At 42.9% G+C, this 72,089-nt stretch overlaps 3 protein-coding genes across 3 annotated transcripts; all 3 read right to left on the reverse strand.

Moving 5' to 3' along the window:
* Positions 1 to 9,324: 9,324 nt before the first annotated feature.
* Positions 9,325 to 39,525, reverse strand: kcna10a (potassium voltage-gated channel, shaker-related subfamily, member 10a). Its single transcript, XM_084015992.1, has 2 exons — positions 39,357 to 39,525; positions 9,325 to 11,768 (listed from the first exon to the last, which is right to left on the reverse strand). The coding sequence occupies exon 2, from the start codon at positions 11,574 to 11,576 to the stop codon at positions 9,870 to 9,872; it is 1,707 nt and encodes a 568-aa protein (XP_083872118.1). The 5' UTR covers positions 11,577 to 11,768; positions 39,357 to 39,525; the 3' UTR covers positions 9,325 to 9,869.
* A 9,736-nt stretch (positions 39,526 to 49,261) lies between these two features.
* kcna2b (potassium voltage-gated channel, shaker-related subfamily, member 2b) lies at positions 49,262 to 54,404 on the reverse strand. The gene is made up of 3 exons (XM_084015704.1): positions 54,150 to 54,404; positions 53,189 to 53,338; positions 49,262 to 52,451 (listed from the first exon to the last, which is right to left on the reverse strand). Exon 3 carries the CDS (start codon positions 52,342 to 52,344, stop codon positions 50,842 to 50,844), a length of 1,503 nt encoding a protein of 500 aa, XP_083871830.1. The 5' UTR covers positions 52,345 to 52,451; positions 53,189 to 53,338; positions 54,150 to 54,404; the 3' UTR covers positions 49,262 to 50,841.
* A 7,148-nt stretch (positions 54,405 to 61,552) lies between these two features.
* Positions 61,553 to 67,645, reverse strand: LOC311017396 (potassium voltage-gated channel subfamily A member 3). Its single transcript, XM_084015700.1, has 3 exons — positions 64,701 to 67,645; positions 62,589 to 62,651; positions 61,553 to 62,460 (listed from the first exon to the last, which is right to left on the reverse strand). Exon 1 carries the CDS (start codon positions 67,532 to 67,534, stop codon positions 65,954 to 65,956), a length of 1,581 nt encoding a protein of 526 aa, XP_083871826.1. The 5' UTR covers positions 67,535 to 67,645; the 3' UTR covers positions 61,553 to 62,460; positions 62,589 to 62,651; positions 64,701 to 65,953.
* Between the last annotated feature and the right edge of the window lie 4,444 nt (positions 67,646 to 72,089).

Consider the following 72,089-nt stretch of genomic DNA (forward strand, 5'->3'; position numbering starts at 1 on the left):
CAGAAAAAAAAGATTTACAATTGTAGCATTGTAAATCTGGTCCTATAAATAATGATGAAGATGGTAAGGACTTATCACTGCGCCTTATACTTGTACCACTTTTAATGTATCTCATGACTGTCTGCAATGAAACACAGTTTTGTTCCAAGTTGGCCTCACAAGAAGATAATTTAACCGCTGTACTTTAATCTCTCATGAATGGCAATTAAGAAAGTGCACAAGGTGGAAAAGTCTTCCACACAGTTGAAACGATTGTACCCTTGCTTGCTTGCTTTTCTTTTTTATTATTTATAAACTTTTACCACATTTTTACCCAGGGTACATTCAGTGATGTTCTCTTTTTACAAAAGTCCCTGCTATAATTACTACTTCCACAATTTAAGACATTCATACTCATTCGTACAACCTGATTTGTTGGCCTCAAATGCTCCAATGAAGCATTTATTGGTAAAAGGGAAGCATTATTGGTTAAAAATAATTTTATAGCGTTTTTCTAGATTTTAGACTAGAAATTTGCCCATACTAGGGGCTGTTCGATTTTGGCCAAAAATAAAATCCAGATTTTCTTCTCTCAAAATCCAATTTTTGATTACGATTATTTGTGAAATGACCAAAGGCAAAGAAATTATTTCAGATATGCTGTTTTTTATTGAACATTTTGCAAATGATTTCCCCATTGGGATTTGAGTGCAAACCTTGCTCTTATTAAACAAAAAAATCCCTCAAGGGATTAATATAAAGAACAATTAATTAACTTTTGCCATCTGGCTTTGCTCCATGTTATCTTCTTGTAGACCTCTTGTAAAACAAACAAACCCCCCCCCCCCCAAAAAAAAAAACCAATCCCTTTGGAATTAAGAGAAAAATCTCACTTTCACATGTATCAAGGTGTGTCCATTTAACAAAATTGAAAAATCGATTTTACGAGTTTCACGTTTTTAACATCGTCCTAACTACATAATCGCGATTATGATTTAAAATCGATTAATGGAACAGGCCTAGCCCATACACATTCATACAATGATGGTGTGTGCTCCTGCCTGCTTCTCTAAATGGGTGTGCTGGCTGCCATCCACTGTAGGTTGTACATTGGATAAATTGCTAGCTCATAAAGCCCCACTTGCAAAAAAATCTAAAAATCCTGTTAGGGCCCTGCTTAAAAATGTGGTCAATTTCGGTAGATATTTGGCTTTCCTTTCATTTAATTCAACAAGTTGCCTTTATATATATATTATATATATATATATATATTCATATTTCTTCCATTTTCTAGACACTAAATGCAATTTCAGTCAATCAAAGGGATTATGAACTGTGTATTTAAACTTCCCCCCAACTCACACACACACACACACACACACACACACACACACACACACACACACACACACACACACACACACACACACACACACACACACACACACACACAACCTCAAACTCACAGCCTTTCGCATGTTGTCTTAGCTTGATAAATGCACTGTGCATTATGTGGTGTGGACATGAGGTGAAACGAAAACCTGATGCCCTTCCGTACACAAGTTACACATCTTGGTTATATTTAGGAGTACAACAACTTTGGTTATGTTATGTTTGCATTTATATGTAAGAGAAAAAATGCCTAAGTCATGGCATATTCTGCCTACGTCACTTTTATTTGTTAGGGCAATTGATGATGGGTCTTTTTCTTTTTGCATATTTGTTCACACATCTGAGGGGTATTCCACCAAACTCGCTAATTAAGGCGGCGCTTTCCTGGTTAAGCCTGGTTAGAACTAACGCCAACTTCCACTTGTGGCTAAACCCGTTCCATTAACGCATTTCAGCCGCGCCTTGTTAAGGCTATGATTCAAACCAGGTTAAGGTTTGGGATATAAAGCCAGCCCAGAACCGTGAATGTCCAATCATCAAGAAAATGGCTGAAAAGACCAGAGCAAAAATGATTGATGGAACTGTACGAGGAGTACAAACCCATCGTGACCAAAAAAGGGAATACTGTAGTGATAAATAAAAAGTTGTCAAGAGTAATAATATAGACAAGAGTTTCCTGAATGTGAGAATAGTGTAAAGGTAACATGCGGGCTTCGCACGTGGCCGGCCAGGGTTCAATTCCCCACTATGGAAGTTTGTGAAAATCTTTTTTTAGCCGGAACTGAGTTTTAGTGTGAAATATTTCTCTCTCTCTCTCTCTCTCTCTCTCTCTCTCTCTCTCTCTCTCTCTCTCTCTGACAATTGCATGCAGCAATGCCTTTGTCATTTGGATCTATAACATGCTATTAATAATAACATCTTTATGCCTATCATGTTTTTGCAAGTTATATTTGGGTTCTGGGGGAATTGTATGACATATTTATCATAGTTAAAGTAAAATGTTGGTCTAATTCTCTGATCTAAAGACAATTATGCAAGCAAAAAAAAAATATATATATATATGAGACATCCTCACTGGGTTGTGAACCTGGGCTGCCCGCGTTTGGGGCAGGTGCATCACTACTCACCCAACTGGGGGATGAACAACATGTGAACTACATATGTTTTTAGATAATAATATGGCCAGTCGGTGTTCAGGAAATAAACAATTTATTCATATTTTTTAATTGCATGTATTTGTCACACTGGTATGTCAAGTGGAGTTATTTTGTCCTGTCTCCATGTCTGTCTTGTCATTTCCTGTTTTATTTTGGAAAGTAACTCTCCTCTCGTTTCAGGTCACTTGCCCTTCCTCATGTGCCCCAGTCTGATGTCACCCCTGATTCCTGATTGTCTCCACCTGTCACCCATTACCCTCATGTGTTAAATAGTCTGCGTCTCCCTTTGTCCTGTGCGCGTGTGTCTTGTCCTGTGTCGTGCATCCCCAGCTATCAAGTCTAAGTCAAAGTCTGAGATATCCAGTTGTCTCATTCGAGGGTTTTTTGTTGGCCTTTGGCCTTTGCCTTTATATTTTTCATAGCCTGTTTAAGTTAGTAGTTCTCGTTCCTCGTTCTAGTATTCCCTCCCCCGGAGGCGTTTTAGGTTTAGAATAGTTTTTTCGTTTTTCCCCCTCTAGTTGGTAGGGTTTTCTGTTACCTTACCCAGTCATAGTTTTTCCCTCCCCGGAGGGTTTTTTGTTAGACCTGTCTTTTCCCTCCCTCTTAGGCTACGTTCACACCGCAGGTCTTAATGCACAATTCCGATTTATGGCTCAAATCCGATTTTTTGTTTGGCTGTTCACATTACCTCTTTAAATGCGGCCTGTCTACGGATTGCTGTGTGAACAGCTCACGCTCCTGAAGTGACCCGCATGCGCAGTTGATCATTGATGACATCACGCCACAGCGGTGTTTACGGAAGCGAACATGGCAACGGCAACCGGTAACGTGGGACTGTATGGCTTCATGCTAAAAACGGTGTGTGGCGGCAGCCGGCAAATTTGCTTCGCTGCTGTCCTCCATGTTTGTTTTGGCTCCCGCCCGCTTTTCAATCAACTTTATTTGTCATTAATTTACAAAACAGTGCAGCGCGGGTCAGAATGACGTCAAAGTCGCATTAAATGCGACCTGGCTGTTCAGACTGCGGTCGCATTCAAAAAAATCCGATACGTATCCGATTCAGTACCACATTTAAATGTGGCCTGAATCTGATTAGAAAATGTCAGATTCAATGCGACTTGTGCTGTTCACATTGTCAAAAGCAAATCAGATATGGGTCACATATGAGCGAAAAAATCAGATTCAGGTCACTTGTAACTGCGGTGTGAACGTAGCCTTAGACCGTAGGGATTTTTGTTATCGAGCCTAGTTATCGTGATTCCCTCCCCGGAGGCGTTTTCTGTTTCGAAGTGTTTTTGTTTTCTTTGCCCCCTTAGCTCATAGGGTTTTCGGTTGTAAGTTTCATAGCCATCCCTCCTTTTGAGGCATCTTCTGTTTGTACTCCTTTGCGGCCTGAATAAAGTCCTTTGTTTTGAAACCTCTGCATTCGAGTCCTATTCCTGAGTCCTGGGCGTGACAGTGTTCTTAGACACTTGATGAAAATATAGTCTGTTTGTACCTTTTTATATATGTAATTTTGGTAATTTTTGGTCTTTCACGTGACGAAATCACGAGGTCTAGCCTTCTGCTGGTACAGTTGTTTCCGACAGATGGACGTCTCTGAAACCCCGCTCAAGTAAGCCTGATGGTTAGCCTCCCCGGAGCAGGCTAGTTTGGTCAGATAAATTCCCATGGTTACTTAGCCGAGAGTGCCTCAAGTCACGTTGAAGGAACGCAACTCTCACTAAAGGTAGCGAGGCTTATCGAAATTAGCCCGGCTTTGCGCTTAGCGAGTTTGATGGAATACCCCTATGGTTGAATGTACTGTTACAATATCAATACAAAATACCAATGTGACTTCTAAAAATTGTGTTTTTTCTTGTTTTCCAAAAACATTGAAATATGACTTAGGCAATTATGCTATGAGACTAATGTGAAGTCACGAGAGGCTGTGTCCTGGAGGGGAGCTATTTTCCCCTGAGATGGCTCAACCGCTGACTGCTATTTGGAACTCCACACCTCAACCCACCAACACACCTGAGGCTGATCAGTGACTAATTGACTGAAGGGCTTTTGAGGTTTAGTGACCGGGAGTGTGAGAGTGTGGTGGTGAAGACAGGCTCCATGTTGTCTCCTCTGCAGAGAACCAGCCAGCAGAAGAGGGTTTCCTGTGTGAAAGTTACCGGGTGGTACACTGGATACTTAAGTGTGGATTGAAGCGCTGCCGGGGGTAGACTGCAACAGTAAGGGAGGCTGAATTCCCCTCCCCACTGACGGAACATTGTTGTTGAGTTGGGATTCCACCGTTAAAGAGCTGCAGAGACATTATTTAAGCTTTGGACCATTAGAGAGCAACCGAAACCTTATTTACAATTTAAGTTTGAAACACTGTTTCTGTTAACCCCGAAGAACATTATTAGATCCTTCATGATATTCCAACTTTGTGTCCGTGCACTACTTGAACTGTCCCGCCGAGAGCTATTTATATATCTCAAAAGTGTGACATTCTTGTGAAGAAAAAACATTGTGTTTTTGTGTCTTTAAAATCCCAAACACACTTTAAAATATCAAATACAAGTTTGTGTTTTGTTCACTCTACCATTAAAATCAGTTTTTTTCCTGTGCCGTATGTGAGCACACTATGACAGTGGGCTATTATCACCAGACGCAGTAAATTATAGATGAAGATGAACATGCCGCTTGAAGCTAAGAGGAGGGAGGCCCTAACCTAATCAGACTGCATGCTGGTTCTTTCCTCCGTGTCACAGAAACTCTCTCTATCCAATGCTGTTTTTGAACCCTCCTCCCTCTGTCTTTTCACTCGCTCCCCATATCTCACTCCAGCGTGGAACTTTCCATCAAAGCATCTCGTTAATGATGGAGCACTCTCATGCATCTTTAAGGACTTGACAGGGATCTTCCACTGTGCAGTCAGAAGTCAACTATGCAGTTTAGTTTGTTTGAACATGAAAAGACTCAATAAAGAAAATGTACTTCAGTTAACCTGGATAGGTAGGCAATATGAAGACTGACAGAGGAATCCTATTTTGCAACAAATATGCGTTTATGTAATGTGGAAATGCATGAAAATGTTTATTTTCCCCGTTTTGTGTTAGCCTTTGGAAACCCAGACAGTTTAAGCGTATGTCATCCCAGCAAATTAACTTCAAACACTGCATGCAAAAGGGGAAAAATACAAATCATAGAAAATTATACAATAGTACGAGTATTCTTTCAGGGGTTGACAGTCTTTTTGTGTCTGTGTGTGTGAACATGCAGATGTATTGTAACCTATATCCCTACTTGATTGTATAACCATCATTGTGACCGACAATCATTACCAGAGACCAGGTGCCGTGTGAACTCTCGTCTCCTCAAGTGTCATTCATCCCTCCTTTCTCTCTTTTCATCGCCAGCTCTGTGTTCATTCTTTGTCCCCAAAAGTCCCTCATATCTGATGGCCATGTAGTCATACATCTATTCATAGTTTAGGTTTCTGTTTAGATTATTATAGGTTTTCCTGAAGGCATTGCAACTAATTTTATTACAGCAGTTGAAAAACAATTTTGGGGAGAGAGATACATTAAATTCAGCCTAAACACTGTGTTTCTGTTCACATTATAACCCAATACTTGGAATATGACACAAAATAAAATTCAGCTCCAAAGTTGCCTGTGAGGACATTTCTTCCAATTCAAGTCATTATTTTATAAAACCAAAAACACTTTAAATCTAATTTATTTATTTTGCATTAACATGCAAAGACATACAATCTTCTTTGAAACCTCATTAATGTGGTCACATTTCTCTCTGGATTTATTTATGTCTATTTATATATACTATATGAGTTATAAACTGTAGACAAATGTCTTATTTATAGCCAGCATTGTGTTTCTACACCTAAATCGATTTTTAAACAATTTGAGTTTTATCCAAATTGAAATGAACAAACGCTTCCTGAATTGTATCTGTGGAAGTGAAGCAATTACGTTATATGTGTTAATATGAATGATCATCTATCAGTTGACATATAGTAGATTTGCCCATCATTTAGGAGCACATCCTCACTATACTATTCCTAGCCAACAGAAATTAATATATATTAAATATTTGGTTGATTATACTGTAGCAACATAACATACATTTACATTATGAATATGTATAACATGTATCGGAAACATGCAACTTCTACTTTATCTTGTTGTCGTGTCTTTTGCATATTTTCCACAGATATAAAGACTCCTGCTGTCATCAGACACTGTCTTATTCATGCTCTATTTACTCTTTCTCCCACCAACTACCTACCACAAATATGCCTAACACAATTTCATTTTATTTGTAATAAAAAACCAGAGGTGACAAGTAACAAAGTACAAATACTTCGTTACTGTACTTAAGTAGATTAGATCAGGTATCTGTACTTTACTTGAGTATTTATTTTTCTTTACTTTAATTAAATACTTAATAATTAATTTACTTTGAAATTGTGTTGACTCTTGAAATTTTGAGCATATTCTAGTCCTGCTCAATGTGTTAAGTGTCCTGAGATGACTTCTGTTGTGATTTGACACTATAAATAAAATTGAATAGATGACGACAATACGTAAAAGCATACTTGACAAACTCGAGAGGGAAAGAGGGAGAAGAAGAGGGGGGGAACAGGTTACCGCGGGAAGAAGTCGAATGAGTGAGGGGACGGTAGAGACGGTAGAGAACTTGCACTGTAGCAGCGACATGGAGGAAGGAAGCGAAGCGGGGTCCGGGAGTATTGCCGACGGCGACGCTTCAGAAGATTCAGAGAATCTCATGGCGTATGCACTGTGTCCTGTGTCAACCGAAAAACCACGAGCTGCTGGCGTGATTATTCTTGATTATTCTGTCTGAACTTTTTTCGTTTAACAAAATTATCAAAAGATGTATTGTTTCATTAATGGCAAAAATTAATGTTTTACTTTTTACTTTGAAAGTACATTTCAGAGCCTGTACTTTCTTACTTTTACTTGAGTAAAGGAGTTGAATCAGTACTTCTACTTAAGTACAGAATATGTAGTACACTGATACACTCTTTTACGCCAAGAAATCCATTGCTCTTCACACTACATCACACTCGATACGAAAGTAAACACTTAATTAAAAATCCTGTTGGTGACTGCAAGATATTGTTGAGTTAAATAAGTGATAAGAATCACTTATAAGTATTTACTGCATTAATACGTTAAGCTTAGGAGCCTTTGTTGGCCTGAAACAGGGTGTTGATGTGAGTCAAGAGAGAAAGGTATCGGGTGAAGCTAACTGGCATCAATAGCCAGAGGACTACTCTATGTCAACCAAAGACGGGCATCCTATTGTTGTTTGGATGACTTCCCTTGATACTTTGTGTGTGTGTGTGTGTGTGTGTGTGTGTGCGTGTGTGTGTGTGTACTGACATCACAGTGAAAGCAGAGACAGCTTGCTGAAAGCAATGACGAAAGCATCCCTGAAGGGGAACACCAATGGAGATAAGTAGAAAATACTAGAATAGTAGCTACCTTTTTCTCTCCATCTCTTCCTCTGTCTGTTTCTCTATCACACACAGACACACAGACACACACACACACACACACACACACACACACACACACACACACACACACACACACACACACACACACACACATCAGCACACAGAAAACATGAGAATAAATTATTTAAAATCCCAGAATATATTAAGTACATTACAGTAAAATGCATACTGGCATGTTATCATACTATATATACAAATACAAATACAGTGTAATGGTCTTGTTGGTGTAATAAACTTGTAGCCATGATGAAACAGGCCTTGATCCTCTGACGTCGCTGCACAACAGTGAATTTACAGATGAGGGACGGACAACATCATGATGTACTATCATCACTATGAAGCTGATTGTCAAACACACAGAAAACACAGACGCATACATATAATCTCTGATCAAATGCTAGATCAGAAATTCAGACATTATACTCTAAAGTGATTTTGAGATGTCAACACATAAATTTCCGATTTCAAGATTTCTTTCAATAATAGGAATACATATTATTTATAAAAGAAATACTTATAATTACTCCTCATAATAACAATAGGCTAATGTGACAATTCCCCTTGTAATATTTCTCTTTATCCAGCAATTATCTTTGGCTTCTTCCTTTCTCATTCTCTTTCATTTTGATCATGGTATCACTTAAAAAATCTACTGCCTTAATAGGATTTCCAATAATTGACAAGAAATATGATGTTTATAAGGATATTATCTACCTCATCAACATATAGGACCACTATACTTCAGATATGTTAAACTGTATTTCAGGTCAGAGTGCAATTCTTTGTTGGAAGCATTGTGGAAAATAACTCTCACAGACAAATGCTAGAATGGACAGAGGTTACAATGTCTACATTTTCAACCAAGCTGAAGTCAAAAATACAGAGCATATAATGCATGATAGACATAGATATTACAGTAAGATTATGTATGGCAAAGTCAACAGTATCCCAACATAATTTAAGGCACTCCATTGTAATACATAGTATGGAATCAGTTCAACTGCTAAACGTGGTGGAGGATTGTTATCCAAACTACTGATCAAAGAGGATGAATAAATATAGGGTTTTAAATCAATAAATATGTGCTATAATCTAGAACTGTACACAAGTTAGTAACTCAAGACACTTACAGGGACATTGTTGTGTTAATGTTGTTGTTTTACAACCTTGGTCTTGTTTATATAGGATTGGACAAATTGGCCATTTACTTAATGGATTTACTTTATGGATCATCATCAAACATCTGATGATGTATTGGCTACTCCAGTATCCATAACCTTTCCTTAAATTGGACTGGTTTAAACCTGTCTAAGACCTATTTTTTATATCCCCAGAAAACACTGCTTTAAAACGTGTTTTAAGAGTATTTGTGGCCATAAATACCAACCATGAAACTGGTGTGTATGTATTATTGTATAATGCCATAGAATGAATGACCGATGAAATGAAAATAAGACCAAAATTTTGAAAAATCCATAAAACATACATACTGCTCAATTATGACAGTGACAGACTGTTTCTATGAATTGTGTAAAATATAATCCTGAACATGAACATAGGTGTAGTCTTCAGCATGTCTGTTATTTGTTGTAAGTCTCATTTTAATATTAGACACAAATGAGGTAAGTACAGTATATCTTAAATATCCTTATAAAACATACTTTATACAATTCATCACATTAGACCCTTATTTGAGGGAACTTCTAATCATTTCCTCCATTTTATCTTCTTTAATATTTCTTCCCTGCTTTGTGTCTCTCCCTCAAATTGTGGTACAGTTAATTCCCTTTGTCAGTCTGCTAGATACCATTGGCTTTGTTGAGCGAGGTGTTGCTCGCCTCTTTGGTACTTGACTCAGCCTTCATGGCTTGCTCAACAGCATCTGCCAAGGGCAACTTGTCCTCTGCTTCCGTCTCCCTGTGATAGAAGTAGTTGAAATTGGAAACAATGACGGGAACAGGCAAAGCAATGGTCAGCACACCTGCGATGGCGCACAAGGTACCGACCATTTTACCCCCCGTGGTTATGGGACACATGTCCCCGTAGCCAACTGTGGTCATGGTAACCACAGCCCACCAGAAGCCATCGGGTATGCTGACAAATTGTGTGTTGGGCTCGTCTACCTCAGCAAAGTAGATAGCACTGGAGAAGAGGATTACTCCAATGAAGAGGAAAAAGATGAGCAAGCCAAGCTCACGCATGCTGGCCTTCAGGGTCTGTCCCAGGATCTGCAGACCCTTGGAGTGACGTGAGAGTTTAAATATACGAAACACCCGGACCAGACGGATGATACGCAGAATGGCCAACGACATGTTCTGTCCTGAGCTCTCTTGTGGCGTTGTGACCAATTCTGTAACCACGGTAACAAAATAAGGGATGATGGATATAATGTCAATGATGTTCATGAGGTTATGAAAAAATTCACTTTTGCTTGGACAGACCACAAATCTCACACAAAGCTCAAAGAAGAACCAAGCAATGCAGGCAGTCTCAATAATGAAGAAGGGATCTGAGAAGGTTGTGGGCTTTGTTCCAGATGGAGCCACAGAACTGTGAAATATAGATTGGTTGAAAGGCTGTACCGCTGTGGGTACAATAGGGTCGGTGTCATCTCTGAATTCTGGCAGCGTTTCCATGCAGAAAATAATGATGGATATGACAATAACAAAAACAGACACAAGTGCTACGCCTCGGGCTGCATTTGAGCTCTCTGGGTACTCAAACAGCAGCCAAAATTGCCTGTACACATCATTGTTAGGTAGAGGGATCTCAACATCCTTTATGAATCCCTCATCTTCTCTGAACTGCTCCAAGGCCTCGCTTCCAAGCTCATAGAACACAATTTCATCTGAAAACACATCCAGGGGAACGTTAGCCGGGCGTCTGATTTTACCGCCTGACTGATAGTAATACAAGATGCCATCAAAGCTGGGTCGGTTCCGATCAAAGAAGTACTCATTCCTCATTGGATCAAAGTAGTCCATCCTCTTCAAAGGATTTCCTAGCAGCGTCTCAGGAAACTGGTCCAACTTTTTGAGCTGTGTCTCAAAACGAAGACCGGCGATGTTGATGATGACTTTCTGGTCTCCGTCATCCAGACCTCGTTTATCTACAAACAGATCCTCGCAGCATTCCTTAGCAAGCCGGCTGAAAATCTTCTCACTTTCCTTAGTACCCTCACTGTTTAGCAGCAATTTCCAGTTAGAGATCATACTGGCACAGCTACTGCGCCCTTGTCTGCTTGGTGATTGCATGGTTGGGGACTGGGGAACTCCTAGTGTCTGTGTGTGTGGAATGGGCGAAGATGAGGTGGATTCCCAAATGCAGGAGGGAATAGGTGTAGAGGAAAGCTGAGAGGCTCGCATAAGGTAGTTGCTGCCTGGGCTGCTGTGCTCTGGAGGCATGTCCACCGTGAGAGCTGTGGTCTCATCGTAGGTGTTGACCTCCTCTTCAAGGCAGCCGTCAAGATCATCCAGGCTCTCAAAGTCTACCAGGGCCACCTCCATAGCTGCAGTTCAGCCAGTGCAAATCCTTGGGACCCCAGGATAAGACAATCACACCATCACACACAAATGGACAGATGGGAGGCACAGTCACCAGGATCAGCAGCAGAGTACCAGAGTATCCAGTCTTCAGCAAAGCACTTATAGTCACAAGGCAAATTGAAAGCGGCTTCTATTTCTTATTTCCTCCAACACCTGTAGAGTGAGAGACAATGAGAGAAAGAAAGTCAGTGAGTTTCTGTCAATGTTAAGGGATTGTTCTGTGTTAACTATCATCAGGTGACAAAAATATGAAGTTGGAAAGCACATGTTCTATCATGACTCCTTGTTTCTTAGAAACTCTTCCATCTCGCTGGAAACCAGCAGAAAAAGAAAAAGGAGTGATCGGGAGATACAGAACCGAGGAAAGAAAGAGGAGGAAAAGGGTGAGGCAGCTCAAAGAAAGAAAGAAAGAAAGAGAACAGGATGAAGGCTGATTCAAAACAGGTGAAAATGTTCCAATGTTCCAAAATGTCCAAAAAGTTGGAATCTAGGATTGTACACACCTGCAAAAAGTAAAGTGATAAATGAAATCAACCCTCTTAAACAACAACATCCAAACAATGTCATTTGACTATTAGAGCAACCAGAACTTTCACATTCTAAAAACTGCTGCAGAAGAAGCCACTTCTTCTTTATATTTATTTATATAAGAAAATATTAAAATAATAAATAATTAAAAATAAAATATATTTATATTGCTCTGCTTGACAAGTTCGTTTGTCCTCAATTTAATTTAATTTTACTTAATGTATCAGAAATCACTGCCAACTCCTCAATGTCAGACAGACACAGGTCGTTCTTGAAACGGGCGTTGGCTTCTTCTCCACAAGTGTGCTTCTTACTTTGCATGTTCTTTACACACGCCTTCCACATACGCCATATACACAAAATACATTTGACTAACTGTACGAAATATGACAAATGGACATAAATTTACCTTTCTACTGATTACAAATGAAAGCAAAATACCTTGTTAGCCGCTTGTCATGAAAGATTAAACTTCTTGAAATCCTTGAGCCTCGTGAAACATCTGCTCGCTTTACATTGTTAATGCCAGTGTTGTACAAGTTCACACTTTTCATGAACTAGTTCAAAGTTCAGTTCACACATGTTCAAAGTGAAGTGTTCACGTTCATAGTTCACGATTTCAATTCTGAACTTCAATCACTATGCCTACATTCTATCCTAAAACTGTTCACTGTAGATCTTAAATTCTATCACATAAACTTAAAGTTTTTGCATAGACCTATATAGTATGGACAAAGGACAAAGGACAAAAAAAAAAACAACAACATTTTTTTTGGTTTATTTGTCTGTTGCCCCAATAATGTTCCTCTAGAAAAGGACCGGAAAGAAATGTATCATCAAAAAAACATAATACATTTGTAATGAATAATTAATGTATTGGGAAGGTGAATACTCCAAAACTCTGAGTAAACAAACATGAAAAAAAAAGTATTCTTATTTTGCTATGTTCCATTAATGTTGTAACACGGAATTAACAGTTGGGAAGCAAGAACAAGTGTATGTACTGCTTAACAAATCAGTGTCTTACATGCATTTGAACAGAAAATATCTTAATGGTCTTATTTTTTTGTGGCACTGTCTCACTGCACTATTAAAAAAAAAAAAAACACATAAGGAAACCCAATGTTGCAGTAAGTAATAAGCAGTCCACAGACTAGTCCACTAACTACTGTTTCTTGTTGGCATTCAATAGCAATTGCTTTTCAAAGTTGGCATCTCCCAATCTGTTTCTCCTGGGCCTAAATATCTGGCAACCAGTGCTGACGAGCCTCTCACTTGATGGGATGGCTGTGTTATATTTGATGAAGAGCTTTTTTAGTTTGGGTAGGAGCATGTAATCAGTAAACTCATCAGTGGTCGGGGCGTCCAGGTAGATGTCCATCTCAGATTTAGTGACGGTTGATGGGCTTCTATTGAACTTGAAAATGGATGAAGCACTGCTTTTCCTCTCAAGGTCATCATAGGTCGGGGCTTGATCAGACTCATTAGCCACGCTGACAGATTGCAACTCTTGCTTCAACATCAATCGGTACTGCAATCGCTTAATGTCATCCTCCACCCAGTCCAGCTTGAACACTGGGAGTAGTATAGCTGCCAGTATGTGCTCTTTTTTATCAAGCATGCCTTCCAGCCTTTTTGAGCTTGACGACATCATGTTTTGGATGAGGGGACAGCATGCAGTCAGACCTTGTGTAGCTATAGGCTTCCATCTCTCATCCAACAGACCAATCAAATCGTTTTTCAGTTGCACAATGGTAGGAACCAGGTACCCAAGGAATGTGTTTTTTTCCCCCTGAAGGATGTTCAGTGCATACGCTAAGGGACCCATCACACTCACAAACTTGTGGATGAAGTCGATTTCATCTGGAGTGAAACGACGAAGGCCAAGCTCATCACAGACGGTGTGCATAAGGAGTCAGATTCAGGAGTAGGATCCACTGGCACTGACAGATTGCTTGCCTGGGGAGTAGGGGTGAGAATTGATACGTTTTTATCAATATCAATGCCACTGTCGATTCTGCCTATCGATCCAATTCCTTATCAATTCTCTTACCGATTCCTGAGTAGTTCAATAAATACTTATATACACTATAATAGGGGGTTTTAGCCCATAAATTAAAAATAAATAAAACGCACCTTGAATTTTTACACATTTTATTAACAAAAGCACTGCAAACCATTATAACGAAAGAAAAGCTCAACATAGAAAGTTGCACACACTTGTTTGGATTATGCTAGAAGTTATTTGAAGCTTCTAGCTGCTTTTGTCTATGAAATATGGATATTCTTTTGGGTAGTGTCTATGAGTCTATTATTTTTATTTTTTATTGCCAGGAATGGTCCTTTCCTCTCCCTGCCCTAAATATGTGTGTATATAGTGAATTTCTTCTGTGCCATTCATGTATTTAACTTTCTCTATCACTACAGTAACTTTTTGACCGTCATTTTCTCTGATTTGAACTCCTCTGTGTCTCCCGTTTGGGCAAACACGGCCAAGCGTAAATCAGGCTTTCCTATTTGCTGTAAAAGCCGATACAGGAGCCAATACGAGCGTCCGATGCATAAACGTAACTCTATACGTCACTAGCAAGATGGCGGATGAGAAGTTGATCGATATACATAAACAAACGGAGAAATGCGCCACGGAGACGAGGAGACATCTAGTCACATCTTTACAACTTTACGCATTCGTTTTGTTGTCAGAAATAAATCGCTCACATGGACAAGCAGGGTACCGTTGTTTAGCCCCGTTTCTCTAGTTTAAGAGGAAAAAACGCATGTTTCTAGCCAAACCATTACAGAGTTATGACGCTCTAAAGACAACATGATCTTTTGTAGCGTACAGTGGCGCCGCCAGGATTCAATTTCAATGTACGCACAGAAACGGCAAAATACAACAACAAATGGAAAAATACTTTTTTAAGACAAAATCGAATGTTTTCAGTATCAGTGAAATCAGTAGCGTATATCATGGTGATAGGCCCCGGTGCAAATATTTTTTTGTGCCCTCCATCCCCGCCCTAAACACAAGCGCACGCTTGTGAGCACTCCACGCACGCACACACACGCTTGGACACACACGCACAGTACAGTATGATAACTCTCCCGGCCCGGGGAGAGAGACATGCATCGGCTCGGCCCACAGTGCTCAGCGGCAGAGAGGTGACGAGACTAGAGCCGAGCTGTATTGTGTAGTGGAGAGGGACCAACACACGCTATGCGTAATTGCGCACACACGCGCGATCGTCCTCTCAAATGCGGCTGCGTCTCTCCAGGTCACTGTGTGAGAGAAAGAAAAGCTCTGACTTGCTTGGGCAGACGTTGTTTGGTGTCACCTGCTGAAATTTAAATATCTAGCCCACCTTCAAAAAAAGTACGCACAGTGTGTACAGGATTCCGGCTGGCGGCGCCACTGGTAGCGTATACGCTACAATGGGTCTATGCCTCCACTGATTACACACGGCAGCATTTTCATCGCGTTTGGTGAAATGTAGCCAGACTTTCGATCGCTTCCTCCTCTCCATGATGCTGCCTCGTTGTTTATAGGTTGTCGGCGCGTGTAGGGTCGTCGCAGAGAGAGTGACGCAATGTACCGAGACGCAAAATTTCGAGTCATTGTCTTCAGTTGTTTCATCAGCTGCTGCATTAATAGTAACACTCTCTCCAAAACAGTCAAATGCTTTTACAAAATTTGAAGCATTGTCAGTCACTGTGCACACAATTTTTTTTTTAATTTTAAATTCCTTGTACACATCTGTCAGCACTCTTGCCAGGACATCATATGTGTGTGATCCACTGACATGACGGCATGCAAGGGCTGCTGAGTGATACATCATTTTTGTCAAGCCAATGAGTTGTAATGCCCATAAATTCCTTGTTGACAGCTGACCAGCAGTCAGCTGTTGTGCATGCAAAGTCAAGCCCATCACGTTCAGCTTTTAGGTTATTGATAACCTCAATTAATTCTTTATTCAGCAGTCCCTGCACTTGCCTTCGTGAAGGCACACATCTGCCTGGTTGCAAATCAGCCACTATGAAGGAGGGTTTTTCAACCATACTCAGAGGCTGTAAATCTCCAATAATGTAGTCTATTATCAATCTGTCTACCTGTTGCTGGGAGATCATACCCCAGAAGGCTGCAGGCAGTGTGACTTGAGACGTTTTGGGATTTTGGCAGAGGGTCTTGCCCTTTCCCTTTTGACCCTCAAGGACCTCGAGCATATATGCTTTCATACTGGAAGGGGCCATGTCTTGGTCTTTGGTTCAATGAACGCGTTCTTTTGAACTCGTTCATGCACAACGCCAAAATGTGCCGCAGGTAAACAAGATACTAAACATTGGTTCCACCACAAAAACGTGTAATATGTTAAAGAACCAGTACACCTTTTAATGGAATGGACTTTATTTTTCAGTATACGAGTACATACAGCGAAATTGCAAGATCACCCCGTCCGTACATATACAGCATACAGTACATAGTAGACAGACATAACGGGATAACCAGTCAGTAAAAGTAGGTAGAAAGGGGGGAGGACAAGAGGGAAGGGGAGGACAAAAAAAAAGTTGCTCTCAGACTGTGTTCCTGTGAGGGAGCACAGTATGGGACCGGCAAAAAAAAAAACCTCAGCAACAATGCAACATATAAGCATACAACATGAGAACTCAAAAAACAACAACAACTGCACCAGGGGAGGGGGGAAAGGGGGAGGGAGGTGTACCAACACAGACAGGCAGCCAGTCGCAGCCGCTGCCGTTAAGGCACCGCCAACGGACCCCGCCTGTCGCACTGGGGGGTGAAAAAGCGGCAAAGGCATGGGAGGAGGGGCTAGGGGGGGTGTATTGCGAATGTGCGTGTGTGTCCATGGATGCGTGTGTGGATCATAAGCCTGAGGAGTTGTCTCGCCCTGCCCCAGACAGTGCCTCAGATTGTCAGGATGTCATTGCAATAACAGCAGTTGCCATGGAGACGACCTTGGTCGGGTACCAGACAGAGTCAACAATCAACAGGTGTCCATGTAAGAAGGGAGGGAGGATATAGTAACGCAGTAATTTTGTAGAGCCTCTATACAGCAGGGATCTCCTGGAGGAGTTGTTCCAGCAGCGACCTTGGCCAAGGCAGCTGCCGCGAGGGGCCGGAATGCAGATTACATTGTAGATGTTTGGGTTAGGATGAGTAGTCGTATTTCAGTAGACACGACTCGACTCACTTTCTTTGCCCAATTTGGTCCTCAAGTCGATCCATTCGCCTTAGCAAAGCCGAAAGCTTCTCCAAGATGTTATCCATGTTGCGGTTCATTTCCACAGTCTGAGTGCTGAACACTCTGTCCAAGATGTTTACCATGTTTCGGGCAATCACCGCAGTCTGAGCACTGTCAGCTCTCTCCAAGATGTTATCCATGTTGCGGTTCATAGCCACAGTCTGAGCGCTAGTGGCTCCACTCCCTCCATCAATCGTGACGGGCAGCTTATAACTATTCCTTATGAACTTTACACCTCACCAACATGTCTATTTAAATTTATGTTGAATGGTAAATGGCCTCATTTATATAGCGCTTTTGTCCAAAGTGCTTTACAGCAATGACTGACATTCACCCATTCATACACACATTCACACACTGACAGCGGAGGGCGACAGCCAGCTCGTCAGGAAGAATTAGGGTAAGGTGTCTTGCTCAGGAACACCAGGCACTCAGCTAGGAGGAGCCAGGGATCGAACCGGCAATCTTGCGGTTACCAGCCAACCCGCTCTACCTCCTGAGCTAAACCCCCCCATGTTGACATGAATCAAATTATTTATTAATTACAATTAACAAGTGCTGACAAGTGTTGACCTGATAATACAAGCATTTATAAAAATGTGTTGACCTGATAATACAAGCATTTATAATAATTCAGCGAAACTTTTTCATACTGTCGCGTGAAACTCACGTGACGGCAAGAGCTGGGTAAACACGGAAGTGGCGTCTACGCTGCGGTAGCGATAGCAGCCGAGGATAGAAGCTATCAGGCAAGTGTCCTTTAAATAAACTCCTGGTGTACTTACAAACTTTCAAATGCCTCGTTTTGTGAGTACAGACCCTATGTGTACTACTGCAGAAGTTTGGTAACATTCCATGCATTATTAGTGGGGTAATTTACGAGATATACAAGATGTACCATTAGCGCCAGTACTTAGCCATTCGGCTGATAGCCCTATCTTGACCAATGTTGACCATCGCTTAAAATGCTTCTGAGGAGGTATTTGGCTGGATGTCATGGTGGAAATGACCTAGGGTGCATTTCACTCCGTACCATCACTTTAAGCCAGTTGGATTCATTTAGCTGGCTTGCACTTAACCCTTTTGAGGCGCAGTCGGCCGGGTTATTTTCAGAGCTGATGTCTCGCCATTGTTCAGGGTTTGTACTCTCTTGGCGTCATTGTTCACATAGCCAAGGACCACTTTTGAGTCAGTCCAGTAATAGTCTTGCAGATTCTCATTCTCCAGCTACCTTTTAATGCTGTCTCCATTGCAGACTGAAGTCACACCTGCCAAGAGTTCAAGTTGTGGGATGGTTGTCAGCTTTGTGGGGGCTACTCTTGCCTTCCCCATGACAAGTGAGAAACTGATATGTCCTGTTTTGCTTATTGCTCGAAGAAAGGAACATGTGCCATATCCATTGGAACTGGCATCTGAGAAGTTGTGAAGCTCATGTTGGCAATGGAGGTACCTCCCATCTGACAAAGTCAGATGGGAGGTAGCTTCTTGGAGCCTCAAGGCTTGCTAAGCAAGGTAAGTCTTTGAGCCATAACTCCACTTGTGGCAGTATATGCTCAGGAAGATCTTCATCCCAACCTAATTTGTCTCTGCATAGTGTCTGTTTGCCGACTAGTATGAAGGGGGCCACAAACCCTAGAGGGTCATAGACAGAGACAACAGTTGAACGAACTCCTCTCCTTGTCATTGGATTTTCCTTTACTATGACTCTGAATTGGAATTGATCTGATTTAATGCACCACTCATTTCCAAGTGCTCATTCAATGTGGAGTTCTCAAAAGGCCATGTCTTAAAATGGTAAATGGCCTCATTTATATAGCACTTTTGTCCAAAGCGCTTTACAGCAATGACTGACATTCACCCATTCACTCACACATTCACACACCGACGGCGGAGGCAACGACGCAGGGCGACAGCCAGCTCGTCAGGAGCAATTGGGGTGAGGTGTCTTGCTCAGGGACAGCAGGCACTCAGCTAGGAGGAGCCAGGGATCGAACCGGCAATCTTGCGGTTGCCAGCCAACCCGCTCTACCTCCTGAGCTAAACCTCTTAACCAAAATGTCTTGCTCTTTGGTTTGGGCACATTCTTCAGGTGGTATTGTGGCAATAACTTCTTTGTCATTGGATACAAACTTGTGCAGCCGAAGATTTCCTGTTCTGCACAAGGCTCTTGACTCTTCCACCAGATGCATGGCTTCAGTGTGTGACTTTATACTTATTAAGCCATCATCAACATAAAAACTTCTCTGGATGAACTTGATGGACTGTTTTCTGAACCTTCCCCGACCTTGCGAAGCCAGATGCTTGTGTCCAAAGTTGGAGCAGCCAGGGGATGAAGCTGCTCCAAGCAAGTGCACCTTCATCCTGTACACCAGAATCTGGAGTCCAGATCACCCATGTCCCACCAGAGGAACCTTAGGTAGTCTTGGTGTTCCTTTTCTACATGAAACTGATGGGACATTCTTTCCACATCACACATTATGGCTGTTGGACCTTTTCTAAATCAACATAGCACCCCAACCAATGTGTTGGTCAGGTCTGGCCCGGTCAGAAGATTTTCATTGAGACATTTTTGAGAGATTTTCTTGGAAACATGCCGAACAATCAAACGCCACGCGGATCTTCCCTGGCTTGTGGGGATGGTAGACTCTGTAATGTGGAATATACCATGCTGGTTGGTTGTCAAGTTCATCCTGTTGAACCTTCTCTGCATCTTCTCTTGTTATTATGTCATTCATGAAATCTACATAATCCTTGTAATATTGCTCATTTTTCCTCAGCCGTCACTCTAGTGAAGTGAGCCTATGAACTGCACACTGCTTATTGTCTGGTAAGTCAGGTTTATCTGTCTTGAAGGAAAATGGGAGCTCATAGTGGCAAGAGAAGGCCCTCCTGAGAAACTGGGTTATCTTCTGCAATGTGGTCATTGAAATCGGATTCAAGGGCCTTAATAATGTAGTTTTACATGCAAAGTGTACTTCATTCTTCAGCTCAACTGGTGGCTACACAGCAGGTGTTACTTGTCGCACTATGTTTCTGTGACTGGTTCCGATTGCATCACCATACTCACTTGATGGGTTTGAGCAGCCGATGATGCTCCAGCCTAGATCGGTTTGCTGTGCGTATGGTTCTTTTTCCTTACCGGACAGGATTTCCTTTGAAAGAAGGGCTTGTTGGCAGTTATAACAAATGAGAAGAACTACTTCGCAATCTAATGGTGGTGGAATCTTATCTGCTAATGGTACACTACTGAGGATGTGCTCCCTAAATTTTCAATTGGACTCACGTTTCTATTTTTTTTTTTGATCCGGCTCACTGTTTTTATGAACTCTTGGAAGTGCTTGCACAAAGGATAGTAACATCTTATCCTGTGTTCTTGGAATCTGACTATCTGGATTCATCCAGTGACTGCTGAGAAAGATCAGCTGACGACAAGGGAAAGTCCTTGTGGCAGTACGGAGAGACGACTGACAGGAGGGAATAGACCCCATTGGGGCAGGCATGGGCTAGCTTCCCAGCTCTGTAGTTTCCCATGCTTCTCAGTATGTTGGAGACACCCGCAATAGCTACAGAAAGTCAACATAAGAGAATACCCCTAGAGTCTGCGAGAGCGGGGGCGGAAGATGACTCATCGGCTGACAACATGGTAACGACTGGACCGGAAATGACCACGAGTAATGAAAGCACGACACAAGAGAACTTCACAGCAAATGTTACAGGCTCTGTTGCAACAGTGGGCCACAAGCAGATGCAGGTATGTGTCTGTGGTTGGAGGAAAGTTACATCACACCTTGGGTTGAGGATCCACCAGGGAAAGAAGGGATGTTTGAGGGAAGAGAGACAGAGGCCTTGCATTGATTATTTTTTGCGAAATAAATCAAATCAGGCAAGTGAAGCACAGCAACTGGATGCAAACCACAGCTTGCAGTGCATCAGCACCCCTGTTATGGAAGATGTGAACTCAAGCACCGACGTAGCAATGGAGGTGGAAGTAACAACAGGAGTGGAACTCACCCAGCCTCCCAGTCCTGCAGTTGAGCGGAGACTACCAGAGCACAGACCGCATGTGAAGTGGCCCGGTTCCAGTGACAAGAAGCTGTGGGAAACAGTGAATACGGATCTCACCGTGACCCTTTTGAAACTTCGAGGCACATTAGAGAAGAAAATGGAGAAGATGGCAGACATCATTTATGAGTATGGGGCAATGCGCTTTGGAGTACAAGAGGCAAAAGTCCGAAAAAGTGTTCCAACCCCACCAGTTTCCAGGAGGCAACAAGAAATCAAGCGCCTCGTTAAAGAAAGGAGACAACTTAGGAAGCAGTGGAAAAAGGCGTCGGAAGAGGAAAAGGAGGGCATAGAGGCACTTCAGGATGACATCAAAACCCGGTTGGCATCTCTCCGTAGAGCAGAGAACCTACGGAAACGCAGAAGGAAGAAAGAACAAACTAGAACTCGGTTCTATAAAAACCCCTACAAGTTCCTTGGAAGCCTTTTCACAAAGGAAAAAAGTGGAACTCTTAAAACAACAAAGAAAGACATGGAGGAGCACTTGAGAACAACAAATTTGGACTCAAAGCGACATGAACAGCTGGTCATCCCATCAGATATCCCACCAATTGAACCCCCCCAACATCACATTGAGACCACCCCTCCGACATGGAAAGAGGTGGACAGCAAGGGAGAGGAGGCTTTGGGCTAACACCTAGCCGCCCCACTTGGAATAAGGCCACTGCACCAGAGCGGCAGAAAATGGTAGTGCAGGAAGTACGCCATCAGGAGGAGGCTGCAAGGCAGGCCAAAGCAGTTTCCCTTTCTAAGCAGGGACAGTGGACTCGGTGGGACAGTGTGGAGAGGAGGAAGATCAGCTGGAAGGATCTGTGGGCCATGGAAGTGAGACGATTGAGTTTTTCCATCAGAGCAATATATGACGTCCTTCCAACACCAGTCAATCTTCACCAATGGTATGACGAAGATCCGAACTGTGCCCTCTGCTCCATGCCAGCCAACCTCAGACACATCCTCACAGGGTGTAAGACCAGCCTTACCCAAGGACGCTACACTTGGCGTCACAACCAAGTCCTTAAAAGCCTTGCGTCCGCCATAGAGGACAAGCGAACTGCCACCAATTCCATTCCACCACCAGCAGCCCCACATCCCCCTAGGACGACCTTTGTCCGTGAAGGAGCTAGACCACCAAAAAGCGTGTCTACACCATCGGAGCGAGACCAACTGTGCTTGGCCCGTGACTGGCAAATGCTAGTTGACGTTGGCCGACAACTTGTTTTTCCACCAGAGATCGCAGTCACCACCCTAAGACCTGACATGGTGCTTTGGTCCCACACACTTAAGAAGATTTTTATCATTGAACTAACAGTGCCGTGGGAGGACTCCATAGATGAGGCCTACGAACGGAAACATCTGCGGTATGCCGATCTAGCCGCTGAAGCACGGGGCAGTGGCTGGAAGACAGAAGTCCGCCCAGTAGAGGTTGGTTGCAGAGGATTCGTGGCAACATCTACAACCAAACTGCTTCGAGACCTTGGAGTCAAGGGCCAAAGCCTGCGATTGGCCATCAGGGCTGTATCTGAGGCAGCAGAGGGCAGCAGTCAGTGGCTCTGGATGAAGCGAGCTGACCCCAGCTGGGGCCCGAAGTGAGGGGACCAGGAGGTATGCGGTCAATGTTTGACTCAGGGAGAGGGACGCCCCTGCCAGGCATAGTCTTAGGATGCTCATTAGTGTAGTTAATTGGGCTTGGGACACAAGCGTAGGTTTGATCACCCTATCGCTGGCCGCCTTTGGTGAGAGTGTATAGTGTGAAAGGCCGAAACACTCAATGAACCAAAGGTACACTACTGAGGATGTGCTCCCTAAATTTTCAATTGGACTCACGTTTCTATTTTTTTTTTGATCCGGCTCACTGTTTTTATGAACTCTTGGAAGTGCTTGCACAAAGGATAGTAACATCTTATCCTGTGTTCTTGGAATCTAATTGTTTCAGATGTGGCCATTTTAGAGCTGTTTCTGAAGTTGGGATGTGCGACCTGTCTGCTGGGATGAACTCACGCATGAACAGTGGTGGCAGATGAATCCTTTTCTCCAAGTCGTAACCCTTCACTTGCAGATTTGTCAGTTTCTGACACTGTACAATACTTGATCTTGTAGACATCGTGGATAGCCGCAAACAGACATTCTCTTAGTTTGTGCTGAGCTCTTGGACCACTTCATCTAGAATGAAGGTCGTGTCTCTCTGTGTGTCTAAGAGCGCATAAACAAGAACCTCTTAATCTGGCTGCTTTGTGGATGAGACCCAGACCGGTAGGATTGAAGATGTTTGTGTGCTTACACCTTCTTGAATGATTCTGCTTGTAGTTGCTGTCGCTGCTATTACTTTGCTGTCTGCTTTCTCTTTAGAAGCGTCATCTCCTTTCCGAGATATCGACCTTTGATGATCCTTAAATTTGTCATCATGCAAGCATGTTGACACCTATGCATGTGCTGTTGTTGTCACATTTTCTTGAGTGATTACTACCTTTCAAACATCTAAAACAAAGGTTCTCTGCTTGAACAAAATAAACACGATCTTGTACTGTCTTTTCATTGAACTTAATGCACCTTACAAGGCTGTGCCCTGTTCTTTTGCAGAAGGCGCAAGATGGGATGTTGGTCTGCGTTGTGTTTGTGTTTCTCCCCTTCCATACGCTTCAGAGATCGGATTGATGATATGGGCTCACATGCGTAATCTGCTTCCTCAGATAGAAAGTTTACAAGTTCCTTGAATGGTGCATACTTAGCATTTGCTTGTCTAAATGTTGTTGCTTTACGGTTCCATCGAGACACCAACCATTCTGACAACTGTCTTTGGAGTTTATTTTTGGCCATCCACGCAGCTTGTCTCTGAAAGACTTTCCAATTGTGAATGGGTCTCCAAAGCGTTTTTCCAGCAACTGCCAGGCTTAGTCGTATGCTGCTTCTGTGCCCAGCTGGAAGAATCCTTCAACTGCCTTCTTTGCAGTGCCACCTAAGTACTTTCTTAGGTAATACAGTTTTTCATTCTTAGGAATGTTTTTCCTATCATCTATGAGTGTTTCAAAGGATCTTCGCCAATCTTCAAATGTCAGAGGATCCCCTGTGAATAATGCAGGCTCTGGAGTTGGGAGACGGTTAGCAATTATTGCTTCTATATAGCACATTCACCAGGTCATAAGTGCTCTGTGTTTGAAGTATGGGTGATAAAAATGGTGGAGCTTGGTGTGCCACTTGTGGACCTTGGGGACTTCAAGGTTGGCCAGTGACTTGCCGAGAGTGAGGAATGAATGAGGGGGTTGTGACCTTTTGAAGGCGGAGTTCACTTTCATCATGCTGTAAGTCAACGGCTTCAGAATTTTTACTCGAGCTTGTGCTGCGTTATCATTTGTTCATTTCTTCAAGACGTTCAAGCTTTCTACATTTGTCTTGCATTATTTGCTGTCTAGCAAGGTTCTCAGCTTAGAATTGTACCAGTCTTTGTTTATCTTCAGCCTTTAGCTTCTGAAGTTCTGTAGCTTCCCTTTCTTGCTCCTCTGCCACAACTTCATGTGATGCAGCAGCTTCAGCCGCAGCCTCGTTTCTTTTGAATGAGTGGATACTGGAGCAGATAGAACCACTTCTTGGTTGATGTGTTATTGACCTTGATAAGGAACCTGTTGCATCCAGAATAGATCCAGCATCAGGCCAAGGTTCTTCTTCTTTATCCTTTTGAAGTTGTTTTTCTGCCTTTTAAATGATAAATCCTGACAGCAATACACATGTCGTATCTGCGCCGCATGTCTGGCTCAGGAGTTTGCATTTGACGCAACTTTTCGTATTGAAAAGCAAGTGCTTTCAATGTTCTTTATGAGGTCCATCAAATCCTCCTGAGAGGCCTCATCAGTTAATATTTCTTGGCCTATCCTTGCTTGATATCTCCATTTTTCATAGGTGATTCTGTATCAACGCTTTTTACTCTTCAGCATTTCTTCTTGTAATTCCTTTCCCTTGTCTGTAAGGGTTCTGGTCCTTTCACTTCTGCCTATCCCTTCCATTTCTTCAGTGGATTTGTCATTCACAGTTTGGGGATTTTTGGTGCATGTTTCTGTGCTTGTATCTGACATCTTGAGATAATTTGATCAGCATTTAAAGGGATAGTTCAGAATTTTGGACATAAGACCTATTTTCCAAGTGAGCCGGTGTGTTCGAGACGTCTGGAGATGTTTTCAAGAAATTTCATTCAGTTCTTCTAGTTGCCGAGTTCGCTTATGCTATAGCTAGCGCAAGTCAATGGTTCTTAGCTAGACAGGCATTAAAAACAGTCTTGCCCACTCCACAGTGCACCCAAGGCAAATCAATTAAAACACTAGACGCGCCGCCAGAAATACTTCCTGTAAATAGGCAATCGAACCGGGACGAATTGTCGGGACTCATGCCCTCAGACGTGGGTGAAAAGCGCTTGGACCTCACGCAAACACCGGGCAGCCTACGGCCACGCGAACCCACAATTACGCACCATGAACCCGAACCTCTGCTCCGTCCGTAGACCCGTAAACCCTCGGACGCGTTGCGGGGGATTCCCTCCTTCTCTCCGTTTGTTCGGTCCCGGTTCTCAGCTCCAGCGGGGGCTATCTCGGTCTCCACAGACGCTCGTTCACGTTCTGCCCTTTGAGCATCCCTCTCGCGCAATTCTTCCTCTGTATATTCAGGTTCGTACAGGTACGGTTGGGTTTGGGTGGAAAAAAACTCCTCATCAGAGTCTTCAAAAGTTTCAGTATATTCTCCAAAAGTGTCCATTTCTGTGAGATTGAAGAAACTAGCACTGCAGGCTACTCTGCGTCTGTAGCAATGACAGCAGGTAAACAAACTATTATAGAACCGGTAACTTATAAGTGCTAGGTGATATCACTCCGCCGCTGCCATAGCCTACTAGGAAGTATGACACGCTGCTGCTGCTGCTGAGACATAAATCCTTAAAAATGCAAGGTTGGTTTTATTTCAAACATTCTATCAACACATATGTACATCGATAGTCTGCCGTTAAAATTGATTTGCCTCGGGTGCACTGTGGAGTGGGCAAGACTGTTTTTAATGCCTGTCTAGCTAAGAACGATTGACTTGCGCTAGCCATAGCATAAGCGAACTCGGCAACTAGAAGAACTGAATGAAATTTCTTGAAAACGTCTCCAGACATCTCGAACACACCGGCTCACTTGGAAAATAGGTCTTATGTCCAAAATTCTGAACTATCCCTTTAAGTATAAACTACACTAACCTCAAAGCCTTCAATTTCAAACAAGAATAAGAGCATTGATAATCACTTTGGCATAAATAGGAAAATATTAACCCTAATAAAATGAAAACGTGCTTATAGACACACTAAATCACTTATCTTTTACATGAGAAAAGGTTTTCACATCAATAGAGTGACGCATGTTCTTTACCCACACCTTCCACATACGCCGTGAGAACTACGTTAATACATACACACAAAATACATTCGACTAACAAAATATGACAAATGGACATAAATTTACATTTCTACTTATTACAAATGGAAGAAAAATACTTTGTTGGCCGCTTGTCATGAAAGAGATTAAACTTAATTCTTGAGCCTTGTGAAACATCTGCTCGCTTTGCCAAAATGTCGCGCAGGTAAACAAGATACTAAACATTGGTTCCTCTACTGAAACGTGTAATATGTTAAATGACCAGTACACCTTTTAGTTAACTATTCCTTATGAACTTTATACCTCACCATCATGTGTATTTAAATTGATGTTAACATGAATCAAATTATTTATTTATTACATTTAATTATTGGCTAAATTAGGAACTATTTATTGTAGGGATGTCCCGATCTCTTTTTTTAGCTTACGATCCGATTCCGATATTTTCATATAGGTTCCGATCCCGATATTTCCCGATATCAGTTTTCCAATACCGATTTCCGATATCACATTTGGTGTTGGCAAACAGCATTTAATTTCGTGTTCATCGGAGTGGTGATTTTTAAGATGTTTTATTAGGTTAGTGGTGTTGTAGGAGGCCCTGTTAGCACCATCCCATGAGACTTCGACACCACAGACTTTGCATGTCGCAGTCGGCGACTCACTTAGTAGTTATTTTGAAATGATAACAAAATGCAGACATTTTTTTAACTAGCTAACCTATGTGTCCGCTCCACTTTCCAACTAGATGATGGCAGCTGATGCAATGGAACAGGGCTATTCAATTCATTTTGAATGAGGGCCGGTTGATGGAAATGATCCAAAATGAGGGTCCGGAAAAAATATGTCTGGAAAATGATGAGCATCACATTAATAGCTGCAGATACTGTAAAACACTACAACGACATATGAGTGGATATATTGTCTTATTTTATCAAGTAAAATATAAGTTATAGGTTTACTCAACAGCTTAATAGTTCATAAAAAATTCAGGTAGAAATAGAAACTCAGAGTTCCACAGCTTATCAAAAAACAAACCTTATTTAATTAACATAGGCTGCCTATGGGCGCGAACCATAGCATGGCTCGGCATGATTTCCTGCTCAGCCCAAACGGGCCTTGGGCCGTTAGCCGGATGTACATACGTTATCACCTCCTAATACTACATACGCATGGCTTGATGTTGTTTTGAAGGATTGCCTTCTCTGCATGTATTTCTAGTTTGAGGGGGGTTTAGCTCAGGAGGTAGAGCGTTTGGCTGGCAACCGCAAGATTGCCGGTTCGATCCCCAGCTCCTCCTAGCTGAGTGCCTGGTGTCCCTGAGCAAGACACCTCACCCTAATTACTCCTGACGAGCTGGCTGTTGCCCTGCGTGGTTGACTCCGCCGTCGGTGTGTGAATGTGTGAGTGAATGGGTGAATGTCAGTCATTCCTGTGCAGCGCTTTGAAGAAAAGCGCTATATAAATGAGGCCATTTACCATTTAGTCAACACTCGACATCAGCGCATGTGCGCACGAGCGGATCTGTGCGAGTAGGTAGTGCGAGCGCAGCCAATTTTGGACGGAGACACACAGCCGCATTTTTATTATAAAAGTAGTGGTTCCGGTTCCGCTCACACAAGTCTGAAGTGTGCAGAGAGCTTATCAAAATACAGTGTCAACTTTCCGAGTTTTCAAAGTAGAAAGCGACATTGTGGTATTCAACGAGGCGGAACGGTCATCAGAAAAACATCAAGTGCGTACACGAAGAAGAACGTAGCGGGGGCGTGCGGTGAGGATTGCTGTGAAATGGCTGTGAAATATTAAATATGGATCGGCCATGAAATTTAATTGGATCGGCCGATCCCGATCCACCTTAAAAACACACTATCGGGGGCCGAACCAATCTGGGTATTGGATCGAGACATCCCTAATTTATTGTAATACAAGACTTTTTATTTTATGCAACAACACTTACAGGAAACATGTATCTTACTTTATCGGCAATGATATGTTCTGGTTTCTTTCTTTCAACAAATGTACTTACTGTAAGTCACTTTGGTCAAGAGCGTCTGCTAAATGCCCTAAATGTAAATGAAGATATTGCACTGACTCTCCAAAAAGACAAATGGTTACCAAAAACAGATCAGGATGGTTGCACTGATTAAACTATCTACCCGTTGAGAGTAGTATGTGGAAGTTATGATTCAGCTTTCTCTTAAAAGAAGAGTGAAATCTGTCTCAAGACATGTGTAAAGTGATCCCTGGGTTATGAATTTTATTTCAAAAGCCGCAATGCCAAGCTGCTTCCTTAACGGTTAAAGGAAGAAAGAAGGTAATAGGAACTTCAGTATAAACTGCCCAAACAAGCTTAGGATAAAAAACAAGCAGCACACACCCTACCTTCCTTAGCAAGACATCTACAGATCATATGTAGGAGAGGTAGAAAACGAGTCCTTGACTAGTTCTGCTGCTGCAGCTTTCTGCTACCTCCTCTATTGACACCAGAATGTCTAATCTATCACAGACTACATTGGGTAACCTTATGCTGGAGTAGAAACTAGAGCTGTGGCAAAGGCCACACGCACACACACACACGCACACACACACACCTGCAAACAAGCATGTAAAGAAAAGAAGCAGAAAGACATCTGTCAATCTGATTGATAGATTATTGTACGCTATATTTTCATACTTTGTATGTATTAATATGTGCAGTGTTTGTGTGGCCATGTGTCTATATATTATATATTATATGGATCTTTTTTTTTTACACTTTTCTAGGCTTTACACTGCATTCATGTTACATTTACCCATTCACACACATTCATACAATGATGGCAGAGGAGCCACCTGCACATCAGGAATTTAATGGATTCACACGCCGATGGCACAGCCTTCTGGGGCAATTTGGGGTTCAGTATCATACCCAAGGACCCTTCGGCATGTGGACTGGAGGAGCCGAGAGCCAAACTGATTGGAGCCACAGCTCAGAGGTGGAGGGGGCATCTCTCTGTGATCTAGGTGATGTAGTCAAGGCCTTCTAGTGTGGAACGGTGCGATTACTTACTCATCCGACACACACCGTATCCATATCTGACTTATTCACAGTTTCACAATAAATAATTAATGTTTAACAAGTCTGTTAACATGTTCAACACCGCTGGGAGGACAGAATGATGAGAGAGTGACATGGGCACCCCACCTTTCACTTTCAACAATATTCTCAGCTCCTTCAAGTCTTTTCTAAGCCTCAATAGTGTCATTATGAGAACTGGTCAAGAAAACTAACCACTAAATGTAATATTACAGTTACATATCTTCCTGTAAAGCTCTCTTTAAACCATTGTATTATATTGTAACATTAGTCAACCACACAATATAATGAAATCAACGTGGGTGGGATATAAAATTAATTCACATGCTGTGCATTGATAGAAAACACAATTCCATGGCACATTCATACTGTACATAAATCATACTGTAAACAGGATGCATATTGGCAAAAATAATGTCTAAAAGAACTCAAATTAACTCTCCTGAGAACAGGCTGTTTCTGTGTCTGCACCTTTAAATGCTAATGAGCTCTGTGTGTCATCGTATACTTGGAGAGCCACGGAGACGATGCCGCTTACGCTAGCGGTAGCATGCACCAATGTTTACGTGGATGTATCGTTATGGCTCGCCTATGTGGCTCAGGTGAAGTTGCTATGTCCCGTATGGTTGGGACAGATCCTTTTACGTTACTGAAGCAGTCCGATGTGAAGTGTTTAGCACACACAGTCATTAAAAATGAAACGCAAGAGACCAGACCCGGACTGTCGAGCATGGCGTTCTGTCAGACACGCGCCCCTGGGTTCTGTCTGACCGGAGGCAGCAGTGAAGACACACCAGAGTGCGTGAGACAGAGGGGGGATTGTCTCCAGCTTCACCAGCACCGGGATTTATTCACGGAGCACCAGCCGGATCACCCAGCGCCACAACCGGTAAGTTGGGCTGCACTCTCCCCTCTGTGTTGCGAAACGCCCCCTCTCGGATATCTCCTATCATCAGAGGAGTTCGACTGATGCAAATGAATCCTTTCGTTACGTAACTTCATTGATGCTCAGGGCCTTCTGCGAGTTGGTGGTCGTCTGCATCAATCGAGCCTTGATCAGAGTGAGAAGACTCCTCTGCGTATTCCCAGTAAACATCACATTGCAACCTTACTCATCAGGCAGTACCACGAACAAATCCAACATCAAGGCAGTCTCTTTACTGAGGGGGCTGTCTGTTCAGCTGGCTTTTGGATAGTCGGTGGGAAAAGAAGGGTGAGCAGCTTCATCCACCAATGCGTAACTTGGCTTAGAGGCGGCTAAGAGCTCCTCTTAGTATGCAAAAGATGGCCAACCTTCCAGCAGATCGTCTTTCAACAGATCCTCCATTCACAAACGTTGGGTTGGACGTGTTTGGCCCTTGGAGTCTGTCTTCACGTCGAACCAGAGGAGGTCTTTCACACAGCAAATGGCGCGCTGTAATCTTCACATGTATGACCATAAGAGCTGTACATATCAAGGTCATAGAATCCCTTGACACATCTAGCTTCATCAACGCACTATGGCGCTTTCTTGCTGTGCGTGGACCAGTCAAACATATCCATTCGGATCGTGGCACCAACTTCGTGGGTGCTTGTAAAGACTTGAAGATACCATCAAACTTTGGCAGGACTAGTGTGGCGACCTGTCAGATCTAGGTTGCCTTTGGACCTTTAATCCTCCACAGGCTTCCCATTTTGGTGGATCATGAGAAAGAATGATAGGTCTTGTGAGACGAATTCTGGACTCTATGTTCTTCCAGCTGAAAGACAAACTCACCCATGAAGTGCTGGTGACTTTCATGGCAGAGGTAGCAGCCATTATAAATGCTAGGCCCCTTCTCCCTGTGACAACTGATCCTGATGACTCATTCATACTCACACCTGCACCTGCAGGAGAATTTGGAGCTTCAGACCTCTACAAGCTCCTTTGGCGACAAGTTCAGCACCTTTCCAACACCTTCTGGGATAGATCTGAGATGGCGCAAGCAATTCCTCCCAACGCTTCAAGCATGGAAGAAGTGGCAATCCATCCATCCAAACGTCAAGCCAGGAAGAGTTGTTTTCCTCAAAAACTGTCAAGTTCCAAGAAATGAGTGGCCTCTTGGAACAGTTAACTCAGGCCTTCCCTAGCAAAGACGGGAGAGTGCGACAGGTCAAAGTGAAGGTCATTAAAGCAGCAGGGACTTCGCTCTTCCTTAGACCTGTTACAGAGATAGTAGTGCTTCTCCCCCCAGATGTCTAGGTAGCGAATTGTCATAGATCTATAGAGTGACATGTGTTCACATCAGACGGGGAGTGCTTTGTTACAGTTAAGAAGTGTGTGTTTTGTCGAGGTAATTTCTCTGTATTTACGCTGTGGCCCCTTTAAGAGACCCAGGAAGTGTCTGAATCAGAAAGTGACTGTGATTAGAAAGACGTGTTTCAGACCTGATCGATGCTAAATGGATCCAGATCCATCTGCATGCATCGTTTGCCTTTTGGTTGCATCTTCGGTATGTACGATTGATTTAATGCACTCTGCATTCTCTGTTGTTTATTTGGGTGTGATAGATAATTTGTGTGTCATTAATTTAAAATGTTCGGGGACTGTCTCAGGTTATACATAATACATATAAGTATAAATACAAGTAAATAAGTACATAAATAATTCATGATATATTTGAATATAATTGATGCAGCTGATTGGAATGTTATAAATACATTAAAATAGGAATACTGTGCAAATGTTTGACTTTAATGCATATTTCCATGGCTCACTGTGTATTTTCGTTGATATTAATACACAGTCATATTTCTTGTATGTTTAGTTGCACCTTTCTGTACGCCAATAAACCTGTGGACCAAGGAACGATGTCTTCAGAGTCTTGAAAGAGTTTACCTGACAGCCAAGTTGTATCCTCCGCACAGGGCAGCACAATATACGTGTATATCATGTACAGTATATCATTTGGGGGCGACTGTGGCTCAGTTGGTAGAGCGGGTTGGCCAATGTTCGGAGGGTCGGCGGTTCGATCCCCGCCCTTGTCACTGTGTCATGGTCGTTGTTTCCTTGGGCAAGACACTTCACCCAGCTTGCCTCGTGTGAATGTGTATGACTGCTGTATGTTTGAGGTGGGGGTCGGAGGTAGGTCGGTAGGTGCAGAATGGCAGCCACGCTTCCGTCAGTCTGCCCCAGGGCAGCTGTGGCTACTATCGTAGTTTACCTCCACCGGTATGACTGTGTGTGAATGAATGGAACCTGGAACCCTGTCAGAGCGCTTTGAGTGTCTTGAAAAGCGCCATATAAATCCAATCCATTAGACATTGGAAAGGCAGTGTGACCTTGACAGGACAGTGTGACCTTGACAGGACAGCGTAAAACAGAGGTGCCATATGGGGCCCACGCCAACCCATGGTGGTCATATTCTTGCCATGCTATTAATACACAGGGGAGCTATAGTGGGAGCAACCCATGACATAACATCTCTGGCTACACATGCACACAAACACATGCATGCACTGCACACAGTTGATGCAAACCCCCCAAAAATCCAACAACATGGGAATCTGTATTGCATGCGTGTTGCATGCTGAGCTGAGCTACTGTGCATTTTAGTAAGCTGACCGCTGTTACTTTACCACATGTGTAAACATGAACAGATGTTCAGGCATAGCTTAACTACAATCCTTTGCTATAGCTGGTCGGCAAGAGATGCATGTACATGCCAATATGGACCGTACAAATTAAAATAATAATAATTGTGTAACCATAACTTACAATTAACCTTTTCTGCTCTGATTAATCTGACAAAGGATTTTCTATACAAACCACTGTAACACCACTGTCATTGTCTCAACTTGCCTCGTGCACATGCACTGTTTTTATCCGGGTCTAATTTAAATACGTCTCTTCAAATGAGCTGATTTATCATCCCTCTTCCCCGCTAAGAGACAACACTTTGTCCATTTGGTGAGTTGACTTTAAAGCCTTTCTGCTGACTGAGGAGGAATGAGACTACTGATTTCAGACCTTTAAAAGCATAAAAGGTTTAGAGCCACAGAGTTCAAGCCTGATACAAATACAGTTTATAACTGCCATTACGTCTCCAAAACCTTCAGCTCAGATGTAAGCTGGCAGTTTTTTTGTGGGTATTCATGCTGGTTTATGTCTTTGTGTGTCCAAAGTTATTCCACTCAGGCTTGAGGTTTCAGAGGCGTCATTAAAGTTTCAACTGATCTTTTGGTTCCTGCTGATCATGGTAAATATCCTCCATTTGAATCTGAATGGACCTCAGGTCTGCTTTTGTCATCAGCCATCAGTCACCTGGAAACATTATAGAGTAGAAATTTGCTTCATATTTCTCCAGGTTTGGTTCTTAAATGTTCCACTGTCATTGTTATGACTTTTATCTCTGTTATTCATCCTTTTTTGATCTCTAATATACAATTTAAATTTACTTGTGTACAACGTGGCACTTACTAATTATATTATTATTATATATACTATACATACTATGCTGTTAAACTGTAACAAAATGTGCTTCGAGCTTCCACCGGATGAAGCTGCTTCAACACGCCTCCTGCTTAATAAATAATACATAACCTAAATTTGACTGTTCACTTTCCTCATCCCAAACTGAAGTCTAAATTCTAATACACTTTGATGAATAATATTCATTAACACAAGAATAAATCCGCAGTGTGCCAGATGTTTGTAGCTGAGCCCAGTTGGTGATTCTGTTAAGTGCGCTCATAAGCATCAAGGTTACTTTTCGTTCTGTGTAAAGAACTACCTAGCAGAGGCGTTCCCTCTTTAAGTCAAAGTAAATATGGTATGGCTGACATTGTATGTTGGACCTTTGGTTATATCCCTTTGATGAGGTGGGGTGTCTGGCTGTGTGAGGGCATTGGTTGGTAGAGCTGGTATTTTTGGACCAGAGTTTTGACCCTATTAAGCAGATTAATGCAGGCCGGGTAGCTCAGTGCTATAAGCCGAGGGATCTCTTCTGTCAGATCAACACAGATACTAGTGAGCCATCACGGATAGGCACACAAACACAAGTAATACACAAACATAGACATAGGAAACCATAAGGCTGCCAGTCACATATTTCTACCTCTATCTCCATATTTCTATATACAGAACATGTAGCAAAATGTTCACGTTGGACGTCTTACAGCTGATATGGCTTCAGAATTAATATAGAAACAAAAATGCGTTTTAGCAGCAAAAGGCACATATTGCGATAATGTTTAAGCAATACAAATTTGAGCTAAAATGATTAGTTGATTAATAAAACATTAATTGTGTTTAGTGGGAAAACGTCGCCTGGTTCATCATGTCCTGTCTTTGGCATACATGAGTAAGCAAATTAAAACATGAGTAAAACTATTTGGGTTTTTGGTTAAATGATAACAAACAAAGTACTTGTGGGAAATGATGTGTATTTTTCAAATGTTTTACTCCTTGTTTTAATATACAGAACAATTAATCGATTAATCATACAAACAGTTGGTGGATGACTTGCTGATGAAAATAAATAGTTCAGCCTCAATATAAATGTCCTGCTGGCCTCCACTCCCTCACTCGCTTCACTATATGAACTTCACATCACTTCCCGCAGCCAAACTAAATATTTCCACTGAGCATAGATTGCGTACGCAGAAACGTTGTGTGGGAATGTAATGGAGATGCATTTTATTTTCCGTTGCCATCATGAATCTTTACTGTTTATGGGGAAATAATAATCAACATTAATGCACACACACACACACACACACACACACACACACACACACACACACACACACACACACACACACACACACACACACACAAACACGCCTACAAACATTTACAGATGGCAATTGCGATTACATTCTCGATCATCAGAACATCGATCGATTGTTCTAAAATGTGAATTATTAATTTACCATTTTGTAATGCAGTTCACATAACCAGAGCCAAACATTACCTCTAATTAATGAAGTTAAAAATAGATGCAAAATGGAACTAAATGATCTTCAGCTTCTGCAGTTAGTATGACGGAACACTATACTGCATGAGAGTGCACGTATGTCTTTGTGTGTGTGTGTGTGTGGGTGTGTACTGTATATTCCTGATGATGCTCTTTGACTGGTGCATTATCTTTACAGATAAGTGAGTGAACACTCACACAAACACATGACATTATTGTGAATGTTTAACATTTAATTTGCTTATACACAGAGTCATTTTATTCCCCAGGGCTCTTTATAGGGGACAGTTGTGAGTATAAACATGATTGTGAACCAAGAACGATGTTGTCATTGATTACGTGAGATTATTCCAAGAGACTTGACTACAATCACTCTGGTCTGGCCTACAATGAATATTAAATACCACAGATTCAGGGAGTGGAAGATACAACTGTCCACCAATACACAATGACACGTAGATTCAATTAATTATAAGTCATTTAAGAGAGAGAGTTAAGACACCTGCAAATGCAGATGTGATCAAATGTGGAGAAGAGACCATTGAGAGAGTAGATCAGTTCCATTACCTTGGGAGTATAGTTTCAAAGTCTGGAGGAACAGAAGAAGAAGTGACGGCCCGGAAGAGAAATGCACAACAAGTGTTTCCACCCTAAACAAAGTCTGGAGATCTAGAGCCATTTCCTTGAAGACAAAGCTTAGGATTTTTAACTCCAGCATCAAAACCATCCTGTATGGATGTGAAAGGTGGAAAATAAACAAGGGCGTCCTGACCAAACTACAACCGTTCATCAACAAGAAGCAAAGTCATCTTTGTAGCATCTGGTGGCCAAAGAAATTACCAACAAGGAGCTGTGGAAAAGAACAGAGCAGGAAGAACTGGAAACAACCATCAAAAGAAGAACATGGAAGTGGATTGGACATACACTGAGAATGTCAGAGTCAAACAGCACAAGACATGCACTTGACTGGACCCCCAAGGTGCGAGGCGCAGAGGAAGGCCAAAGACTCATTGCGAAGAACCTCCCATGACGAACTTCAGAAAATCAACACCACCTGGAAAGAAGCCAAGAGGAAGAGCCAAGATCGTGTCGTCGGGGGGCAGACTGTAGAAGCCGCTCCGTCCGGAGCGAAGAGGAATAAGGAAGGGAAGGAATTTAAGAGATCTGAAGTTAAATTTCTTGACAAAACACATCTAAATATTACTTTGCATGTATATATATATATATATATATATATATATATATATATATTTATATTCATCTGGAGCAGATGTGTGGTCTACGTGCATTCTCTGTGAGGCATTCATATTGGGTAAGCTGCTGATGCTGACATGGGTGTGTCTGCAGGGCTCAGGCCAAGTCCCAGTGCACAGCAGCTGGGACCAAAATCCTCCCTTGGCCTTTTGACAAGACACACACACACACGCACACACCACAAAAACAGTTCAGCCAAAATCACTTCCTTGTAAAGAAAAAAAAACCTGTGAAGTATCCAAAAACAGAACACAGAAGGCATACGTTAGAGGCGGTTATACAGGCTAACCAACAGGTGCTACGGTCATTCATTCAATCAGAGGATTAAATCAACCGATTGCTTTGAGACCAATTACCTGCATTGCAAAAAAATACTGCCTTAACTATAGTAATCTACAGACTGACTACTGTTCTGGCTTCAGAAAAATACACATCATGTATTAGGCCTAGGTATTAAAAAACAGACATGTCAACTGTAGTTTGACAAGACATCCTCAATTACAGGCACAAAAACATGATGTGCCAGCAGTCCATTCAGGCTGAAACTGTGAAACACAACCACCAGAAGCCAAACATTATCAAAGCACAACTGTGCATACACAACACATGCACAACTATGCATTCATGTTAAGGAAAGGATAAAATCAATAGCACATCAGGTCATGCACTGAAAAGTAGGACCCCCAATATGAATGCGAGTGTGTAGGATTTGGCAGCATCTCGCAGTGAGGTTGCAGAGGGCAACCAGCTGAAACCTCCCATGAAGCAAGCGTGCAGGAGAAAGATGGCCAACAAGAAAAACCACAAGAATGCTATCTACAGCCAGTGCACTCAGGGCCGGCTTAAGCCTTTTGGGGGCCCTGAGCAGAATTTGATTTGGGGCCCCCCACCACCACCGCGGAGTCACTTGTGCTTGATGTCTCTGCATGCTACTTAACATCTCCATTGAACTCTTCATGACTTTTAAAAACATGTTAGCTGCTCACAAAGTCAAACAGTTAAATATCTTAGTTTATTTTTACCTCAAAAGCAATTAAACACACACACACACACACACACACATGCTCTCATTTCTCCCACTGTCTACCCGCCCCACCCTGGCGTTCTTCCTCCATGGTGGGGATTAAGCCCTTCTCATTCACAGAAATATCATGTTATTCTTTTTTTGAAGCCCTTTTTGTGCCAGAACCAGACTAGGAAAATATGGCCATCTGGTGCGACTGTCTATTACATATCACTAATCTCAGGTGGCATACAAACAGTAACACACATCCACAACACACACACACACACACACAGAGAGATGCCAAAATGCGTATTCAGTGAATCTCCACATCTGCTTATAAAATATCCATATCAGACTCTACCACTTTTAATCACCTTCTTTCTCTCTTACTAACATTGTACTTGGATATTGTGGATGTACACACTTATGTTTGCAGTTTGGACTTAAATCAACGGTAGCCAGTATAGATGGCTGCGTAAAACCCGACAGAGGTCAAAATTCCAGCAACCCTCGTTGTTGCATGAAACCCTGCACCAGAGAGAGGTAAATACAACATTAATATTGATTCAATCTTAATCATACCACACAGGGATATCTATATTTCAGTGTATTTGATGCATGAGAGCAGGGAGCACATTGACCAAAGAGCAGTAGTCTGCAGAGGCACGTCATCTCCTCTCCAGGAAGTAAGTGGAGATCTGAGGGGTTCCCGTTCATATACAGTTAAATCCTGCTTACTTCTTTTTACATCATTACATTTTTGTGACAGCTGTATCCAACACTTTGCAGCTCGATGTTGACACACTTAATAATGACACACGTTACTTTAGCTTTTAAAATTCCTCATTTCCAGTCTAAAAAATCAAGAAAATGCAACAACGCAGCTGCTGTAAAACAGTCCTGTAGCAATGTGGACCAGCTGTGATTGAGGGAATGAATATCCTATAATAATAATAATAATAATAATAATAATAATAATAATAATAATATCCTATTGAGAAGAAATGTGTTCACACATATGGAAGAATTATCCTTGATGTGGAATAGGCCTATATTCTGTTTGCTTTAATTTCTCCCCCAATGTCTTTAGAATCGAAAAGAGAGCATTAAAAGAAGTTGCCTAAGCAGGAGCCCGGCTCACGCAGCGCAGCTGGATGAATAAAAAAACGCTCGATCACACAAGAACCTGAGGCACTTGTTGCGACACTCCGAGGAGAGGGAAGCGGCCTACCTTCAGTGCAATCCCACAACTCCCGGACGTTGTTTGGAGAAAGTGTGCCGCTCCGGGCCATGCCGGACTCATGGTTAGTGCGCACTGGATCGGCTGATCACAACGCGCCTCCTGTCACCCCCGGGTTGACCGCACCGACAGCCGGCACGGCGGAGGTGCGACGGCCAATCACCCTGGGGCCAGATGTGAGAGTGATATAACAGCAACATGATTATGTTTAATTTGGCCAATTCCCCGCTCGCAAAATCCCTGTTTTTCTTCGTCCTCCAGCCCAAGCTGTTTCGCTTTATCGAGAGAGAGAGAGAGAGAGAGAGAGAGAGAGAGAGAGAGATAGAGAGAGAGAGAGAGAGAGAGAGAGAGAGAGAGAGAGAGAGAGAGAGAGAGAGAGAGAGACTAAGGAGATTTAAAAAGGCTTGTTTCCTAACCTCTGCCATGCTGCGATTTATGCTCTCTTGTCCACCATCAGTCATGATAACTTTCTCTTCTCATTTCTAATAACCGGTGTCAGGCCTATTTTAGGGGGGTGGGGGTTCCAAGCCCCCCCCAAATAATTTGGCTTTTTGTTTATTTTATATATTTTTTATAATAGATATTTATAAATATATATTTTAGGATTAAAGCATCATAGTCTTTAGACTGTCAGATGTCACTGTGGCCTTTATTCTACTGTACTTTATGACAGAAACATGACTGAGTAGAAACACTCTGATTGAACCAATCTACAGGACAATAACTGTAATTAAAGTACATTCATAGACCTGCAGCTTATCTAATGGAGAGAGGAATTAGATACGCTATCATTTTAAGACACATTTACATCATCAGGTTCTAAGCTTTAATGTGTCTAAACGTTAACATGACAGTAACTCTTGTTCAACAGAAGAGACTTACTAGCTGGACTTCTTCACTGGTTGTCGTGTCCTACTAAGAAAATAAGCTAATTCCATTATTGTGTTGTTACAAAAATATATTTGATTTATAGATTCACAATTTCTTTTCACATAGCCTATACAGACTTGTAAACCGACGTTTGATGGCTGAAATCCATTTCCCCTGTAAAAGACTAGATAAACCCTTGATTTGCATTGCAGAACTGCACAGAAGGAGGATTGTGGAGTGTGTCCCTCAGATGTTTTCATGAATAGCCCGAAGCAACAATTACACTGACCAATAACATTTTCAATATTCATATATTGGTATATATTAGTAGTAGCGACATTGCATTTAATATGGGCCGTGCCGGTCAAAAGGGTAAACTCCCATGGTTGATTAAGAGTGATTCAGTGCTTTGCTTACTGTCATTAATCTGCCATCATCACTGTTTAAATGGATGTGTCTGGCACAAATGCGTCCACTGGCTGACCCCTGGAAACTGCAGGATCTTCAGGCTGGGGAGAGGATGCCGCTGTCTGGCTCCTGTCTGACTACACACGGAGTATGGAGGAGCATCACAGCGCGTAGAGGCTTCCCTCTACAGGCTTCTGATGGTAGTGCACTTTGTTTATTCTCCAGTCCAAGTTTTCGGTCAGATTTGTTGAGTTTGTAAATGCGACCTGTCTCATGTCAGTGTTAATGAAAACAGCTTGATTGTGATGGGTTCCATCTACTTTTGTCCAAAACAATTTTATTCCCCTTTGCCCCTTTTTTAAACAAAGGTATCAAAATGGTTTGAATCTGAAATGAAGAGAGCAGGTTCCATAATTGTATTTTCTTATCAAATATGTTTTTACTATGTTTTAATGTTCTCTAAAATGTATTTTAGTCTCAAATACAGTTATTTTTTTAATCCATACATATTTGACCTTCTAATCTATAGCCCCATCCATTTAGGTAAATGTTCTCGGTTTTACATGCAACTTTTTCATATATCAGACATACTCCACAACATGTGCCTCGCTGTTATTTTTTACAGACTGTACACAGCCACACAAGTCTGGCTAATGTTGTCTGTTTAATGCATGTTTCCATCGCCTTAATCCATATTCATGTGTAGCGCCGTCTTGTTCCACAAAGCCTAGACTGTGTGTCTCAACGGGCCTGATCTCTTGCTCCCATTGGAGTCACAAAACTAGGCCAAAGAGAGTAGGGGTAGACAACTTCAAAGACAAAGTGGACGAGGGGGAAGAGAAAGGACTCCAGGGAGATATTTTACTGTTATTCTAGGTTTGCTTTTACATCATGAGAATAACAAGCCAGTGCCTACTGAAATCTTTATTGAGCTTCAACGTTGATTGGTGGCATTTTATGCTTCCTCGTCTATGTTTGGTGGTGAAAAGCGGGTCTTTATGTAGCAGGTGGAAGGTGACATGTCTGATACTCTCCAGTCAAATCACAGTTTGACTTCCTGGCATGGAAGGCTACTATAATGCTAAATATAAATCAAAAATAGCTATATTTAGGCTAAGCTCCAATCACCACTCCATTATGTCAACCAATTCTGTTGCATACTTGATCGATATACCAAGAGGCACGAAGAACAAAAACATGTCCAGCAAGCCTGTTGGACCCCATCTGCAAATTAACAGCATTCTTGTGGGTAGAAAATAATTCACACAATAAAGCAAACTTGAACCTGGCAAATACTGAACACCAAGCAGGACCGAAGAATGAGGGAGAGGCTAAAAAGGAAAATGGAGACCAGGAGAGGTTGTACAATGTGGGTTTTTTTTTTTGAGTTTATGAATTATTAATGCAGGTGGGATATTTTAAGCACCCATATCATGTCTGTGTGCAATGAGTCTGAGGAGGTACACAGAGGATAGGATGGGTATCATTTGCCTGTTTCCTCATTGTAGTGGCTATTATTACATTTAACCACACATTTTTGCTGGACCCGAGGACCGGCCTATATTCGTCTCATGGGCTTACTGACTGACTGACTGACTGACTGACTGACTGACTGACTGACTGAGTGACTGACTGACTGACTCCCCATTTTTGAAACATGCATGCGTGAGAATTGTGCCGGCTGCAGAGGAAGGATGAAGCTGTTGAACTTCTCACTCAAGGACTGTCAATACATCACTGTTGATTGTTAAAAACGTTGCATGCGAACCATTTAGATTGTCAAAATGTCTGTTTCAACACTTCAAAATCAATTCAATTGTATTTATTATAACTGTGATCTCAGGACCCTTTAACCTGTATATTCTATACACATATATATTCTATATACACAGGAGAACATCAGGAAGATGGCCCCAAATGACGAGCTGCTAAGTAAATATCTCAGACAGCAGAAAGCAGAGGATGAGGAGGAGGAGGAGGAAGAGGGGGATCCATCATGAAAGGACAAGCCACTGCATGCCATGTACAAGAAACATGTATAAGAAGTGGCTGATATGGAGAAATCATACCAGAGGCTGGAGAAGGCTGGTCTGAAGGACAGCACAGAGGCACTCATCACGGCAACAAGTACAGACACTGAGCACGAGATCAATAGAGGGTCTACCACACCAGACAGGACCCCAGGTGCAGGCTGTGCCCCTGAGACAGTCCAGCACACAACAGCAGGGTGTACGATATGAACATGGAGACACATCCAAAGGTAGTTGAGAATGACAAGATCCTGAGACTTCCAGATCCAGACTGATAAACTGATGATGGCTAACCGACAGGACATCGTGGTGGTGGATGAACAACAGCAGAGGTGATAGATTTAGCCTGGGAAAGCGATATGAATATGGGTGCTTTTGTTATGATTTATTTAGTTTAGAATAAATAATAAGTCAGTAGATAAATGTCAGTAGATTTCCTTTGTTTTTATAGGAAATCTATGTTCTGCATGCTCCACATCTGTCTATACATGAGTTGTCTTCTTTATACTGGACTAACTGCAAATCAACTGCAGAAATAAGATGAAATAAAAGATTGAAATGCTATATACAAATGATTCACTCTATGTCATTTGGTTTATGTGAACATCTTCAAATAATATGAGAGATGTCACCTTTTTAAACACAACTCGTTTCATACAGCTATTCCATACTATAAATACAACTTATCCGTTAAGACCATTGAAGACCCTTGCCATGCAGTGTTTGGCTGTAAATTAAGGTATAGGATGGAGAGCAGCCTACAGAATATAGGCCATGCTCATAAATCAGCTCAGCTCATTAAACACACTGACAGGCTGAAACTCCCCAGTGTTGTCCTCCTTTGCTCATACGTCCAGTCTAACCGGACTCCTGATCCCCTCTCTCCTTTTTTCCACTCTTACAATGACTATAAACTGCAATGTACACAGTCCCTTTGGCTGATTAAAGCTATTCCCTATAAACAGAGGGTAAACCTGGTGTGTCTGCCATTAATAAAGGGGTAATATAAGGGGCTTCCACAGTTGGGACAGGTGTGATGAAAAAGGGCTTCCCCTCCTCCATTCAGGTTTTCCTAATGCAAGGTTGCTATAAAAAAGGCTTAAGTTGACAGGCCATTAACTGGGCTGTGTATTAGGTTATAAATCAACTCATTCTGCAATTGGAAAATAGCATGTGAGGCAATCACAGGTCTTTTTTTTTCAGGGGTTCCCAAAGAGGAGGTCGGGCCCCCCCGGGGGTCGTGAGACACAGAGGGGGATCGCAAGATCATTTTCATTACTTTGACTGAAATGTTCTTCTGGTTACATGGAAATTAAAGTTTTATGTCAAAATTAAGTTTGCACATGAAAGCCATAATGTTCACTCGTTACATGGAGATGACTCTGACTGAGATATTCTGCTCTTATCTGATAGTAAATTGTTACAATCTTATCATGGTTGTCAGGCTGTTCTGTACGCTTTCTTACCTCCTAGGGTAGTGGGGGTCTCCAGTCTCTGGCACCGTTATTTTGGGGGTCGCGGGCTGAAAAGTTTGGGAACCCCTGCTCTATTGGGTTACACCTCATACAACATACAAACAAGTACACTTGTGGCCTTCAAAATTGCTGGGTGGGAATATATTCATCTTATTATTTTCTCCTGTCCAATTGAAATGATTTAATAAACGTAAAAAAAAAGCATTTCTAAAGCACTTTAGTCTTGTCGACAACTCAAAGTATTTCAACAATGTCCTGTGAAGCACCTTAAGTATTTTACCCCCCAACAGACAGTTCTGATATGTACCTGTTCTTGATGAACAAACCCAAAGAACGCATGGCTCAGTTTCCAGATTATCTATGCTCATATGCACAGTGATTTGAGGTGATGAAGGGTCTCACTTATAACTCGTACATTAGTTTCTAAGAGAAACTAAGTGGTCAGGGTTAAGCACATGGAGACGGTCTAATGAGACCACTTTGGCAAGCCAGCCTGGGCCATCACTGCTCCTGCCACATATAAAAGTGACCACACAGTAGTGAATGACAGTGTGTCCATGATGATGTCACTGATAGAAAACTAGCAACAACGACCCAACGACGATTGTAAGACGGAAAACCCCACAGATGTGTGATAAAGTGTGAATATCGGCTGTCTGGCTGGCTCAAAGAGAACTTGAGCCAAGCTTCTGTTTAATACATAGCTAATCAAACAGCAATCAACGGATCAATACCCATCAGTTGTCTGGAAGGATGCCTGGCTACTGTCCTTAGCTGACATACCGGAACCAAGCCAACTGAGATGGCCCTAAGGGAGCATTATACTCCTAATATATGTCTGAGAGGGGAATCACATCGGCCCTTGGTGCATTACTTTGCTGCTTAGTACTGGTGGAGAGGTAGAGATGGTGAGAGATAAACACAAGAGAGAAATGTGTGGGAAAGGAAATATGAGATGGGCAAACAATAGAGAGGGAAAGCAGGATCAAAGTGAAGCAGCAGGGATATGAGCAGAAGGTAAAGACAATAAGGGGAGAAAAAAAACCATTTCCAGCTGCTAGGGGAAGGGTTCGACTATGAAGTGGTGATAATGTAAAGAATGTTTTACATGTCCCACTCTACTTTGAACTCAGGAGTCAAGAGCGTTTTGGCTCTCCGTTCTCTTCTTCGCTGGTTCTCTCGCTGCTTTTATAAATAGACACTTTCTCCGAGCACAAGGTTCACTTAAGGAGAGAAGTGGGACAGAAAACATTTGAAGGATGTTGATTTGTTCATTCAAATATTCCTTTTGTAATGGAACACAAGAGTGGCTGCCCGAGTGATGCTTTCATAATTTTGCATAATATATGGGCCTTTTAGGTTTTCTTTCTTTTTATATAGCTTTAAGAGCACCGAAGAAGAATCGTGTGTTACAAAGTGCATGCTTTGGTGACTTTGCCATGTTTTAACACATGGCAGTGTATAGCTTTGTATTTCATGTAAACAGACGCTCATGCAAAGTGTATTGTTATGGGGAAAACCATGATGATTTGGGCTGGCATGACAATATATCGTTATGAGGAAAACCAAATATAGTCATCTTTTTGCCTAAATCGTCCTAAAATGTCCTTTACATCACATGAGAAAGACACAACAGAAGCTTGAGGTTATCATAAATATGTTATTATTGATATTATCATGAAATCCATTATCATCCAGAATAGGTTTATAATGTACAATGATTTTCTCTATGTCCTCATGAAAGGCATGGCAAGCGTTCAGATCCATATTTCCTTTGTATGTAACAGTGGACAACTTGCTTCTTGGTTCAGTATCTTTCCTTCCAATGACAGAAAATAGAAAGGTTGTATACAGATACCTGGGTAGAGACAGCAAAAGCTAAAGACAACTAGTGAAGATTCTGAGGATTATTTAAATATCATACACACATACAGTATTTGTGACAAAAAGCAAAATGGTAAATAGTCGAAGAAGGTAGAAGAAATCAACTAAGAGGATGTTGTCTGGGTTACCCCCGTATGTATTAAGACAGTATAGACAGAATCTATTTGACCAAGGCCTCCGTGTGTATTTAAGTCAAACCTAATCCCCTGCACCATGTGAGGGTCAAAGGTGAGCCAACGATAACATTCAAATAGAAAAAGAGTGGAAAGAAATCACATTTACACAGTGTCTGATGACACAAATAAGTTAAAGTCCTCATAGAAATTATATTTCCTTTTCAATTTCTATATGTATCCCTATTAAACCTAAGACAGAATTACCTTACTAACTTTAGTTTCTTGGATTAATTCAGCAAGCAAACACTTCCGATTCCCTGCTACACAGGAATCTGTACATGGTAGAAGCTTGTGTTAAAGCTAAAGCTTTAGGCATTTTAAGACATCATTGTAAAGCAGCTGTAAATCTTAGATACATTGTTTACATGGCTACGTGCATTCACCACCAGAGGTGGGTTTAAGACCATTTACTTCATAGTTCGATAGTTGTCTGTCCTGACAGACCATCACAGGCAGGGTTTATACACCAGCTGTGTGTTCAATTGTTCTCTTGTCACTAGAGTACAGCAAAGATGTGTTTTCCTTGGTTCAGATGATCCTGATGTGCTGTCCCGACGGTTTCTCCAGGACAGGAGGTTTTGTCTTGACGAAGTGTCCCTTCAATAGTGTGCTTGGTACCAAGAGTGGAAACGACAGAAGTCCAGACGAAGCTTTCAAGCCACGTAAAGTCACACAGGTGTTCCAGCACACACGAATAGTTTAGAAAGATGCAAGTACACACCAGAAAAAACAGCATAGAGGGTCTTCCTTTCATGATCCTATCTTCCTTCCCAACCTTTCCTCTTTCCTTCAATCCCAAGGAACTGAGATACTGCTGCTGATCTCATGAGTCAACACACGCTTATAGATCTCATCTCCACTGAGTGCGGTTGGACATTCCTTTCAGTTGCCTTTGTTTAATATACGACACGCGTGTGTTGAACATATACACACAGACTGTAAACATTGTGGGAGGATGGGATAAAATATACAGAGCACCTGACCTGGGGTCAAGAAATGCAGGGTGTCTGATAACTGCTACCACAATGTGTTTATGTAGAAGATCTCTATTTCTCACGATCTCTTTGTCTCTCTACTCACACACACAGACAGACTCGTGCATAGACATCAATGCACACTGGACGTGATGAGCCTATATATGAGAGATAAGCGCAGACAGACAGTCCCTTGGAGCACTATCATCCACTTGGCGGGGAAAAAGAAAAACCTCGCCCTGACTGACTGCTTGACTCTGTGTAACCTGGCTGGCAGCAGATTGTAGCTGTTGCTGTGCTTTCACTATGAGACACATTTACTGGGCTTTGACTGCAACTGACAACAAAGAATGTAAAGCTTTAGGTAACGTCTGTGGATCATATGTTAAGCTATCACTGTTCTGGAGTCAGTGTGGATGTGGACTCATATCCTCTCAAACCTTCCTTGTTTCCTCTCACATTTGCCGGCTGTCACTTTCTTCTTCCATTCACAGCATTACCTCTCTGGGTAAACACTTCACATGGATTGTGACTCGGCAATATTTCAGATAACAATGGCAAGAAGGTGCATATGGAAAGCATGACACGTGCTTCTAAAGCATACATTATTGCAGATAGCGGCAGCAGAGATATAGGATTATATTGATGTCAATTTGCTTTTTAAGTATTATTCATACTAATTCATGCTACAATGAATACTTCAGAGGACATGCAGCACTACAATAGTGGAATAGCATCTGTTTGAAGGACACACAGGGCCCTAGTTTCGTGGCGCAGCGCAGGGCGGCGCAGGGTGGCGGAGCTGGCGCAATGCAAGTTTCGACCCGCGCAGCCTTGCGCACCGTCAGTTTGGCAGTTTGGTGGATCGCCTGCGCCAAGATGGGTGTGGCGGTGCAGCAGGGGGAGGCGTCACAGATTCAGCTTGGCGTAGCGGAAGTTTCGTGGCAAAAAGCCTCGCCGAGACTGCGCTGAAAGCTCGCCAGCTCCAACCTCGTCTACTTTCGGCGCAAGGCGCAAGGCGTAAATAAAGTCCATTCATTCAATGCGAATCACAGCTGGCGGAGTGGAAGTTTGGCTGACGGCGCGCAGTGCGCACACGTCACCGAGACCTCACAGGCAGGTTTCCACAGTTCCAGGCACATTTAAATGCAATAAATAATCACAACAAACACTATTTAATGCAACTCATTGAATCAACACGTGAATTTATATCTATATAGATTGTCCCGTCACATCTGACGTCAGATCAAAGGCGGATGGCACGCGTAACGGAAACTCAGCCTCTCGGACCAAAACATCTCCCTCTCTCTCTCCTGTTTTTATAATATCGGCATTGTTATTATTATGATACGCGCGCACAGCGCGTGATGCGCGTGGTAGGAGCGGCGGCGCTGCTTCTGTCATCTGGTTGTCAAGTGACGGAACTTGCACTGAACCTCCCCTAACGCATTAAAGGTGAGGAGAGGAGCTCATTTGATTGGTGAAGATCTGAATCGGCTGTGTTAATCCCAGTCCACGCCTCGTCTCCTCCTCGTCTCCCACTCACGCCTTCTTCTCCTCCCTCTTTCCCACTTGCGCCGGTGGGCGAGACGGGAGGTGTGCCTGCGCGAGCCTGCGCGGTGCACGAAACTTGCAAAGTCCAGGCGGACACACCCCGTCGGCACGGCGGTCTACGAAACTAGGGCCCACAGTCCGGTCCGGAATTAAATGGGGAAAATGCAACAATGGAATGATTGTGCAAACTGCATTAGTATCAAAACTAAAAAAGAAATACTAAGAAAAGAATATCTATATATCTCTTTTACAACTCAAGATAAATAATTCCAGATGGAAGAACATTTGTGTTCTGTGAGCTAATAATTGAGCTACCAACACTTTACTTGTTCCAGAGGCAGGCAAAGTTAACTCATTTTGACCAATTGTTTCGGCAGATACGTTGACAGGAAAGAGTCCACGACATGCTGAAATAATTTATCAGTATTATTAGGTATGAGCAATTAATAATACCCATACGAGCTGCTGGATGTCAAGCAAGCCATAGACTTAAAGTGGCAATCTGGAAGAGTTTCATTTAAATAAATAACTGTTAAGTCACTATTGCTAACACAATGGTGACTGACCTATAGACTGATGGAAGTATTGTAATATTTATATAGTGGCAGTCTTACAAACTGGCTATATGTGGTGACACTGCCAGAAAAAAACATGCTGCATTAGTTTTTCCACCATATACAAAAAAACTTACTCATGAATCAACAAAAAGACTTCAGACTTAAAGTCTAAACACAATTCCTCTGTTTTTACTTGAAATCAAACAGAACTGAGGTCTTTCCACTGTAAACGCTGACATTGCTTCTTGCTATTATTTTAGTGTTAATACCATGAAAAAAGCCTTATACATAAAATTAGTTAACTTTGCTGCCAAAAAACTTTGAGGTTGGTTGAAACTAGCTTTTTGACAAAAATGAAAAAGCTTAAATTGCACTCCCCTTAATGTTATTTGAACTATCTCTACACACATGGAATGCTATGAAGTCAAGAAGAGCAACATTTATGCTGGGCAGTGGTGTCCAACGAACACTTCTCACTGTAGGCCTGTTACGGCGGCGAAACAGACACTTAAATGTAAAGTTAATAGGATGGAGAAATAGGCACTCGCTCAGAACTCTGCAGAGAAAATAATCACTATCTTTCTCCATCATGTATCTGTGGTGGGAAAGCACACATATATCACAATACTTAAAAAGCATACATCAAATGAAAACACATAAATAAATAAACACCCACTCTATCTAGTGAGATATTTCTTCCGTCCAACCTGGACTGGCTGGAAACAAAAAAGGCAGAGTCTTGGAGAAAGTGTACGTACTGTAAATCCACTTGGGCTTCATGGAAGAGAAATGGCTGAAAAAAAAGGTGTGCTATTGTAGTCCAGAATTACAGCACAGCACTGTCATCTCGGATCTCTCCAGAAGAAGACTATCTTTGACTAGACAGTATCTAGTGAGGGCTAGGAGATGCTAGTGCACTCAGGCTTTTGTCTCTGATGGAGAAAGCAACAAATGACCATTTGGCCAAAGGCGTATTAGTATCTCTCTCTCTCTCACTCTTTATTGTGCACTTCAGTTTTCCCCTGACAGAACAGCTGTGATCTTGGTGATTGAGCTTTTCTCTGAGTCAGGAGACCTTGGCAGTTAGAGCAGCAGCTTAGAGTTGCTCATGAATGCTGATAATATGGCCTGTTTTAATCATAAGTTAAGTTACATTTGGAAATAAATGTTAACGCCTAAATCGTTGTTATTGTGCGTCTTCTCCTAGTGGCAGTTTGAGCAAGAAAGTAGAAATGAGTGGTCCCTTTACACTGTTAATATTGGTTATTATTGGCTAGGCTACTATTTGGCTACTGTTGCGAGCAGGATGACTACTGTCACATAGGTAAGACTAACTCCATGCAGACACTCACAATGTCCTAATATTGTCCTCACTATGTTATGCACTGATGGGTCCATAAGATGTGGGAGAACATGAAACATTTCTCCAAGTTAATGCCACACGTCTGCTCTGGACTCTCATACTGGGGACCATATGTTGGTCAACAAATGGAGCCTTTATCCTCCAATTGGTGAGCCCAGCTGAAGTCAACCATCGGCAGTAGCTCATTATACATCTGTACGCATCTTAGTGATGTTTACATAGTTAGTGTTGGCCAGGGTACAGTTTCCTGTTTTCACACCCTCTGGTCTGAAGTCCTCAGTGCTGTGGTTCACAGCCTCCTGGATCTCCACATAGTCAGATTTACTGAGAGTGGACCCACTGCCGCTCCGAACACTCTTCTTCAGATCGTCAGCCGAGCTTGCTTTAGGCACACTTGGGATATTCAGGTACTGTGCCTGTTCCTCGCCCTCCGTCTCTCTGTGGTAGAAGTAGTTGAAGTTTGACACGATAACAGGTACAGGCAGGGCGATAGTCAGCACCCCGGCAATGGCACAGAGAGACCCCACAATCTTTCCTCCAATGGTTGTTGGGACCATGTCTCCATAGCCCACAGTGGTCATGGAAACGACTGCCCACCAAAAGGCCTCAGGAATGCTGCTGAACTGGGAATTTGGTTCATCTGCTTCTGCGAAGTAGACAGCACTGGAGAAGAGGATCACACCGATGAACAGGAAGAAAATGAGAAGGCCCAGCTCACGCATGCTGGCCTTCAGGGTCTGGCCCAAGATCTGGAGCCCCTTAGAGTGACGTGAGAGTTTAAAGATACGAAACACCCTGACTAGACGAATGACACGGAGAATAGCCAAAGACATAGCCTGTTGGCCTGCTTGGCCATCCTCTGGCCTCTCTGCTAGCTCTGTGCCCAGGGTTATGAAGTAGGGGATGATTGCCACAATGTCAATGATGTTCATGATGTTCCCAAAAAACCCAGCTTTACTGGGACAGGCAAAGAACCTAACTAGGAACTCAAACGAGAACCAGATGATACAGAGGGTCTCCACGATGAAGAAAGGGTCTTTATAATAGGCTGAGCTGTCATATGTAGAGGTGGCATTGGACATGGACTGGAATGGATAATTGTATATCTCCTCCTCATCATTTCGGAAAATTGGCAATGTTTCCAGGCAGAAGCTGACAATGGAGATAAGTATGACCATGACAGAGATGATGGCAATGATGCGTGCGGGACCTGAACTCTCTGGATACTCAAACAGCAACCACACTTGTCTCTGAAACTCATTCTCCGGCAGAGGCCGCTCCTCTTCCTTTATGAAACCTTCATCCTCCCTGAAGATCTCCATAGCCTCTTCACCCAGCTCATAGAACCGGATCTCCTCAGAGAAAATATCCAGTGTCACATTAACAGGCCGGCGCAGCCTCCCTCCTGATTGGTAATAATAAAGAATAGCATCAAAACTTGGTCGATTCCGGTCAAAAAAGTACTCGTTCCGGAGAGGATCGAAATACCTCATCCTCTTCTTGGGGTCCCCCAGCAGTGTCTCTGGAAACTGGGAGAGGGTCTTGAGCTGCGTCTCAAAGCGCAAGCCTGAGATGTTGATAACGACCCTCTCGCAGCACTCATGATCCAGCTCTGGGTCATACTGGTCATGATGCTGACCTGGATGTGCTGCGGCTTCATCCACAGGGTCGCTGGTAGCAACCGTCATGCCGGAGGAAGATGGGACCTGCAGGTTTCAGACAGGGTGGGACCACGTCGGGCCACAAGGAGATAAATGTTCCACACACCCTCGGGTTCATGTACAGGAAGACCTGCCTGTGAAGAGCAACAGGATAGAAAGCAGAGGAAGAATACAATATTAATGATGTAGCCACGTGTTCCATGTTGTGATTTATTCATTTAGTGCATGCAACAACTTGAATCCACTGGTATACATTTTTACAAGTATCTTTAACATTACATCTATCATATAACTGACTAAAATTGGCAGTAATTCCCATAAATGTTGTGTTATTTCAAGACCTTCCTGCAAATGGACAGGAGAAGGGCAGTTGAAAATAGCAAGGGGGGGAGGGGGTGGGCACTTCAGCACATTGGCTCCGTTGTGTCTATGCGTATCAGGTTATGAGTTCTCCCTCATATGAGCACACTGCAGGATCAATATGCCAGCCAGTAATCCTGTATCAGCTCTCACAGGCTGCAATTACAACCAACAAATCTGATTATATGCTGAGTGCTCCATCCAATCTCTGAGATGAATTTCCCCTTCTCCGTATGTGTGATGTGACCAGCATTCCCTCCCAATGCCCAGAAAAACCTAATCAAGTCACTCACCACATTGTCAGTATAATATAAAAACATATGTTTGACACAGTTCACTGCATTGCTGCAGAGCTGTTTTATGACTATAGCATTCAAACTTCATAGCACAGCAACATGATATAGCCTATACGATTTTTGGATACTTCATATTTTAGAGACACAGTCACAAATGTGTCATTTGGTAGTTAAAGCAACAATACATCAATCCTGATGAAAAGAAAAAGTCCTACCTATAGTGGAACGGCGCTTGTCAGACTTGCTTACAGTTTGGCCATCGGTGGTGATGCGTAACGGGCCCAGCTTTAATGTCCGAGCAAAAGTCAGGCCCCGCGGTCAAAGTAACGCCTGTCTGCCCTCCGTATCGTCCGAAGCAGGCGGCTCTGCAGCGGCGTGGGGAGTGGGGAGAGGGGGACAAGGCGTGAGGATGCGGGAGTGATCTCCTTGGCCTCCGTGACCAGCAGATAGGCTACATGTTTTGATGCAGCTATGGCTACAGGTTGAAGGGGGGGGGGGGTGATGTTGCGGTGGGAATAAAGTGAGCTATGTTAAAATGCTTGGCATCAGCAAAATATGACGCCGCATCTTCAAAACAATACGCTACGGCATGCAACAGCAGCGAAGGTAATCCTCCGATCTCTGCGCTGATTTATTGGGAAAGGTTGCGTTTACTGCCAGTGTTAGTAGGCGGCACCCATACTTCAGCAGATCGGAACAACTAAATCACCTGTTTGATCTCCATGTCCGTATCCCGTCCTCGCTACAATGTTATTCTCTTATTTTATCTCCGCGTAATCTCCACCCTGTTTTTTTCTGATGGGGAATATCCATATGAATACACCGATGATGCACATTAGAAACAAATAGAGGCTTGCATTCACAATCCATTCCATGGAATAACGCAGTCCCCCGAGGGCGTTTTTCATAAGTGCAAAACTATATTGCTTTCCATAAATGTGAGACAAAGCAGCCACGTTCATGCACGGGCATGTCCAAACATGAAATGACAGCGTTGTTAGTTGCGGGTGAGTGAGTTTGGAGTGGCAGGTGCCAGACATGCTCAAGCCATTTGCAGTCCTCCCAGTGTGTGGATCATGGGCAGCCACGATAGACTCCATGCATTAAACAAAAGCAGCACAGCGTTATCTGTTGGTCTACAGCATATATTTCACATCATGACATGCAGGAATTCACCCTGGTTCTCTTGGTGCGCAGACGCATGTGTGTTTGTCTCCTCTTAAAAGGTGCCTCGTGGTTCCATTCCTTCATATCTGTCCTTCTTCCTTTTATATGCCTAATCTGTCCGGCGGATGTGTCATCTCATCACGACCAAGTGTTTTTGAGCAGCCGTCTCCTCCCCACGTCTCTCATATTTCACCATAATTCACCATACTTGAGATGCGTGGGCTGCAGTCGGGCACCGCAGCGCATATTAAGAGCTTGAAGCGCGCCTCGCCCCATCTCTCTGCGCGCTCCCCCCTTCCCCACACTCCTGTCGTCCACGTTAAAGGGGAAGCATCGCCAACCAAAGGGCGGTAACGGTTTCCAACACAAACAGGCCCACGTGATGCAGCCCAAAGATGGAAAGAAAATCAACAAAAAGTATACGAACTATATCATGTTCTTTAATTACTTTCAGTGAGGAATTTGAAAAAAAATAAAAATAAATAGAGAAGGAACAAATGTCTTCCTCTGAACACCAAATTCCCTTCCTGAACTATATTCTACTCATCCAAATGGGTAATTTGATCATACTTTCCCTATATCTTTATGGTTTGAGGCAGGTCCGGCCCAAGCCTTTTGGTGGCCCGAAGCAGAATTTGATTTGGGGCCCCCCTCCCACCACGGGGGAGTTACCTGTACTTGAAGATTATTGACACAAATGTCACACTATAATGTTTCATTATAAAATGTATTAATACAGTGATGGATTATGAACTACTGTCCTCCTGGGCACAAATGCATAAAGACCCCATCCCCCACCCTATTTGTGCAAAAGTGGGGGCAAATGGGGAGGGGGGTCTTGGGCTCCTCCCCCTGAAGAGTCTGAATTTGGTAGATGTGATTTCCTGCGTTCGGGTGCATTTTGGGAACAGCCAGCTGGAGAATGGCAATACCTAAATGTGTTCAGATTCAGATTAAGCCTAAAAATCTCCACAGACGATTGGGGGACCCCCTGGTGGCCAGGGGGCCCCAAGCAGATGCTTAGTCAACATATGCCTCGGGCCGGCCCTGGTTTGAGCGCTTGAGTGTGTGCAAGATTTGAATAGCTGTTAGAATGTGTCTGGCTTTGGCTTGGTTTTGTTGGTTTGCAGAGACATTATGATTGTATAGTCCATAAGTTGAACTCTGTAGGTCTGCCGACCCGTGAGGTATGCAGAACACAGTTTGTCACATGTCACTGATTGTGCTGTAATAATTTACAGACCAGCATACTGTATCACAGTCCAATAATTACTAGAACTATAGCACTGGACTGACACTTATAACTGTTAATGCAATCACCAAAGTAGATGACATTTATGGTAACCACAAATACAGATGATACAGTCAAATTAACTATACAGTGACATTTTTCTGCATACAGTTTTCCCTGCCCTCCTTTCCTCTGCTGCTTGTAAGTGGGCCAGGGGAAACCCAGAGATCTTCAGGCAGGGAGTGGGAAATGCCTGAAAGAAAAAGAGACACAACTCCCTTAAGAATATGGAATTCCACATGCCCTCCCCCATGTGTTCTTCTTGCTTCTCTACAGCCCAAGGACAGGTTGAACATAATATGCAACCCTTCTCCAATCAAAGTGTCAAAATACTGATGAAGATGATGACATGGCCCCAAAGGGACTGCAGCAGGGGCCACTCTGCACAGAGCTGAAGGTCTCAATGAGCTATTGACACTTTTAAATAAGCACACTGATTGATGGTTTGGAACTCTTAAATATTCATCATCTGTGAATGTAAAGGAAGAGCGTCCAATACTAAATGGAGGGCGGTTAAGAGTCCAGCCACAAATATCCAATGCTTGGTGTCAGTAGTGTGATGATTCACAACCACATTCAGAGCAATCATCGATAATTGGGATTATAGGGAAAGGTGAGTCACATCCTCTGATGGCTGTGCACACAATTGCCCCACAAGGACAAGTTTTTTTTAGTTGAATTGAATTACAATTTTTCATTTAATTCTAATTCAAAAGTGCAATTTGAATACATTGTTAGAATTTCCTTTCCATTTCCTTAAAAACGTGTTTTTCTATACATGTCCTACTATACAATAATGATCCCTCAACCATATTATAGCTGGTCCACAATTCAACCCATCATTCCCGAACCATGTCTTCTGCTGCTACCCAGACCTTCTGGGAGGAAACAGAGAACACAACAATAAAAAAATAAAAATAATAAAAACACCACCATTGAATGTTTTGCAGATGCTGTAAATGCAATATATCTGATACTTTTAAGAGAATAGTCCAGGGAAAGTTGTAATTACATTGACACATATTCCAATAACACAAAACTAATGTTGGCAATTAAGGCACTTTGAAACCCTTGAAGCCTGACAATTGCATGTTAAAAGAAAGTTGTATAAATTTGTAGGCCTACTCCTTCCCAGAGTCGAATCTGAACCCACTTACTATAGCTTCAGGGTGACCTACACTTTCTGGTGATACCATTATGCTCCAAAATCCATGACGAATAAATCCACTGAGAAATCATAGAAAAAAGTAACTCCTTGAAACTCCAGAAATTGCCTGAGAATCATCAATTTATTTTACTTTTTCTTCAGTATTAAAGTAATCGAGTGAATGCTGTAGCTTAAGAGGAATGGCTAATGCAGCAAACATTTAAAGCTGCCAAAAGAAATATAGAATATAAAAAAGCATTATAACATGCTACCTGTTGAACTAAGAACTAAGAAACAATATTGTGAATGGATTTACATGCATATTATACAATATAAATGGGGTTGTTTGGTCATAGTTTAGTTTATTTTGTCTTAGGGAGGGCCCTTTGTGTTAGACTTTGAAAACCCTTGATTTATAGTATACAGGCTACTAACAATCTGATGTTTCTTGCACACAGCTGACCCACAGCCATTAATCCCCCAGCCACTTTAGATCCTCCATTCTGTCAGCAGGTGCCTCTCACCTTCAGGTTGTGCCAAGTCTCAGCAGGATGGGACCATCGATTCTGTTTCGGGTTCAGCCGAGCAGACCAGATGGAACCTCATAGAGAAACTTAAGAATGCTTTCCAACCAACGATGCCACATGACTCCTGTAACCACATCCAAGCACCTTTACTCTGTATAAAACTTTTGTTCTTTTGTGCCAGCTGGTGCACCGTAGTGGCTGGGCAAATGCCTAGCCGAGGGGTCCCCAAAATGTCTGGACAGAAATGTGAATGAAATAATGGTGGTTAGGGTAACAGGAGCAGGAAGTTCCCAGAACTGCACAATGTGAACATAATCATCTGTTCCATAAAATAGGAACATTCAATTTATTCATTTATTCAGAATGAATTTGTTTTGATTCATCACATTCAGCGTGTCACTACAATCCAAAATACCTTAGCTGAGATATACTGTGAGATCAGTGTGTGTGTCAGTGTGTGAGGCACCTGCACACCTTAAATCTCCACCCTTGTCTATGCAGCAGAATATGTGAAAGTGAAAGCGTGAGTACAACGTATGACAGCAGACTGCAGGGGAGGAGCTCTGACCTGGATGACCTCTGTGGGTGCTGCAGCAGGCGACCTCTCACTTACAACACATTCATGCACTCACAGATGTTATAAACTACTGTAGTGACATGTGCATGCACTAACCACCAGAACACACACATTTAGACAAAGTCATACTGACTCCATGTTTCTTTATAAATCCAAGAAAACTTTGTCTCCGTTACGCTTTAATTCACACTATAACACCTAAACTTTAAATTCACTGTGAACACAAGGAATTCCTCCTTCTATGCTTCCATGGCGATGAGCCATCGTAATTACTAAATCAGCTTATGTTGAACCCTTCACGCTTCTTGCGTCTTCATTTTCTACCCTCCCTCCTCTCTCCCCCTGTATGTCTGCCTCTATGTTTAGAGATTAACCTTGGAAGTGTTCTACCTGCCTGTTGAGAGCAGCCGAGCTGATGATGATCACTGCTTTCATGATGAGATATGTCCTCACCTTCAGAGTAGAGTACTCCACTATTGATTCTGGATGTGGTTTCACTTTATGTTGTTCTACTCTCACAGCCTTCGAAAAACAAGGGGAAAAAAGTCAATGACCTAACTGGTCTGGAGGTGTAGCTTTCCTTAGGGAGGAAACTGGAGAGTATATTAATGATAACTCCACAAGTAAATAGACAGCGGGATATGTATGCCATGTGCAGAGATCTCCTTTACAATGAGGCTCAGCAGAATGCTTTGAAATATGCATTGCATGTGCAGTGACAGTGCAGAAATCTCCCCCAGCAAGCGGCATTCAAGTGCTGCCTCACTAGTCAGTTCAGTCAAATCAACGCTTAACGTCTATGAACCGGAGTCTGTTACCATTCTGTCCATAGTGTGTGTGTGTGTGTGTGTGTGTGTGTGACAGCAACACCGTGTCGGATACATCCCTTCGGAAAGGCAACACCTGACCTCAGAGTGATGATGGGGATGGTGCGAGGGAACAGAGGGTGCATGGGAGGAAAGAAAAGGGAGGAAAGGGTTGGGATGATGTCAGTAAATGCACGTATAAGAAAACGGGAGCGAGCTTACAGATAAAGGTCAGAGTGGCCGAGTGATGAGTCATGCAGTAGAGCAGCAGCATCGCTCTGTTTCACACCATCACCTTCTACACCATATGCTAGTTTTGACTGCAGATGACTGGCAGCAGATCACCCCTTTCAACAAAACAATCTAACGTGTCTTAATATCTGGGTCCAAATATGCTGCAGATGTTGGTTTGGTTGTTTTGTTTTTGTGCCATGCTTTTGTGTGTATATGTCTGAGGTTTTGTTTTGTGTGTTTACATACAATACATGGCTGGGGAGTCCCATCCTGTCCCCTGTGCTTGAGGCTGGAAACAGGAGCTGGATCAGCCAATTAGCTTTCAGAAACCATCAGAAGCTGTAGCAACAGCATAATCACCCTTAGCAACAATCCTTCCCAGCTGCCAATGGTATGGCTCGGCTGCTGAACATGGAAATATCACATAACCGAAAGTCTCAACAAAGGATGTAGTAGTGGCAGGTGTGAAGGATAAAACAAGTTTGTTGTTTCATGTCAATTTCAAAAGGTCTTACTAGGGTTTCTAAAGGCTGTTTAATCAATTGAAGTCAAATCAACTTTATTGATTTAATCAGAAGATGGTTTGGAGAGCTTTACAATTGAAGCAACATAAGACACCTCTATCATGAAAGCCTTTGAACCCCGTTGGTTTAGATGAGGACAGACGAAACAATGCACGCACCTTTGAAGCAGCTAGAATCAATATTTCAACACTGACAATCGATGAAATGACAATGTGAAAACAATGTGACAATAGTAGTAGCTTTATTGTCATTATGTCGAAGGTCAGACAACATGTAAAGAGTTTGATCATGAACCTACAGAGAATCCTCTTCATCAGCAGGTCCCTCAGCTTGAGACAAAAGTTTGACTTTACTTTTTGGCTTCACTCAAGTTGATGTTTTGGCATGGCTCAGCAACAATGGCAGACAGACAATTAGCAAACAGCTGGTGAAAAAAAGTTGGAGCATGTAGCAGCTAAAGTGGTAGCTAGTTTCAAAAGCAGCTGGTAGAGACCAAAAAACGAAATAAAAACATGAATATTACCAGGTGTCCACAAACGCATCTGAAAAATAATGAATGAATGATAATATTGCTCCTTGCTGGATGTGTAAATATGCTAATTTATCAACTTAAAAGTGATGATCGATGTTGTGGCCACACCTTATTTCTGCTGCCCCTAAGTGCCCCCCAACAAAAAAAAAAAAAACATTTATTAGAGGTTTAAAGTCATTAAGTCATTCCATTTTCCTAGAGATGGTAAATCTCGTTGTGCAATATGTTGCTCCTCTGCCACACACACACACAAGCACACACACAAGCACACACACTCACACACACACACACACACATACACACACACACACACACACACACACAAAACCACAGAGAATCAAACAAAATGACACAGGTACACTCCTAACGCCCACCCTTTTCACACATACACATACATGCTGTGTACACATATATCCATACAGATAGGTTTATGCACATGTAGATGGCTGAATCTGTCCTATATGGCCATTCTCTTCATCTTGCCGAAAACCCCCCTGTTGCTATGGAGATTTACTGGTGTAACGCCATGGGCGGTTGTGAGCTTTGATGTCATCCTATTGTGATCTCAAAGGCAAATATCTTTCACTAACCTGTTTAAAGCCGTAGAAAGACAAAGAAGTGACAGGCACAGAGCCAGAAAGAGAAATAGTTTAGACGAGGATAATAATTGGCCATAATTGCGTTCTGATAAACATCGGGAGTATTTAGTCTAAAACTATTCCAATATGCCTTAAAGAAAGGCAGTTTGATACTCACAGACACACAAGCGCAAAGAGAGGTGGCAGAGTTATGGCTGGTGGGCGAGCTGGAGCAATAAAGCACACTTGCTCATACACAGGGTGACAGTGTGATGGCTGTAAACCTCTGTTAGAATGTTAATATTTACCTCCTGTAGAAGAAAGATGATATGAAGTTTTCCACTGGACTTACACACACTTCACTTCTCTTTAAGGCTAGCTGTCCAGTTCAGGGAGCTGCCTGATGTTGGCAACACAGTTCTCTTCAAATTTAGGAATCAGCCTCTCTTTTCCAAACCAAATACAAACCTCATGGTGATGCTGCAGTTCTCAAACAGACATTTTTAATATGATCCTTCTGTTGGATCCATGTTCACAAATAGATGCAGTGTGACAGAGGGGTTTCCTTGTTCTGTCTCTTCGGCACAACTACAGTGGAGACTTCTGTTACACGCGTCTGTTTTCCTGTAACCAGCCGTCTCAAGGGCTGCAAGCCAAACGCTGTGGTCCACTATGAAAAGACGGTCACTGTGTGCGGCTTGGCATGGAAACGTTAATCAGGCATATTTCCCATGTCTCAACAGTATATTTTTGGATACTAATGCTCAGATTACCTTCCACAATTTGAACAATCATGCACAGAATCACGCAAAGCACTGCAATCATTTGATTTAGTGTCCTCTAGACTCGGTTACCTTATTTAAACTCTATCCTGCTGAATAATTAAATACAAACTGAATAGGTTGCTAATTCTACAAAAAACAAGTGGATCAACTGCAATGTTCCATCCGCACAGGGAGGGTGGTTTCAAATGTCTCTCATCATGACATGATCAAAACGTACTGTACACACACACACACACACACACACACACACACACACACACACACACACACACACACACACACACACACAGACACACACACACACACACACACATCGGCTAATGAGGTCTGTAATTTGACCTAGATATTCTCCCAGACATATATTACTTCCATTCTCTCAGTAATTGAGTGAAAACAGACTGTGGCACCTCTCAAATAAGGACAGTACAACTCATAATCCCTTTATATGGGTCATGTTTAAGACGGCACAGAATAATACAGAACAAACACTGGCATACACAGCCATCCCCTGACATCATTTTTTCATGCTCTCTGGGATAAAGGAGAACCATTCACAGGCACGTTTATGCATGTGTGAGTGTGTGTAAGTGTGTGTGTGTGTGTGTGTGTGTGTGTGTGTGTGTGCATTGATCAGGACAATATGTGCATGTCTCTGTGTTGCCCTCCATGTGAAGGTCAGGGAAATAGCTGGAACCAGCAAGTAGGTGTGTGTTTTAGCAATGGGACCACACAGAGCTAACAAAAGGCATATGGCTAACAGTCTTTGATTTGTATCACAGTTTCATATCAGCAAACCACATTTGGCTTCAGTTTTGTCACTTTTGACTTGAAACGAAAGCTGGTTGTGAGTTATTGTCCATACCCCCGAAAAATGAATACACAATGTAGAAATCTGTGTAAAGTCCAGGAATGAAATGGACGTTTGCAACATTTCTGGCTGTCCTTAATTGTATATAGAAAGCAGTATGGAGAAATGTCAGGGTCCGTAACACCGTTACAGCAGAATTCTGTCACTGCTTGGATCGCTTGTGATCCTGTGATGGTTCTGCTCACAGTGTGTTAACTCCAGAAGAGAAACAGTCAGACAACAAATCTGTAGGCGGAATATGTTCTACGTTTTTCTTTTTATCATTCTTGCAATTGCATTTTGGATTGAGTGGTGATCCACTGGAGGGGAGATCTGGTAGGCACCTACTCCAGGTTTGAGGGGAGCAGTCAGGAGGGGGAGGATATGGGAGGAAAATTGATCCAGTGGGAGTTGTGTCTCAATTCTTCACTTTGGCCAAAATGGCCCAAGAGGAAGACCAGTCATTGTGCCCCTAAAGATAAAAGGGTCCCTGCAGGTTAATAGGTAATCTATTCAGCTTTCTAAGTAATTATCAGTGAATGTTAGTTGAAGTTCACCAATGTCATATGTACTCTGCTTTATCAAATGGAGTCTGTTTACCTAAATGAGAGGCAGGATAATTGGGGTCATCAGGGGTTCCAGGAGATCTGTGCAGAAAATCACCTGAGAGAGAGAGAGAGAGAGAGAGAGAGAGAGAGAGAGAGAGAGAGAGAGAGAGAGAGAGAGAGAGAGAGAGAGAGAGAGAGAAAGAGAGTTGGGAGGGAAGAGAGACAAAAAAAAACTTGTTAGCGCCACACAGCACAGTCACACCCATCACACTGGTCTGATTAACAACGCAAGGCTGATCCTCTTCTCCCTGCTGTCTCATTACCGCTCATGCAAAGTTAAGTGGTTAGGTTAACACTGAGGAGAGGGGAGGAGAGGAGAGGGGAGGAGAGGAGAGGAGAGAGGAGGAGAGGAGAGGGGAGGAGAGGAGAGGAGAGGAGAGAGGAGGAGAGGAGAGGGGAGAGGGGAGGAGAGGAGAGGGGAGGAGAGGAGAGGAGAGAGGAGAGAGGAGGAGAGGAGAGGAGAGAGGAGGAGAGGAGAGGGGAGGAGAGGAGAGAGGAGGAGAGGAGAGAGGAGAGGGGAGGAGAGGAGAGGGGAGGAGAGGAGAGGAGAGGAGAGGGGAGGAGAGGAGAGGGGAGGAGAGGAAAAGTGCAGACAACTGTTGGATAATAAAGTCTCTTTTATCCAAAGAAGAAGAGCAACATCTCTTTTGAACTGTCGCCGCTGCCAGACCCATTTCTCATGAAGTAGTTTTCACCCTGAGAACTTGCACTAAATCAGAGGGAGACAAACGGAGGAGGGGTATTTAGAGTCTGTGATACAAATGTGAGACTTGATTTACTTGCAGAGGTGTGCATTAGCAGAGATGAGTGAAGATGTAGTTGAAAGGATGAGGATGCATGGTAAAGCATGTATGTGTGTCTAATAATCCATCCTGTCCATTAAAATAGCCCCCAGCAATCAAGTTCCATTATGAACTGATAGCTCCTGTTTCATCCTCAATATTTCTTGATACCGATCAATAGATGTTTCTCTTCACTGGAGCTTTTATGTGACCTGAGAAACAAGCAGGCAATTTAACTGATGGTCAACTCAGAGGTTTTCACTAAAGATATATGAAGTCAGGGGTCAAAGCTGGAAGAAAAAATCAATGAAGAGGTCATTCATTCTGTTAAACCTCCCACTTTGCCTTAAGGGTAAGGAAGCTAATGAGACAGCTCTTATTTTCACTCAACCACGGCTGGAGAGGTATACATATTGTTTGTTTACCACACATGCACACATTCAAGTGCACACAGTCACACTAAATGCATTCAGAACATGGCTCTTTGATAGAGTCCCCTATCTGCCTCTTCTTTGTTAAACGGTATTTCCTTCTCACCCTCCTCGGTTTGAGTTAGAGTAATCACAGTCACATTGTAGTGCAGCGGTTTCCACAAGTTCACATGTTGAATAGTTATATAAATGAATTGATATATGGATGCCCATGATGATTTGTTGATAATTGACATCTGCTTCTCTGATAATAATGGCACAGGAAGGCAGAAGTCCCAAAGCAGGTGAGCCACCTGTTCTGTTAGATAGATATAGATTGGTGGCCACCAGGGGGCATCACTGAGACAAGCTGGGTTGGCATGCTGTCGGTGCCCTTCTTCATTTCATGGGACAAAATCATCTGAAGGTTAAAGGAAACCTGGGCACCAAACCTACACACTCAAGATCTAAATGCATACAAACAACGCGTGAGACATCACTGTGTTGTTAAGATACGACCAAAGAATCTCATGTTGTGATGTTAACTAAGTCTAAGACTTGTAAGGAGCTGCTTTAACCTGCACCTGAGGAACCATTTTCTAAATTTAAGTGACCTGCCTGAATTAATATGTCTATGAAACACAAACAGTAAAATAAAAAACTGGTTTCGTGACTAAATGCAATGGGTGGTTCATAAAATTCAAGATGAAATCGTGGCTGAAATCAAATTGATCATGTAGCCTACCCACCACGCATAAATGCAAACACTTGATGTGTCTTAATGTTGTTGTTGTACAGTGAATATGTACTGTCTTGTAATTGTGTTTTAAGACTACAGCTTTTTTTTCATAACAGAGATGGTATTCTCTCATACCATAAAAAGAAAGAGGCATGGCGGTACTCAGCACTTACCAGTTTTAGCAGTGGGGGAACAGCAGCCTCTGCTGAGCGGCCGCAGCATCGCACTCAGAGAGCCAGACAACGCGCTCCCACTTCATTCACAATTCCTGACGCGCCGCCTCTCCTTTCACATCCCCCGGCGCATCGCCCCTGAGTTGTGCCTTGTTCGTTTCGGGGGGTCCAGTTCGTGTTGGCAATGTATAAACAGACCCTCTTGCTACAATTTGTTGTTGTGTCAACAATGCTGAATTCACTCAGTGAGCTTATTGATTCGCGATCGTGGCGCTGGTATTTGGGCTTGTGTTTTACGCACGCAACGCGTGACGCCAGACAGTCTTATTAAAGACTGAAGACGAGCAGTTTAGATGATAATCTTCAATATAGCTTCTAAGCCATTCGGGAGGTTTCTGTGGAAACAAGGGAGCCATGGCAACGGTGACTGGGGGTTACCGAGGAAACGACCGTCGCCATGGTGACTGCATCACAGCGGGCTAAATATGAGGCGTCCAAAGAGAAGCACGCTCCATCTTTGATCGCTGTGTGTGTGCGCGGAAGGACGCGGTGTTTTGCACCGATAATGAGACGCTGAGCGGCCCCGTGTCTTCATATCGTGCCCTTTACGCACCAATAATAGCCTACTGAGACGATTCATAACAAGAACATTACAGGGAATTGTTTTGAAACAACAGCAGCATTTGGAGTAGATTTTGACGCACAATAAAAGGCATGTCACAGAACCGTCTAATTGAGAGAATATATGCAGAACTGTGTTTTTCAGACATCACGTGTATTACGCACATATTTAAATGATTCTGGATATTATAGGCTATGACTGACGAACCACGACTCATAACGCATGTTAATACAACATGAGTGCTCTTTGAGTAAGATATGTGTGTAGGCTACTAATCTTTCACAGTTTGAAAGCTTTCTAGAGTGATACAATATTGGCTAACGCACATATGCACAACAGGTCGATTCCCTAACTCAGAGTATATTAGGCCTAATACTTCACGGAGTTCTTTCCCTCCAAGCGCGAACGGAAAACAGAGAACTATGAATTAAGATCACCGGAATGAAAAAGTCCCGATTCTTTAGAGCACAAAGCAGCGTCTCTGAACACGCAGGCTTTGCTCCTTCTTCCCGTCGCTTTCTCCCCGCAGCTGATCCACCGCTGCGTCCACACGCTGGCGCACAGCGAGAGAAGCAGCTGTGTGTTTACACACCTCCCCTCCCCGCGTTCAGGCCCACGGCTCTATAATTGGCTACACGTCGGTGAAAATCTTCTTGTTTATGTTCACACAGTTCTGCGAGTTGTTGTGCGCGGTGGTGGGGAAGTTGGGCGGCTGTTTGAACGCACTGTTGATCCCGTGCTCCTCTATCACCATGTACTCGCTCTTGCTGAGCGAGGAGGAGGAGGAGCGCGTCTTCCCGAGCTCCTCCGCGTCAGCTAGAGGCTGGCAGCTGCCCACGTGCAGGTACTGTGCCTGCTCCTCGCCCTCCGTCTCTCGGTGGTAGAAGTAGTTGAAGTTGGAAACGATGACAGGCACGGGCAGGGCGATCGTCAGCACGCCGGCTATGGCGCACAGAGACCCCACGATCTTTCCCCCGATCGTCACGGGATGCATGTCCCCATAGCCCACGGTCGTCATGGTGACAACAGCCCACCAGAAAGCGTCCGGGATGCTGTTGAACCCCGAATCCGGGTCGTCTGCCTCGGCGAAGTAGACCGCACTCGAGAAGAGGATGACGCCGATGAACAAGAAGAAGATGAGCAAGCCGAGTTCACGCATGCTGGCCTTCAGGGTCTGTCCTAAAATCTGGAGCCCTTTGGAATGACGAGAGAGTTTGAAGATACGAAACACTCGAACGAGCCTGATGACGCGCAGGATGGCTAAGGACATGGCCTGCTGTCCGTTCCCCTGCCTCTCTGCCAGCTCCGTGCCCAGAGTGATGAAATAGGGAATGATGGCCACGATGTCAATAATGTTCATAATGTTTTTCGAGAACGTGGCTTTACTCGGACACGCAAAGAAGCGCACCAGCAGCTCGAAGGAGAACCAGATGATGCACAACGTCTCCACGACAAAGAAGGGGTCAGAGAAGGGGCTGGCGAAATATGGAAGTGTGCCATTTATCACAGGTGCGATGGTGATCGGGTCCCTGTGATCGTCCCTGAACTCCGGCAGTGTCTCTAAGCAGAAGATGACAATGGAGATGAGGATGACCAGGACAGACACTATCGCGATGCCCCGTGCTGGACCCGAGCTCTCTGGGTATTCAAAAAGCAGCCACACCTGTCTTTGAAATTCATTCTCTGGCAACGGCCGTTCCTCCTCCTTTATGAAGCCCTCATCTTCCCTGAACTTCTCCATAGCCTCCTCACCCAGCTCATAGAACCGGATCTCCTCGGAGAAAATGTCAATCGGCACATTAACTGGTCTCCTGATGCGCCCGCCGGACTGGTAGTAATACAGAATGGCATCAAAGCTGGGTCGGTTTCGGTCGAAAAAGTACTCGTTCCTGAGGGGGTCAAAGTACCTCATCCGCTTCTTCGGGTCCCCCAGCAGCGTCTCAGGGAACTGGGAGAGAGTCTTGAGCTGCGTCTCGAAGCGTAACCCCGAGATGTTGACGACGACCCTCTCGCAGCACTCGTGGTCCGGTTCATATCGGTCCAGAGAGTGGTGGCCCGGGAGAGCCGCCGACTCCTCCAGCATGTTGTCACACGCCGCTACGGTCATCGCGTCGGCCTCTGTCTCTGTGTATCCGTGGTTCACCAGGTTATCGCCCCGGGTTTTGGTTGCGCTCGGCGGGGATGACTGCAGGAGGCTGAGGTGGTCGTCCATGCGCGGTTTTGAGAGGCATTCAGGGGCGGCCGCCTCGCCCCCCTCCGCGTACCCCGGTCGAGCACAGACGCCACCACAGCCTCGTCTCCCTCTCTCCTCGCTGCGCTTCACTTTCACGCTCTACTGTTGCTGTTCCCGCCCACCTGGGTTTATAAACAGGTCGTCCACCCGCCCATGGCGCACCAGCGCCGGGTAACGTCCCCTGCCCTCCGCCAATCGCAGTACGAAGCGATATACACAAGAAGCAACAGACAGGCGGCATTCAACACCATCATTTGGGCGTGCCCGCCTCTCTCTGCCCCTCTCCGTCTTGTCAAGACAAGTGCTCAAGCACCTAAACACACACACACACACACACACACACACACACACACACACACACACACACACACACACACACACACACACACACACACACACCCTTACTTGGCGAGTGAGCAAACACTCATTTTTAAACAAGCCCATAGACATTTTCAAAGAAGCTATTGTTATAAATCTATCAGAGCCTACGCGTTTTCCGAAACAGTCTTTAAATCTTCTTTTTCCATAACAAAGCCTAGTTGGGTCTGCGATGGTCCAATGAAATGCATTTGGAGAGCTCTTCATTCTAACGTCTACAATATGAAGTAGATGCCTGTGTCCCAAAGGCGTTTGTGAAGAAGAGCAAAAAGAAAATATGATATAACGAAATACGAATGAACATGACATCAAGAGACTCACACCATCCTCGCACAAACACCAGCCTACTCTCTTACAATATCACAGGGGCCAACAGTGAATGCCAAAAGGGAAACTACAGTATCACTGGTTCTGTGACAGATGTGATCAGATATAATTACACAGCAGAGAGAGAGAGAGAGAGAGACTAATCCTTCCCTCTCCCATCTAAACACTTCCCTCATATTTTATCTTTTTATTCTGTTTTTATTTTGTTTATATTTTTTTGTTTTACTCTGTAGCACCTTCAGATCGTTCTTAACAATGAAAAGTGCATTATTATTATTATTATTATAATTATTATTATTGTCCAATAAAAATGTCCATAGTTTGCCATAGCAAAACTAAAAAAAGAGTGTGATGAATTCTCACAAGCAGGTTGACAAAGTTTCCATAAAATGGAACACACAGTCTTTTCTCAGTCATCTCTGTCATTGCTCCGGCTGTCTCCTCTAATTGTCCTCTAATAGAAGTTTGGTTAGCAAACATTCTATTTTAGTCACAGGGACTTTCTGCCCCCGGGCGTTGCTGTCCAAGGTGCTGAAGTGAAAGTTACCACAAGAGTTTTTCTACTGCAAAAAAATATTTGTCACCTGTAGGTACAATCTCATTAATTAAGTCAACCTTTTTTTCTATTTTGAACAACGTGTTATCATTTTTCCACTATAGCTTAATAGTGCTAAAAATATAGACTGAAAAATACCCATTGTTTCTGAGGTTTAGGTCAGTATACTTATTTCGGAGTGGTCTGGTGCAGAGTTAACACAACAACCACAAACAGAGATTTCAGCTGAGGACCTTTGTTGCATGTCCTAAATCAGGCATTCTCAATCCACCCAGTGTTTTGGGTGAGAGAATCTGTTCAAACCAAAATATGTATCTCACTGTCTGCTTCCTATTGGCTAACACAGATGTTGTGAACTTGCATTGACAATGTGTGGAGAGGGTTTGCTCATATACATTCTCACAAGGACATAAGGATAATCCCCCCAAGGTGAGGATGTTAGTCCTCCTTTTACAAAGAACAGCTCTGGGTTTGGGGATAATGTAGCCAGTTAAATCTCTTCTTAAATATAACTAAACACTAATACTGTGTATGAATAATAAAGAAAATACTTAATATCAATAGTGTCATAAAAATAACAAACATATCAATAAGTGGAAGAAAAACAATATATATGAGAGGAACGGAAAGAGACCACAGGCTAATTGTGAGGGATGACCGCTGCTTGCTGCTCATGACCATCTGCTTCCTCCAGATTAAATTAAATGAGCATCGAATGACTGGATTAATCTGAGAAGTTTCCCATCAACATGGGCGATGTGTGGCAACACCCAACCTGACACATGCAGCCACACAAAAGGACAAAAAAAGCTAGCATGTCTACCAGTGATCATTTAGAAGCCTACAAATACTCAAGTTTTGCCATTAAGTATAATTGTATGTTACATTTTCTATTCCAATATATTTCAAAGATGACTATTGTATGTGATTTTCAACTACATTTATTTTTCAGCTATTGTTACAAGTCATTTTTCAGAACCGTAAAGAGAACATAATGAAAATCTCTCCTTTTCAGTGCTGTGGACTTGCATTATGGTATGTGGAGTGACTACCAAACCACAAAGTGTTAAATAAGACAACCCAGCCTCTCATGGGCTGCCTCAGACAATATGTGATTCAACAAGCCATTCCTATATGTAGACCTATATGCATTATGACAATGATTTGTAAGGATTGTGACTCTGCTACAGTGTAGAGTCAGTTTTCCTATTGAGGCCACATTGAAGCTGTCTTGTATTAAAAGGGCCAGTCAGTCCAGAGGGAATGAGCTCAGAGGCAGCTAAAGGCCTTTTAATATAGTTTTCACTCTCCATGTTAAATATAGGAGCACCCCAACTCCCTTATTAACCTACAAAATGAGGTTACCTTGCACATTGCACTTGAATGCCTCAAATGGTAATGTGGCTGACTGAAAGGCGTTGAAACAGGCCCAGAGAGCATGTGAGGGGGAAGTGGGTCATTTTGCAGGAAGAACAGCTCAGCTGGCTGAGGTCAGGGACATCTGGTTGCACTTGAGAAAATAGGCTGGCTTGGATCTTCTACAAGGGATGCACAGCAGCAGTTCATGGAAAAAGGGTGATATTAATACATTTAAGAGGAAACTAAGGATGGGGATCACGTATCTGGTAATCCTGTCCCAGCATCTATTTGTCAATAGGGCTTTACGAATTTGACCTGATGGTGGCACTAGAGGAAAAGTTGGGGGTTCGACAAAGTCAATATGATTCATTATCTGGAAATCATGAATGTCTGTACAAAGTGTTGTGCCAACCCATCCTGTAACATATTTCACAGGTTATGTGAAAGCTCTGACATGCTAGAGGAAAACATGATGGGATCACCAAAGTCAGTGGGATTCATACAACATTTCATGGCAATCACTCCAATAGTTGTTGAGCTGTTCCAGTTTGGACTGGAGCGATGGACTGACTGACAAAACAGACTACCATTAGCATGGCTAGTAAAGTAATGATATTTTTTTCATGTGATTAACTAAAAGATGGGCTTCATATAATGGGGATACAGAGGTTATTATGGGATGGTGCAGAGACATCCCGGATGTCTGTGTGGCTCTGGAAATAAATGTCACTTGATCACATCTCTCTGAGCTGTGGAGAAAGTGCTTCTCTGATTATATCCCCCTGGCAGAGGCCTGGGAATGGCAGGAGGAGGACTAATATCAGAGGAAGACACACAGAGACAGACATACACATCTTTTATTCACAAGAGAGGGAGTCTAATTTGTATGTTGACTGAGTCATTTAGCCATTTAGAAAAGCCTCCTTTATAAGCCACATGTTTCTGCAGTTTTTTTTCCAAAGTTAAAAGTAATCTGCATGGCATTGCTGTTATTGCTAATGAACTGGCCTAACTAAAGCAATGATGTGCTATTGTAAGATTCACTGACAACTATAGTCATTAGTCTTTTTTTATTACCCCAGACAGCTAATTAGATCCATTAGTATATATAACAAATTAGATCCCGATTCTAATCCCTCTCCTTTTAAAAAGCATCATCTTCCGGTGACTTCGCCAGAGACATGCCCTCAACCATCCCATATCTTCTTCCTATCCACACACAGATAGTAAAAGCACACAGAGGGGTTGTAATCTCAATATTCACAAATGAAAAGGAGGCCCATGTGGACAAAGCACCTGTGCATGAAGGAATTAATCAAGTGCGCATATTAGCATAACTATAGATAATCAGGGCTGGAGTGCAGCTGCACAGGACAGAAACACAGAGGAGGCAGACGAGACGAGAAGCAGAGAGGGAGAGCCGACACGGCCGTCTGTAGTTCAAAGCCTGACTGGCCAGGAGCCGCATAAGGTCCTGCTGTAACCCCGGTGACGGAGAGGGGGATGAGGGGAGAGGGAGGAACACGGCGGAAGCTAGGCTGGATGTGCCACACTAAAAAATATTATAATAATATAATATAATAAATATAACTAAATATAATAAAGCATGCATGTGGACAACCACATCTCTCTTTTCTAGGTTGTATGGGAAGGGTTTTTCTGGGGAGATCCAGCATGACTGGAGTGTAAGAGATGTAGCAGCAGGCTAAATATATACATAATAGATATAGTCCCACCAGACAATATCAGCTGCAGCAGGAAGTGTGTGTGGGGGGGGGGGGGGGGGTCTTCCCTGCTTCACGCGCCATCAGTTCCATTTAGATACGGAATGAGGAGAGAAACCTTCACATTCGCAGGATGCTGGGCTGAAGTTGATTGAGCTGAGGACTGAATGTGTTATCCATATTGAGGCTC

This window comes from Eutrigla gurnardus, assembly GCF_963514095.1.
Source record: "Eutrigla gurnardus genome assembly, chromosome: 8".
Lineage (NCBI taxonomy): Eukaryota > Metazoa > Chordata > Actinopteri > Perciformes > Triglidae > Eutrigla > Eutrigla gurnardus.

Bases quoted from the DNA above. Each gene is read 5' to 3' on its own strand.
- kcna10a (XM_084015992.1), bottom strand. From the start codon at position 11,576: ATGGAGGTGGCCCTGGTAGACTTTGAGAGCCTGGATGATCTTGACGGC.
- kcna2b (XM_084015704.1), bottom strand. From the start codon at position 52,344: ATGACGGTTGCTACCAGCGACCCTGTGGATGAAGCCGCAGCACATCCA.
- LOC311017396 (XM_084015700.1), bottom strand. From the start codon at position 67,534: ATGGACGACCACCTCAGCCTCCTGCAGTCATCCCCGCCGAGCGCAACC.